This window comes from Corylus avellana, chromosome 2 (genome assembly GCF_965113065.1).
Source record: "Corylus avellana chromosome 2, dhCorAvel1.hap1.2, whole genome shotgun sequence".
In the NCBI taxonomy this organism is placed as follows: Eukaryota; Viridiplantae; Streptophyta; class Magnoliopsida; order Fagales; family Betulaceae; genus Corylus; species Corylus avellana.
Window position 1 is genome coordinate 38937519 of NC_142491.1, and position 58343 is coordinate 38995861.

Sequence of the window (58343 nt, forward strand, 5' to 3'; positions counted from 1 at the left end):
ATCATATGGTATAATTTAATGAGACTATATGATTATATAATATCAAATTAAGTAATTGACATTAGATTCAACAATGTGTCACTTATAATTACAATTGAAGTATTAATGTATTTTTTGAACATTTTTTAGAAAAAGAAATTTAACCATTTTTTTTAAAAAAAAAAAAAAATTAACCATTTTTTGAGCAATTTTGAATTTTTTGAACCATTAGTAACAATTTTTTTAAAATTGAATCATTGATAGTTAATAGTTTTATCCTTCAACCTTTTTTTTTAAAAAAAAAAAATTATATAGAAGGCAAAACTACATCGTTTTGCACCTGTATATATTCATCTCTTTCTTCCAACCCTAAATCTCACGAAATCTCAAAATCACTCAAAGTTGCTGAGCAGCCTCTCTTAAGTCTCAACTCTCTCAAACTCACCCGCTGCTCATGATCGGCTCAACGAAAATACTGGGTAGTTTTTTTCTCAAATTAGACAGCCAAGGTCAGTGATTTTGGGTTCATTTTCTTGGAGTTTTTCCCGAGCTACTTTGATTTTTGATTTCCTACTATTTTACAATTATTTCCAATGATTTTGGGTCATTTATTGTGTATTTGTTGATTATTGGGGTATGATCGGAATGGGTTTTGGATTATATTGGGCCCAATAAGATATTAAAAATACAAGAAAAAAAAAAAATGAGGGTAAAAAAAAGCTCAAAAAGCCCTAAAGAAAGCAAAAAAAAAAAAGCCCAATTTTAAAAAAGCGGTTAGCGGGCGGTTATCTATTTCGCTAACCGCTAACCGGCGGTTAACCGCTAACCGCTAACCGTTAGGCGGTTAGCGGTTGCGGTTAGTGAAATTTACTAACCGCTAGGGCGGTTACGGTTAGCGGTTATTGCCACTAACCGCTAACCGTAACCGCCTTTGCACCCCTAGCAAATTCTGATCAATTAAATCACAGACTTTAGCTTCAGAATCCAACCTATGAACTGGAGTTTGAATAGCATATGTCGTCCTAGATGACAACCACTTATCACCCCAGATTTTTATATTCCTCCCACTCCCCACTCCCCACCCTCCACACCAACCCTTCGCTAAGCAACAATTTCGCATTCCAAATACTCCGCCACACATAAGAGGGTCTTTTGCTTAACGGAGAGTCTAGGAACGTACCATTGGGATGGTATTTCTCTTTTAGGATTTTTGCCACAAGTGAATCTGGATTTTGAATTAGTCGCCACCCTTGTTTTGCAAGCAAAGCAGTATTGAAGCATTCTAAGTCCCGAAAATCCATTCCTCCTACCTCCTTAGCTTTCCCTATATTCCCCCAGCTCATCCAAGCCACTTTTTTGTCATTCTTCTTATGCCCCCACCAAAACTTGGCCATCATAAAATTAATCTCATTGCATAGCGTTTTTGGTAGCTAGAAAACACTTATAGTGTACATAGGTATGGCTTGCACAACTGCCTTCAACAAAATCTCTTTCCTTGCATGTGATCCTTTTATTATTCATCACATTCAATGCACATACTACTGTTATACTAAAAGAGATTTTTGTTTTTTTTTTTAAAAAAAATCAAATCAAATAGTCTCTCATTGTAAGTAGAGAAATTTCAAATATTAATTATTTATTGAAAAGTCACTCAATTTGTGTGTTAAAGGTACTTGAACATACATGCTTTTAGATTTTTTTTTTTTTTTTTTTTTTTTTGGTTTAAAAAAGTGGTTTTGATGCACGAACCCATATTTGAAAAATGTTTTATGTTTTAAATTGTTTGTTAAAATATATAAAGAAGGAGCCTATATGTAGAAGTCAGTAAACCTAACCGTACATACAATAAACCAATGTGAATTCGTAATACATTTACTTAAAAAAAAATACAATTACCACAATACAATGTGGGACATATAATTAACCTAACAATAAGTACGAAAATTCTAGCTCTAATGTGAAAGTTCTATAATACGAATTGTAAACTTTCTTTGTTAATTCCTCTTTTTAAGTCTCCATCAATGGGAGGTGTTCTAAATTATTCTTTAGATTTTACATGAATAAATATTATTTTTTGTTGTTTGGTGCCTTGAATATCTCAAGTCAAGTTGTGGGCCCCACAATTTTATTTTTTAATTTATTTTTTATTTTTCAATAAATTGACCCTAAACGAATGAAACAAAAAAAAAAAAGAAAAAAAAAATTCCCTTGATCGATGACTTAATTTTCTGATGTCGTTCTTCTCCCACGTCAGAAAATTTTCTGACGTGGTACTTTTCCCACGTCAAAAACGTTTATGACGTGGTAAAAATTTCTAACGAGGTAAACATTACCACGCCAGAAAATTTTTTGACGTGGGAAAAGAACCACGTCAGAAAATTTTCTGACATGGCAAACAGTAACACGTTAGTAACTTTTGACGTGCTAAGCAGTAACATGTCAGTAAAAAAAATTTATTGACTCCTACGTTTCTAACCTTCAACACACGTCAGAAAGGCCACGTCAGAAAAGTTTTCTGATGTGTCAGACATCATGACATGTCAGAAAACGGTAGTCAAGAAAAAATAGTTATTTTGTAGTGTTCATTTGGAGGAGTGAATAAACTTTCATGAATCCACCTGTTCCTGTGAAACCAAATTTTTCTTGTTGTTTCCACAAAAATAATACACTCTTCTCCTTCCCTTTTCTGATATAATTTCTCCGCCAATAGCAGAAAATCAGGAGCTTGTGGGATGAATTTCTGGAAAATCTGTAAACCTCCACTCCGTACGTCCATCGAGGATGGACAAGCCCATAGTACGTTTATGGAAAGTAGTTTCGGCTTCTAACCCACATATCAGACACATGAGATCAATAGCAATTTTCTTCTGAACTAGATTGTCCCATGTCGGTAATAGATCGTGACACGCACTCCACATGAAGTTTTTACTCGCATTTACCATTTTTAACTCCCATATACCTTGCCAGATTGGACTGTATCTATTCCGGCTCGAAGACTCAGCCTTGGACCCTAAACCCAACCTAGCCTGACAGGCTAACATACCAACCAAAAGCTTTTAAAAATATATTACTTATAAATAACTGAAACTAATAAATATTGACTTTTGATTGGTTTAAGTTGATAATATACGTGATTATTTGATTATATTTAATCCATGTATTTAACTAATATCTGTCGCCTTCTACTTTCTTCACGATGTACTCTTCTAGACTTCTAGTCATGAAATTGTTTTTTTATATGTATTTCTATTTCATATACTAATCTTAATTTTATATCTTTTTACACCCTAATATATTTTTTAGAATTGTAGTTTTAAAAGCATTATAAAATTAGAAGTTGAAGAGATTGAGATTGGGATTGAGATTGTTAGAATATTTTATATTATTCTAGTTTATTATGTTGCCATATGTTTTAGAGTTTCTTACCTACTACTTCTTCTCTCTCTCTCTCTCTCTCTCTCTATAGAGACTATAGAGTTATGTAAGCATATCATATAATATATATCAATTAAACTCAATACAATGTAGTTCATTATTTCCTTCCGCTCTCTCTTTTCTCTCTCTCCTTCTTCCGCTTCCAATATATTCAATAATATATTTAACAGAGATAACTAATTAAGAATCTTAAAGCCAGATCCCTCCATCTTTATCTTAGTAGCCATACTAAACTATATCATTTAATCTTTTCAATAACACATAAACAATCAAACAAACATGGAATCAAACACATAAGAAGAGGAAACTATCCACAACAAATTTTAGTTTTGGTTCTCGAGGAAAATAAGTCAACCACGGATTCATATTAAAGAAAGTGAAAATTGGCAGGAATAAGGCACCCAATCTCACCCATTTTAGCTCTTAACAGACGTGCAAGTAAAGATATCTTAAGAATTTATAGGAGATCCATATTTTATGTTAAAATTGAAAGGGAGACCCATACAGAAGACTCACATGCATGGCAAGTTGGTAGATTGGATGATGAGCCTACTTATAATTACCACCCACAAGGAAGTGCATTTGTCCTTTGGAACAAGTTGCAATGGAGGAAAATCAAACTGGTTGACTTGGGTGGTTTTTACAGGTAGGAATAGGGATATTCCCTTTTGCATGGTATCTGACATGCTTCGACAATATATAGCGAGCCCTTCCTTAGATGAATTTTCAAAGATAATATTGCTAACGTTGAAATTTTGAACGGTGGCTAGCTTCAGCTCCAGGCCGCCTAGCCTGAAATTTCTGCGCGCGAGAGCGACTCAATGTTGGCGGGATGCAAGACTTCCTAAGCACTGATGTTGACTTGCACATTCCCAATTATATTTGCACCATTAATAGATTTTTTAAATAAATGTTAATCTTTAGAGATAAATATGGAAAATAAATTCATCAATAAATGTACAAGGCAGTAGGAGCCTCAGTATACTCGTCTTCCAAAAGAGGCATGGCTTCAACTTTCAAACCAATTCTCTTCCTACTCTTATCCATCTACACCTTCTCACCAGTCTCAAGCCATCAGCACCACCCCCTAGACCCTCTAACCCCATCTGAGTTCAACCTGGTCCGAACCATAGTCGAGAAATCATTCCCCAACCCAAACCCGTACAACCTAACCTTCCAGTACATAGGTTTGGACGAGCCAGACAAACCCACCGTTCTCTCATGGCTATCAAACCCAGCCTCCAAACCCCCACCTCGCCGGGCCTTCGTCATCACACGTATGGAGAGACAATCCCACGAGATTATGGTGGACTTATCCGCTCGTTCGATAGTCTCCGACAAGGTTTACAATGGACACGGCTACCCTTTGCTCACCTCTAACGAACAAGTCGTTGCTGCAACCAAATTGCCACAAAAGTACAAGCCATTTATTGAATCCATTAAGAAGAGGAGGCTGAACTTTTCAGATGTGGTTTGCTCCACTTATTCAATCGGGTGGTTCGGGGAGGTGAAGAGTAAGAGGGTGTTGAAGCTACTTTGCTTCTATAAAGAGGGGACGGTTAATTTGTATCTGAGACCATTGGAGGGAATAACGTTGGTGGTTGATCTGGATGAGATGAAGATTGTTGAATACTTCGATAGGTTCATTGTTCCGGTACCAAAAGCTGAGGGAACAGAGTACCAGGCATCCAAGCAGAAGCCACCGTTTGGCCCCCGTTTAAATGGTGCAGCCTTCGTACAACCCAATGGATCGGGATTTAAGATTGACGGGCACACTGTCAGGTTAGTCAACTTTTTTTTGGGTCTAGAAAAATGTTTCTAATTGTGAAGGACTAATGAGGAGCTCATAATTATGCCTTATGCCTCTGGCAAGGGGAGGGGGAGGACCCAGGTGATCGTGGGACACCATAAACTAAATCACCGAACCGTCTAGGACAAGTTGCAAGCAGGCCGGGTTTTTAGGGCTCAGACAACAAGTTTAATGAGGCTCTTATTTTTTTAAGGAAAAAATATAAAGAAGCTCCCTAAATTACCAGTCGTTTTCGATTTAACTCCTTAATATTTTAAAAGTGATAAAGTAGTCCCCGAACTACCAAACTATTGCATTTTGGCTACTCCGTTAGTCAAAACCGTCAGTTTGGACGAAAACTGCAAAACGACGTCGTTTTGTCATGAGTAAGTTACTATAATGCCCTTTTATATATATATATATATATATATATATATATATATATATATATAAAAGCCCTTCAAACTATCGGCCGTTTTCATTTTAACCCCCTAATATATTATAGAAACTTATTATCAAAGGAACTATTTCAACTTCATATATAGGATTATCTAATTATACTCTTAATCTGCACAGCGACAGACAAATTTCCATAATAACTAATCAGTTATCACTCATCATATTGCAAGTGCTGACCGTAATTGAGTTTTTGGTAATTATGGAGTATTGAATAGCTTTTTTAAAATTTTAAAATTTTAAATTTTTTATTTTTAAATACTTATAAGATATTAAGGACCTGGATTGTGAATTGTTGGAAAACCATAATAATAACTATGGATGTTGAAGAATTCATGGATATTAGGCTTTTCATATAAATGTGACTAATGGGACTTTCTATTAATAATTATTATTATTTTTAGATATATGGATCGGATAAAAGAGAATCATATTCTTTATGTATGTATATATAAAACTTTATTGGGCTTTCCTATCACATGCTCTTATCCCAATTAGAGTTATATATAGGTTACATGCATGCGACTGAGCCAGTAAGTTTTGTGGCCGGGAAGGGGTTAGAGAAAAACTTTTTCTTATTTGTTTTGTTTTTGTCGATCTCTTCTGCAAATTTGTTTCTTATAAATTTAGTTTGTCTTCTACAATTAGGACAAATCTTTTACGTTGAAAGGGTACGGGTAGGGGCCAACCGGCTTAAAGCAATGTTATACCTCCAAAAAAAAAAAAAAATTCTAACAAATTGGGGAGCCTTGGCTTATACCAGCCACTCCAACTTCGTCTCTGGTTACATACATCTCACAACATCGAATACTCATCCTATCAAGGAAATTGCACAAAACTTAATAACTAATTAGTGATCACTCAATAATATTGAACTTATATAATATTATTATAAGTTATATATCCAACCTTATGAATTTCCGCAACAGCTCTTCCCAAGATGAATTTCTAATTTTCTAGCTAGTGATATATTGCTGACCTTGATCAATGGCGGCTTGAGCTGCATCTCGCCTGTAGCTTCTGTGAAAGAGACTCAAGGTTGACAGCAACACCTCCTAAACCCTAGCCCTGTTGACTTGCATGCCCACATGCAATGCCATTAGATATTATTTTCTTTAATTAAAGATAATTATGGCACCCGTTGCATATATGGCACACGATCTATGGACAAATTTATTTCGTTATCTTTCTTTGTCTTTTCTACTGTTTGATGCAAGCATGCCTTTGCTTAATTCCTACATAAATAACATTTTGGCCCTTTGTTTTTTTGTTGCGTATCACCTATTGCTAGCTGTAATATTACTAAGATAAATATTGCCAATTAAGTCTGGTTTCTTGGATCAATTAGTTTGTTAGGATAGCGACAGTAAAAAATATAGAAAAGTATATGACGTTGACCCCTTACATAATCTAAGAGGTAAATTATATTTCCTGGCCCCTCAAAAGAAAAAAGACTACCACCCATTTGCATACCTCTAAACTTTGATTCATCGCGCACAATTCATTCCTACAAACTACCATTTTGTTCTAAATTGCACCATACGTTAGATTGGATTGTTAAATGTGGATAGAAATTAAAACACATCTCATGCATGCAAATAAGGTGATAGTTTTTTTTTTTTTCTTTTCTTTTGGGGAGGGGGGGAACCTATAATATATGTATTGCGTATATATGATTTTGCATCAAGTACAACTCACATGTGTGGTAGAGTGTCAATTTTAACGGCCTAATTTCACTCTAGATGCAACTCACTACAAAATGGCAGTTTTCAAGGATGAGTTGCAATGAGTCAAAGTTGAAAAGTATGAGCAATAGTTTGGGGGTAAAGTATAACTTACACTCTACCTTATTATGAAAGATAAAAAGGGTCAACTTTTTCAAGTCGTTTTTGGGCTTTAATTTAAGAAGTATACTCTTATTTTATTTATTTATTTTTTTGCCATCTTCTCATGATTAGCTTTGGATCACGGATCGAAGACTTAATTAAGTTTTATATATGTTAGAGTACTGCTAATTTATGATCAATGCACTGACATAAGATCGAGACCTTAACAAATAATGTTAAAAAAATTCCTACCTAATTAATCTTTCATTTACTTAAATTGTTAAAGGAGATAAAATATATATGACCGTTGAAAGGTCCAAGTCTAACCATGAATAGATCAGGCCAAAATGCTTTATTTAAAGGGAAAATAAGCTTAGCTTTCCACAAAGAGCCATGGCTTCAACGTTTAAACCAATGTTGCTCTTCATACTCTTCTCAATCAACACCTTCTCGCCGGTCTCAAGCCATCAGCAGCACCCCCTAGACCCTCTAACCCCATCTGAATTCACCCTGGTCCGAACCATAGTCAAGAAATCATACCCCGGCCCAAACACCTACAACCTAACCTTCCAGTACATAGGTTTGGACGAGCCAGACAAACCCACCGTCCTCTCATGGCTATCAAACCCGGCCTCCAAACCCCTACCTCGTCGAGCCTTCATCATCACACGTGTGGAGAAACAATCCCACGAGATCGTGGTGGACTTATCCACCCGTTCGATAGTCTCCGATAAAGTGCACAATGGACACGGCTACCCTTTGTTTACCTTCGCCGAACAAGTTTCTGCAACCGAATTGGCACAAACATACGAGCCATTTCTTGAGTCCATTAAGAAGAGGAAGCTGAATTTATCTGATGTGACTTGCTCCACTTTTTCAATTGGATGGTTCGGGGAGGCGAAGAGTAAGAGGGTGTTGAAGCTACTTTGCTTCTATATAGAGGGGACAGTTAATTTGTACGTGAGACCCTTGGAGGGAATAACGTTGGTGGTTGATCTGGATGAGATGAAGATCGTTAAATACTTCGATAGGTTCATTGTTCCGGTGCCAAAAGCTGAGGGAACAGAGTACCGGGCATCCAAGCAGAAGCCTCCGTTCGGCCCCCGTTTAAATGGTGCAGCCTTCGTGCAACCCAATGGACCAGGGTTTAAAATTGACGGGCACACTGTCAGGTTAGTGACTCAACCTATTTTATGTTTCTTTAGAGCAAATTAATTAAACAACTTCATCCGATGCCAACGACGTTTGACGCTGCTCTTATTGGTTTAATTAAGCGCGTCTCTTTCTCTCTCGTTTTCATAAATCTCCTCTGCCGAACGGGTCACTGTGTCAACAAATCCAAGGATTCATTTGTGGATGGAAATATACGAGTGACGTTTTAAGATTGATTTCTCCAGCCTACGTTCTGCACGCTACGTGGAAAATGTACCACCGACTAGAATGAATTTTTCTGATCCATCCACCAATTCTGGACCAAAAATGTAGCAGCCATATGACATTTAGTACTGGGGTGGCCCACACTCTTGTTTTTTCTATTCTTTTGTTTGACATATGATGTTAGATTCCAGCACATGTTCTATTTGTCCATAAGAATCTTGTCATTTTTTTTAATCCTTCACCTACCTTTTTTTTTTTTTTTTTTTTAAACATGTCATACTCATTCATTGATAAAAGTTGCGAGCCTTAAACTCTTACAAACAGAGCAAAAAGCTCTGAAGTAAATTATAGCCGAAGCTAAAGATACAATCATCAACAACAGACCAAATCAACCAAAACTCAGCATCCGCTAACCTATGACTAAATATCAAGTTGAAAACTCAAATCTGCATCAAACAGACACCATCTAATCCTTCACCTACTTTAACTCTAAAAGTATATAGGAAAAAAAACAAAAAACAAAAAACAATATTTGGGTCCACAAGGACCACAACATCACCTACCTAGGTGAAGTAGATTTGGTCAGTTTTGGGCTTAGAATGGATGGTTTAAAGCCCACTCTAGCTCGGGACTAACAAAGCTTTAAATCTCTTTGTGATCAGTTGGGCCAACTGGGTGTTCCACCTAGGATTCGACGTTCGAGCTGGCCCAATAATTTCTCTAGCGTCAATACTAGACCTTGAGCAGCAGGCGTATCGGCAGGTGCTATACAGAGGATTTATATCTGAGCTGTTTGTGCCTTACATGGACCCATCCGAGGATTGGTACTACAAAACCTTCTTCGATTCCGGCGAATTTGGTTTCGGTCAATCTGCGGTGTCGCTCAAGCCCTTCGCCGATTGCCCTTCCAATGCAGTATTTTTGGACGCATATTATGCTGCATCAGATGGCACACCTGTGAAAACACCAAACACCTTTTGTATATTCGAACGTTATGCGGGAGACATCATGTGGCGTCACACAGAATTGGGGATTCCAAATGAAATTGTAAGTGATATTACTTTCACTAGTGTTATTTTTATTTTATGGGCATGTGATAATAATATTTAATATGACAATTATCATATGAAATTGCAGATAACGGAGGTTAGGCCAGAGGTGAGCCTAGTTGTGAGGATGGTCGCAACAGTCGGCAACTATGACTACGTTCTTGATTGGGAGTTCAAGCCAAGCGGCTCCATTAAATTTGGGGTATGATATTTTCTTCGAATTTAAAGAGTCATGTTGTTTAATAGACCGTCAATATGATAGTTACCGTTACTCTTATTTGAATAGGTTGGGCTAACGGGAGTGCTAGAAGTAAAGGGTGCAACATACACTCACACAGATCAGGTAAAGGAGGATATTCACGGCACCTTGTTATCGGAAAACACTATCGGCGTCTACCACGACCACTTTCTGACGTACCATCTCGACCTCGACGTCGATGGCAAAGACAACTCCTTCGTTAAGAACAATTTGGAGACAATCCGGGTGACAGACGGTAGCTCACCAAGGAAAAGTTATTGGACGGTTGTGAGTGAAACGGCTAAAACCGAATCCGATGCTCGAATTAATCTGGTGTCGAAGCCGTCGGAGCTAGTAGTGGTGAATCCCAACAAGAAAACCAAGATCGGAAACAACGTCGGTTATCGTTTGATTCCAGGGCCAGTGACACACGCTCTCCTGTCGTACGATGATTATCCACAAATCCGGGGAGCCTTCACTAATAATGATGTGTGGGTCACACCTTATAACAAGTCAGAGAAATGGGCCGGGGGACTGTTTACTGACCGGAGCCGAGGAGATGATACCTTAGCAGTTTGGAGCCTCCGGTACCGTACCACATAATCTTGATTTTATTTTATTTTTTTAATGCATATTATTGATTTAGGTTTTTTATTTTGTTTGAATTGAATGCGCAGGAATAGGAAGATTGAAAACGAGGATATAGTGATGTGGTACACCATTGGATTTCATCATGTCCCTTCCCAGGAAGATTTTCCAGTGATGCCGACATTGAGTGGTGGGTTTGAGCTCCGGCCGACCAATTTCTTTGAGCGCAATGCAGTCCTTAAAACAAGGGCTATTAGCCGTGTACACTTGCCTAACTGCACCACCCGACCGTAGGATTCTATTCTATGTTGCCGTGTTGTAATTGAAGATTATCTTCACCACTTTCAATCTGTAGCTGATAATAACATGGAGATTTCATCAACTATCCATCAACGTTATCTTTATCGTTTTTGTCCTTTTATCTTTTCCTTATAATCCTTACAAATGTAATATCATTACAAAAGAAATAAAATGGCAATATATAGTTCTTCAATTATCTCAAAATTTCGTTGAAAATTTCATTTCAAATTAATATTGAAATTCTGTTGGTACAAAATTAAAAGTAATATATATCTCAATGTTGTTATTATGAATATAAATTGATGTTTTAGCCTTTTTTTTTTTAAATAATAATAATAATAATAAAAAATTCAATACTGTTGAAATTAAGTTCAACATATATAGCTTAATATTAATAATTATGCCATCTGATTTTTATTAGTGTACTATGGTCGTACTCTTTTCATTTAATTATGATTTTAATTAAGAATCAGAGTTTTAAAGTAATCAATGCTATGTAAGAAATTCTATTTAAGTATGTCCCTTATGTCACATATATTATTGTAATTATAAAATTACGGTGTTCAATATTCTATTCCAATTTGAAGCTTATTATGTAAATCAAATATTATAAATTAAATGACTGATTTAATTCTTGTGGAACAAGTATTTGATTTCAATCAAATATTCTGAATTAAATCACTGATTTAATTCTTGTGGAACAAGTATTTGATTTAATTAATGATTTAATGTTTGTGGAATCAATTAGTTGTATTGATTGATTTTTTATTCCTTGATGGGAGGAATAATTAAGGTAACAGCTCTAATTGAGGGTACCCCTAACTTACCTATAAATAAGGCCTGTAAATTCCATCAATTGGCACTCACTGGTAGGCATAGGTCAGAAGAACCTCTCAATAAAATTGTTTAGTTTTAGTTTGATTGCTGTGGAGTCGTTCTTCAAGCTGCTTGAGCAAAGCAATGGCTGGAGGTACATATACATATATATATTAAATTTCCACTGCTAATTATATTGTTAATTAGCATTTATATATATTCAATATCTTACATGTGGTATCAGAGCTTCCTCTAATCCATATTTGCTCAGTTTAATTTTGAGATATGCCTGCTATAAAATTTTAATTTTGTTTCAACAATATTTTATTTTGTGTATTGATTATTGAAACAAAATACATGGTGAGGAGCATAAAGTATATCGAAATTGAATGAAAGCCACGACCACTCACTGGTCTGTTTACTTTTATTTTTGACCATATTGCCATGCTCCCTGTACGAAACCCATTTTTTTTCCCCTTTTGTGTTTGGAAAATCATCAGGATCAAAAACCCACGCCACGCCCATGGGTAACCCAGTCCGTGACCCACTGCCCTGGCCTCCACAAGCGGCGTTTCGCCGCATAAAGGAAGGAGACCACTTGCAGCACCGTTTTTTCCCACCTGCAGTGTCGATCTTTCTCCATTTGCAGCACCGGAATCCCCCTCCCACAGCAGCGGCGTTGGCCGCATAAGGTGTGCTGTTGACGGAGGAAGCCCCATAAGGGGCCGCCTGTGATGGACAGAACCGGTGCCTACACGAGCTACGATTTCTGGCCGGAACGGTGGCCATTTCACCGGTCTAAAAAAAAAAAAAACGGCCGGCAGCCCCACACGGGGTGCCTACCGTTTTGGCCGGAAGCCCCACACGGGGTGCCTGCTGTTTTGGCCGGCGCATTAAGGAACCGGTGCCGGTGACCGGAGAATGGGGAAGGGGAAGAGGCAGCGGCGCAAGGGGCTAGCTTTCCGGGTTTGGGTGTTAAGTTTTTCGGGTTCGGGTATTATCATTCGGGTAGGGTTTCAACCCGTTTTGGTATGATTTAAAAATAAAAAAAAATAAAAAAAATGAATTTGGGCTGATCCGATCCAGTAACCCAATTCTGGGCCCGTATCCGGAGTAAAGAAGCAGCCCAACCTGGTTTAAAAAAAAAAAAAAAAAGGGGGGGGGGGGGCTCAGGTAGGTTTCGAACTTGGGCTCTTAAGGAATAAAGGCCTAAGGTCACTTTAAGACCATTAGGCTATTCAATTTATTGTGCTTTAATATTGCATTTATATTTATCTTATCTTTTAAATTGTTCAGTATTAAATTATTATTTCTTTAATGCATGAACTTAAGGATACATTTATTAATTGTTTAAATATAAATTGTTTGATGCCTGGACCTGAGAATAATTAACTAAATTTCATGTATTGGTGAATGTTTATGGTACTATCCAAAATTGCAATCGGAAAGCTCTAGCAAGGCAAGTCATGGGACTTAAGTGTGCCGTTGTGCGCCCCCCCGCTTACCTGAGACACTATCCGGTTGTATTTTGGAAAAATACTGTTTACCCACTAACATGATGGTTTTGTCTTTTATTCTTGGGAATTTTATTGTTTGGCATCTATATAGTTAATGATGTTAATGAAGTCGTGATTATCATAATAATTTTTTGGAGAGCCACAGCATCCCGATTTTTATGATGATAATTGCATCAAGATCATATATGTGAACTTCATACGGAAAATTAACATCATGTTGTAATTAATTCATAAATTTAATTTGCCAATCCCCACAGGGACGTTTTTATTTTTTATGAATTAATTAGAATAAGATAGTAAATTTAACATTAAAAATAAAATTTCTCTTAGGCCCATAGGTACGGAAAATTTTATTTATTAATGCTAAATTTATTAGTCTTATTAATAAAGAGTAAATTTCATGCATAATGCAACCTTTGCCCACAGGTAGGTTGAAATTTACTATTAAGTTAACATTGGTTAATTTAAATAAAGTTATTTCATAGCATTAAAATTTTTTCCTTGGTTATTGCAGCTATTCCTACTGCTTTAATGGATGGAACTTTTCATGTTCCAATGCTTAATGGTAACAATTTTTCTGACTGGAAAGAAAATTTATTTTTCACATTGGGGTGTTTGGAGCTTGACTTGGCGCTTCGTGTGGACGAACCACCCGCCCTCACGGAGGAAAGTACGCTACAAGAGATTACTAAACATGAACGGTGGGAGCGATCAAATCGCTTAAGTCTAATGTTCATGAAATCTCATGTCTCTAAGGGCATCAGGGGTTCCATCCCTGAATGCACTAAGGCTAAGGCATTCATTAAGGCAGTTGAGGAACAATTTGTGAGTTCTGACAAGGCCTTAGCCAGCACCCTAATGAAGAAACTATCAAGCAAGTCCTTTGATAATTCCAGAAGTGTGCGTGAGCACATTATGGAAATGAGGGACATGGCAGCTCTACTCAAGTCCCTAGAGATTGACATATCTGAGTCATTCTTGGTGCATTTCATTTAGAACTCTCTTCCCTCTGAGTATGTTCCTTTTAAAATATCATACAACACACATAAAGACAAATGGTCAGTAAATGAACTTCTGACCATGTGTGTTCAAGAGGAAGAGAGGTTAAAACATGAGAAGCCAGAAGGTGTTCACATGGCTATTCATGCTAAGGGAAAGACCAAGATAGGCAAGCATGCCCAAAACTTCAAAAGGGAGAACAAGTTGCCAATCAAGAAAATTGGCAAGAAGGATACTTGTTACTTTTGCAAGAAAGAAGGGCATATGAAGAAAGATTGCCAAAAATATATAAAGTGGCTCGAAAGAAAAGGTAATCTTATATCTCTAGTGTGTCATGAATCTTTTTTTGTTGAGGCTCCTAATAATACATGGTGGATTGATTCGGGTTCTACAATCCATATTGTCAACTCAATGCAGGGTTTTCTCACAACAAGGAAGCTAGCAAGCAATGAACAACGTGTTTATTCAGGAAACAAACTATTTTCACAAGTAGAAGCTGTTGGGACCTTTAGAATAATTTTGAAATCTGGATATGTTTTAGACCTTGAAAATGTATTTTTTATTCCAGAATTTTCTAGAAATTTAATTTAAGTTTCCAAATTGGATGCTGTGGGTTTTGGATTTTGGTTTATCAATTCAACTTTTAGTATTTTTAAAGGTGAACAATTGATTGGTGGTGGAATAAAAATTGATGGTTTATTCAAAATTGATCTAGATCCCAATTTTGAAAACAATTATTTATCGTTGCATACTGATGTTGGCATAAAGAGGAGTCTAATGGATCAAAACTCCGCTTTGTTATGGCACAAGAGATTAGGACATATCTCCATAGAGAGAATCAAAAGGTTAGTGAATGATGAAGTTTTAAAAACTCTTGATTTTACAAACCTTGGTACTTGTGTGGATTGCATAAAGGGAAAGCAAACCACCAAGACCACTAAAGGTGCCAAAAGGAGTTCTGAGATTCTTGAGATCATACACACTGATATCTGTGGACCTTTTCCTACTCCCTGCCTAAATGGTCAAAGATATTTCATATCTTTTATTGATGACCATACAAGGTTTATGTATCTCTATCTTCTAAATGATAAGGCTGAAGCATTAAATGCTTTCCAGACCTATAAGGTAGAAGTAGAAAAACAAAAGGAAAAGAAAATCAAGATCGTAAGATCTGATAGAGGCGGAGAGTACTATGGTAGGTACACAGAAAAGGGACAAATGATAGGTCCATTTGCAAAATTCCTTGAAGAGGAAGGTATTGTGGCTCAATACACAATGTCTGGCACACCACAACAAAATGGTGTAGCAGAAAGAAGGAATCGTACACTTGTGGACATGGTTAGGAGCATGCTGAGTAATTCCCATCTCCCTTTATTTTTATGGAGTGAAGCCTTAAAAACTGCTGTGTATGTTTTAAACAGGATTCCATCCAAGGCTGTCCCCAAGACACCTTTTGAATTATGGAATGGGTGGAAACCAAGTTTAAATCATTTACACATATGGGGTTGTCTTGCTGAAGTAAGGATTTACAATCCAAGTTTAAAGAAATTAGACCCAAGGACAACCAGCGGATTTTTTATGGGCTATGCAGTTAACTCCAAGGGATTTAGGTTTTACTGTCCTTCGCATAGTCCTAGAATTGTTGAGTCTATAAATGCAAAATTTATAGAGGATACTGAACCTTGTGGGAGTGCTCATCGTCAAATGGTTGAATTAGAGGAAGCACGAGAGTTGACTGAAACTCCTTCACATGAAGGACGTTTGATTGTGCTTAGGGAAAATCAAAATGATTTCCTTGAACCACAATCAATTTCAGAACAGCCAACTCCTGAGGAACAGGTTCTAAATGAGCCTACTCAACCTCCTCCAAATGGGGAGGAAGTAGGATTAAGAAGATCCTCTAGAATATGTAGACCAACAATCCCTAGTGATTATGTTGTATACCTCCAAGAGTCTGATTTTGACATTGGGCCTAAAGATGATCCAAAAACATTTTCACAAGCCATGAGTGGAGATAACTCCACATTTTGGTTCAATGCCATGAAGGAAGAGATGGAATCCATGGCTAAAAATCAAGTTTGGGATCTCGTTGACTTACCAGAGGGAGCTGTAGCCGTAGGCTGCAAATGGGTTTACAAAACCAAAACAGATGCTTCTGGTAAAGTTGAACGGTATAAAGCTAGACTTGTGGCCAAGGGATTTACTCAGAAGGAAGGCATTGATTATCATGAAACCTTCTCTCCAGTATCAAAGAAGGATTCATTTAGAATAATCATGGCATTAGTAGCTCACTTTGATCTAGAGCTACATCAAATGGATGTGAAAACAACATTTTAAAATGGGGATCTTGAAGAAGAGGTATACATGAAACAACCTGCAAGATTTGATGATAACAGTCAGAAGGCTTGCAAATTAAAGAAATCTATTTATGGGCTAAAACAAGCTTCCCGCCAATGGTATATTAAATTTCACAAAGTTATTACCTCATATGGTTTTGTTGAGAACTTTGTTGATCAGTGCATATACCTTAAGGTCAGTGGGAGCAAAGTTATTTTCTTAGTCCTATATGTAGATGATATTTTGCTTGCAACTAATGATTTAGGTTTGCTACAAGAAAGCAAACAGTTCCTCTCTCAAAACTTTGAAATGAAAGATTTGGGTGAAGCCTCATATGTCATTGACATAGAGATTCACAGAGACAGAAATCAAAGAATATTGAGATTGTCTCAGAAGGCTTACATTGAAAAGGTTTTAGAGAGATTCAGAATGAAGAACTGTTCAACTTCTATAGCACCTATCATTAAAGGGGATAAATTCAGTAATAATCAGTGTCCCCAGAATGCATTGGAACAAGAACAGATGAAAAGTATCCCATATGCATCTGCAGTTGGCAGCCTATTATATGCACAGGTCTGTACTAGACCTGACATTGCAATGGCAGTTGGAATGCTGGGTCGATATCAAAGCAACCCAGGATTGGAACATTGGAAAGCTGCAAAGAAAGTGATGCGGTATTTGCAAGGAACCAAGGACTACAGTCTGACATACAGACACACTGACCATTTGGAGGTGGTTGGATATTCAGATTCAAATTTTGCTGGATGTGTGGATAGCAGGAAGTCTACTTCAGGATATATCTTTCTTCTTGCTGGAGGAGCTATATCTTGGAGAAGCAGCAAGCAGACTATAATTGCTACATCTACAATGGAAGCTGAATTTATTGCATGCTATGAAGCCACTACACAGGCATTATGGTTAAGAAATTTTGTTAGTGGTCTCAAGGTTGTCGATTCTATAGCGAGACCAATCAAGATCTTCTGCGATAATCGTGCTGCCATTTTCTTTTCTAAGAATAATAAAAGTGGAAGCAGAAGTAAGCATATCGACATCAAGTACCTTCGTGTGAGAGAGAACATTAAAAGGAATGAAGTATTCATTGAGCATATTAGTATTGAACTGATGATTGCGGATCCCATGACTAAAGGTTTACCGGTAAAGCAGTTTAAAAGTCATGTGGAGCATATGAGGCTCATTGATTCATTTTGTACTTAGTTCTTTCTATTCAGTCTATAGACATCATGTTATTTTAATAAAGTTTTGTGCACATTTATTATCTTATCCATGAGGATAAAATTAAGTTTGGACCCGAATGACTTATAGGAAGTTCATTCATTAAGTACATTATCCATAAAGTACTCATTTAGGGAGGTATTAGACATCGTGATACATGGAAGGGACGGCTTATTACATAAAAGCTTTACCGCCATGATTCGTGTGTAGTATTCCTTGAATGAGTGGGAGGATTCCATGAATGGTTGGAATAGATAAAGTATTGGCCAAATCATAGAACTGAACACCATAAGGAATTTATGTGTCATAAGGGCCAAGTGGGAGAATGTAAGAAATTCCATTTAAGTATGTCTCTTATGTCACATATATTATTGTAATTATAAAATTACGGTGTTCAATATTCTATTCCAATTTGAAGCTTATTATGTAAATCAAATATTATGAATTAAATGACTGATTTAATTCTTGTGGAACAAGTATTTGATTTCAATCAAATATTCTGAATTAAATCACTGATTTAATTCTTGTGGAACAAGTATTTGATTTAATTAATGATTTAATGTTTGTGGAATCAATTAGTTGTATTGATTGATTTTTTATTCCTTGATGGGAGGAATAATTAAGGTAACAGCTCTAATTGAGAGTCCCCTGACCTACCTATAAATAAGGCCTGTGTATTCCATCAATTGGCACTCACTAGTAAGCATAGGTCAGAAGAACCTCTCAATAAAATTGTTTAGTTTTAGTTTGATTGCTGTGGAGTCGTTCTTCAAGCTGCTTGAGCAAAGCAATGGATGGAGGTATATATATATATATATATATATATATATATATATATTAAATTTCCGCTGCTAATTATATTGTTAATTAGCATTTATATATATTCAATATCTTACATGCTAACCATACATACATATGAAAACCTTTTACACAAATCAATCATTATACGTACGTTAACGCGCACTGGTTTGAAGAAGAGACAGATCGATCGAAATAAACCAAACATAATGAATTGATATTACAAAAATGAAGGGGGCAAGGGCAACTAGTCAATAATGCTTGAGGCCAGTAACAGGTCCATCAAATCAGGACCATGACCAGGACCTGGACCATCTCCTGATTAGTCTCCACTCTCCAGGTCCACTAATCAGGACCATGATCGCCATCATGACATGAAGACAATTGGTCGCTGCATGCATGCCCTACACTAGTTGTCAGGCGACCTAACGACAAAAATGTGAGGCAAATTAAAAACTGACTGTTGTGTATTTATATAGTTTGGATTTGGGTCCAAACTCAGTTTCTTTATATCAACCGATGATTCATTTTTGTCTGCATTTATTTTATATAAATGCCTGCATCCGTACACGTAAAAGTAAAAGGATATATACATTTATGTCCTGAACACAAGGCAGGGGACCACCCATGCACTATATATATATATATATATATATATATATATATATAATGTTATTAGTATATATATATATGTTATTAGTATTTTTAGAGTTTTTTTAGAGTCCTTTAAAATGTAACGCGACTTTTAAAATTATCAATAAATCAAAAGTTAATAAATCACATCTCAAATTTAACGATAATTTTAAAGATCACATCACATTTTGAATACCTTTAAAAAAACTTTAAAAAAACTTATAGCATTACTATATATATATATATATATATATATATATATATAGTTTGAATTTGGGTCCAAACTCAATTTCTTTATATCAATTGATGATTCATTTTTGTTTGCATTTATTTTATATAAATGCCTGCATCCGTACACATGAAAGTAAAAGGATGTATACATTTATGTCCGGAACACATGGCATGGGACCACCCATGCACTAGTGGGGCTTGTCAAGTCTCCAACTGTGGGCTCACAAGTCACAAGGAAAAGAAAGATGGGCTTCCTACCACTAAGCCACTTCCACGGGGGTGTATATATTATTATCTAGTATACACTATACTAGATAGTATAACATACGCTATGATATTTAGTATACATGCTGTTATTTTAATAATAATATATTTATTTAATATATACTATACTAGATATTATAGTATACACTATAATATCTAATATACATGCTGCTATTTTAATAACAACATATATATATATATATATATATATATAGGGGAGTATATATTATTATCTAGTATACACTATACTAGATATTATAGCATACACTATAATATTTAGTATACATGCTGTTATTTTAATAATAATATGTTTATTTAGTATATACTATACTAGATATTATAGTATATATACTGCTATTTTAATAACAGAATATCTATATATATATATATATATATCATTTTTTTCCACACGTTTTTCTCTCCTCCATCATTTGATTACCCCAAGTCTAGTCATTACTTCGTCATCATTTGCATTCAGTTTTTACCCCTCTCCTGGCAGCTAACAAGCACCTAGACCAACACCATTTCGAAAGCCTCTTTTCTTCTGTTCCATTTTCAAACACCTCGGATCTTCTCATCTAAAATCTCAGCCATTCAAGTTAACCCAAAATTTTCAACCCCTCAGGAACTACTCCCCTCTCTTCCTTCCTTCTCGCAACACCCTTACCTCTCTGAAAGCCCTATAGTCTCTCCCCCAAATCTTGCTTCATGTCCACCCCCTTGTATAGAAAACCCTATTTTTATAGGCACAGTAAAAAATCATGGGCTTGTCATGGACCCCCAAGAGACCACGTAGCTCGCCCCCTACATCAATGTAAACCACGTGGACCTATTATTTTTTATTTTAAGGTAAGTAGAACTGTAAGTTTATGAAAGGCTGGGGACAATTGAAAAGTCTATTTAAGGGCAAAGAGGGCTGAATTTTTCAGCACAGAGCCATGGCTTCGATGTTGACACTAATGGTCTTCTTACTCTTATCACTCTACACCTTCTCACTGGTCTCAAGCCATCAGCACCACCCCCTAGACCCTCTAACCCCATCCGAGTTCACCCTGGTTCGAGCCATAGTCAATAAATCATACCCCAGCCCAAACCACAACCTAACCTTCCAGTACATAGGTTTGGACGAGCCAGACAAACCCACCATCCTCTTATGGCTATCAAACCCGGCCTCCAAACCCCTACCTCGCCGGGCCGCCGTCATCATACGTGTCGAGAAACAATCCCACGAGATCACAGTGGACTTATCCACCCGTTCGATAGTCTCCGACAATGTTTACCATGGACATGGCTACCCTCTGCTTACCCTTGACGAACCGACTGCTGCAACGAAATTGCCAGAAACATATGAGCCATTCATCAAGTCAATTGAGAAGAGGGGGCTGAAGTTATCACAAGTGGTTTGCTCCACGTATACAACCGGGTGGTACGGAGAGGTGAAAAGTAAGAGGGTGTTGAAGCTACAATGTTACTACAAGGAAGGAACAGTTAATTTCTACTTGAGACCAGTGGAAGGAATACTGTTGGTAGTTGATTTGGATGAGATGAAGATTGCTGAATACTACGATAGGTCTATTGCTCCGGTCCCAAAAGCTCAGGGAACAGATTACCGGGCATCAACGCAGAAGCCACCCTTCGGTCCGCATCCAAATGGTGCAACCTTCATCCAACCAGACGGACCTGGATTTAAGATAGACGGGCACATTATCAGGTCAAGACTGTTTTTTATTTTATTTAAAAAAAATTCAATTCATTAATTCATTTCTTAAAAATTATGTAACATTTAATGGTGGCGGACTGATTATTGAAGGGCCAGCTGACTCTATGCCCATGCTTAAACTTCACGAGCATCTTTAGCATATGTAGGCAAAATATTTACCCAAAAAAAATAAGAAAAAAATTTACTTTAACTATTCATTTTTTTTTATATATACTTTAACAGATTTTTTATTCAACTATCTGTTTTCTTTAAATATTATTTTGTGTGAGAAAGAGTGTGAAAGAAAGAGGAGGAGAAAGAGAAAAAGGAAGAAAGAGAGTTAAAAATAATAATGAACAAAATTTATAATGTGAATAGTAAATATGTTAATTTACTTATTTATTATTCATACTAAAAGAAAAACTGCAAAATACTTATTCTGCTAAAAAAAAAAAAAAAAAAAAGGTTAATAATAATCAAATCTGATTATTATGTAAGATTTACCTATTTTCTTAAAGATGCTTTAAAAGATCTATCTTCAATCGACTGGCTGTTATTAGCCCAGTTAGCCCTCGGGCCAAGCCCACTTGGAGGGAGAGTCCCACAACAATTAGCGAACCCTTCTTATATTTGAGTATGGCCAAATTATTTGCAAGTTCTATCTCGACCAAATTATTGGTGTGTGGTCAATTATCAACAAATGGGATAATTATTACGTAATCGTGTTGCCACGTTACAACACCATACAAGCATCATGTGTTGAAAAGATTAATTTTTATTATATTTAAATTTTAAAAGAAAAAACTAAATATATATTAAGACAAAAATTAAAATATTGACAAAACATCAAATTTGTTTGTGTTTAGTTGGGCAAACTGGATTTTCCACCTAGGATTCGATGTTCGAGTTGGTCCGATAATTTCTGTAGCATCAATTTATGACGTTGAGAAGCAAACATATCGGCGGGTGCTATACAGAGGATTTATATCCGAGTTATTTGTGCCTTACATGGACCCAACTGAGGATTGGTACTACAAAACTTTCTTCGATTGTGGTGAATTTGGTTTCGGTCAATCTGCAGTATCACTCCAGCCCTTCGCCGATTGCCCGTCCAATGCAGTATTTAGGGACGCATATTATGCCGGTCAAGATGGCGTGCTTGTGAAAATATCAAATGCGCTTTGTATTTTCGAACGCTATGCGGGAAATATAATGTGGCGTCACACTGAGACAGGGATTCTAGATGAAGTTGTAAGTGACATTTTTATTATTATTATTATTTGGACTTAATTGATAGTTTTATATGACAATTATATGGTATTGCAGATAAGGGAGGTTAGGCCAGAAGTGAGCCTAGTGGTGAGGATGGTCGCCGTGGTGGGCAACTATGACTATATTATTGACTGGGAATTCAAGCCAAGTGGCACCATTAAATTGGGGGTATGATTATCAGCTTGCGATTATCATTTTTTTTATTTTATTTTTTCAACTTTAAAAATGAAATCATCTAGAAACTTGTACCGAATTTGCGACTAAGGATGTCAAACTTGATAATATAAACTCAACACAGGTGAAAATTTCCTAATCGGTTACGGTTCTTATTCATCTAATTAATTAAAGGGGTCAAATACTTCAATGTTAACCTACTAATTTTTAGGGGTGAAAAGACGGTTACGGTTAGCGGTTTTAGCCAATAACCACTAAGCGTAACCACATTCACCCCTAAAAATTAGTGGGTTAGAGCATTCCTAATAGATGAGCCAAATTTTTATGCAAAATAGCTTCTAATGAATTTAAAGGTCTCCTAAGGCACTTTATCTAGTTTAACTAATGAATTTTTAAAGGTCTCCTACATCCTATTAGCTATATTTTTATCTATATCATATAAATATTATTAAAAGTGAGAAAAGTTTTGGAAAAAATAGAACATGTGAGAGAAAAAATATGAAAAGTTTTGGAAAAAAGAGAACATGTGAGAGAGAAAATATGAAAAGTTTTTGAAAAAAGAGAACATGTGAGAAAAAGTAGGAAAAGATTTGAAAAAAAAAAGAAGAGAAAACAGGTGAGAAACAATAAAAAATAAATGGCTCCCTTGAAATGGGCTGCTACATTTAGCTTTTTTTTTTTTTTTTTTTTTTGGCTCTTCCAATCAAATATCTATTTTACATTTTTTTTTTACTAAGAGGGGGTTTTTTAAACATTTGAAGAGTCATTTTAAATAAAAGTAACATTTGGCTCTTCCATTGAGAATGCTCTTAGGGTTGAAGTATTTGACCACTTTAATTAAATGAATAAGGTTATGGTTGACCTATATAGTACTCTTATATCCATGTTTCAACATGACTCGAGCCCGACACTTGACATATATAAATGTTTATAATTTTTTATAAGACTTACAAATTCGACACGAAATTAGGGTAGATGGCTTTAACTCATTTAATTAAATTAGTCATATTAGGGTTGACCTATATAATCTTATTCTTATTTCTCGACATGTCTCAAATTCAACACACGAACACGAATTGTCATCCTTATTTGGGATGCACACTGCAAACAAAGTGTTAGTATCTATAGCATTATTCTATGAATTTTTTTATATCATGTATGCATGTTCACTCAATATTGATTAACATAGAAATGTCAAAATCAAAATTGGTGATTACTTCCTCTAATCCTAATAGGTTGGGCTAACTGGCGTGCTAGAAGTGAAGGGTGTGACATATACCCACACAGATGAGATAAGAGAGGATGTCCATGGGACTTTGTTAGCAAATAACACTATAGGTATCTACCACGATCACTTCTTGACGTACTATCTTGACCTCGACGTGGATGGTGAAGCCAACTCCTTTGTCAAGAACAATTTGGAGACGATCCGAACAACAAACCAAAGCTCACCAAGGAAAAGTTATTGGACAGTTGTGAGTGAGACAGCTAAAACTGAAGGAGAAGCTCGAATTCAGCTAGGCTTGAATCAACCTGAGCTAATAGTTGTGAATCCCAATAAGAAAACTAAAGTTGGGAATAATGTCGGATATCGTCTGATTCCAGGGTCAGTGGCACATCCCCTTCTGTCGTACGATGATTTTCCACAGATCCGAGGAGCCTTCACAAATAAAAATGTCTGGGTCACACCTTATAACAAATCAGAGAAATGGGCAGGAGGAGCATTCGTAGATCAAAGCCGAGGAGAGGATACCTTAGCAGTTTGGAGTCTCAGGTACCACATATATAGAACATAAACATAATTGATCACTGCATTCGATAATTGTGACTAAATTCTATATATATATATATATATATTGTATTGAATTGGATGGATGGGTGTGCAGGAATAGGGAGATTGAAAACAAGGACATAGTATTGTGGTACACAATTGGATTTCATCATGTCCCTTCCCAGGATGAGTTTCCGGTGATGCCAACGTTAAGTGGTGGGTTTGAGCTACGGCCTAACAATTTCTTTGAGAGCAATCCAGTACTTAAAACAAGAGCTCCCAATGTTGTACCAGGGCCTAACTGCACCACCCAAGGCTAGGATTTTATGTTATCATAATGCGAACCATAAATAAATTAAGAAGGGTTTAATAGTTGGAGAATAAAATAATTCCTCAGCTCATTCAATAATGACAATATCGTTTGCTATAATTTTCCATCAATTCTTCCTTTCTTTTGTAGTTGTTGATCTGTCCGTGATTCAGGGATCGAGTACTTGATTTACGCAAGATTGAACAACTATTGTGGTCGGTATATATATATATATACACCGAAGAAATGTTTTTACAAAAGTGAAAATGAATTTCACATTTTTAATAGATAGTATTTTTCAAGCAGTTCGATACCTAAAAAGGCCTAAATTACATAATTTGATGACATACAATTTTAAAGAAATTGTAGGAAATCTTAATCCTAATATTTTATGTCAAGATATTACAATGCCATTAATTCAGTATTTGACAACTCAACTATTGATTCAATCTATTTTCCTACATTAATTTAGGAGTTTCCATGCCTAAATATTCCTTCCAAGGCATGAATGAAAATTTTAAGTGAGAACTTTTAGGCTTGTAGGTTGTAGTTCTCAGGTATTGATTCCACTTACGTAATGAATTTGTAACTTAGATGATGCATTAAATGTTGTACTAAAAAGAAAGGGCAGAGAAGATTGAAAGCAGCTAGCCATCTTTTTGGAACAACCTATTGAGGTTAATTTGGGAGTTTTCGTGACCTTGTGTTCCTTCCAAGGCAATACCGCGATTTTTAAGTGAAAAGCTTTAGGCTTGGAAATATATAGGATCATCTTTATTTCAAATGAATTAATGGAGATGAGCCATTTAGATAAAATGGTAGGATTAAATTGTCCAACCTTTTAAAGATGAGGACAATTTTGTTCTAATTTTATCACTCTTTTATCTAAATGAATACTCTCTATTTCAAATAAAATATAAAGAATCATTTCTACATACTTGTAGGTTACAGCTATTGTGTATCAATTCCATTCATATAATTTTGGAGTTTCCATGCCCTAATATTCCTTCCAAGGCATGAACAAAAAATTTAAGTGAAAAGTTCTAGGCTTGTAGGTTGTAGTTTTCATGTAGATGGCTGCTATACATGCATCCTAACACTTTTTCTCAAAGTTCCTTTCTCAAATAATCTAAACCCCACATTCATTTAAAATATATATATATATATATATATATATAAATCTATTTATTTATTGAATAAACCAAATCATTTAAAAAAAAGAATTTTAAAAAAAGTATTGGAATGTTAGGATTATTCTTTCTTGAAATGAATTTGTAGCTTAGAGAATGCATTAAATGTTGTACTTATGTCAACTACTTTTGAGTGGACAAATGCTAGTTACGTACGTAGACAACCAAAATGAAAGGACTAGGAAGATTGAAAGCAACCGTCTTTTTAAAACAAGCATGACCACAAATTTAAAGTGAAAAAGTAGCATTAGGCTCGTAGGTTGTAGCTATTACGTACTCATTACATTTTTGTCATTAAGGCTGTGTTTGGCAAAGGAGCTGGCCGAACCGGATCAAAAAATTTAAAAAATTTCTCTCAAAATCAATTATAACATTTTTATTTTTACATTACATCAATTATTTTTTATTACTATTCAAATAAAAAAAATTACTATAAAACAAATTTTTTCACTTTTTTTTATATAAAACATTCTTATTTTTTTTTCTCACATCAATCAAATCTGTTATAGCCCACTTCTTTTTTCAAACCTTTTGCCAAACACACCCAGATTTGTGCCTTGTGGCTTACGAGAAAAATGAAACCTACAATGAAGTTGTTAATTTGGGAGTTTCCATGCCCTAATATTCCTTCCAAGGCCTGAATGGAAAGGGGCGGGAAGCTTGAAAGCAGCCATCTAATTATAGAAAGAACTTATTGAATTGTTAATTTTGGATTTTTCTTGACCTAATATTCATTCCAAGGCATGACTGCAAATTTTAAATGAAAAGCTTTAGGCTTTCATTATATAATAGGGAAAAATATATTTTACCACACTAAAGTATCCACAGATTTGTAATTTTAATCCTAATGTTTAAAAAATGACATAAGACCTCTCATAAAGTATCTAACATTGACATTTGACCCCATAAAATACACTTTATCCCCCAAAACTTAGTTACTTCGGGTGGGTAAAATGTAAACATAAAATAGTTTGGAGGGGTAAAGTATACTTTATGAGGCTAAGTGTCAATGTCAAATTCTTTAAGAAGGTAAAATGTCACTTTTTAAACATTATGGTTAAAATTGCAAATTCATTGATACTTTATGGGGGTAAAAGATATTTTTCCTTATATATTAACTGTTGTACTTATTACATTAGATTTTTGTTTACCATCTGCATTTCGTAGCTAGGCAAGTGCTAGGCACATACAACTACCAAAGGGAATGGACCACTATCAAGTTGTTAACTTGGGAGTTTTCATGCCATAATATTTCTTCCAGGGCATGAACAAAAATTTTAAGTTAAAAAGTTTTAGGCTTATAGGCTGTAGTTAGGGTTGTACAAGTGGTGGCTATCAAACCCCGCAAAAGTCAAGATTCATATTAACTATTTAAGAAATATACCCTTGTGTCTATTACCCCATCTCCTAATTAGCTTATCTTGACTTGCGCGCCTTACATTGTTGAAACTGATAAATTATGACACTTGAAAGGTCTATTTAAGGGCAAATTAAGAGTCCTTAATTTTTCAGCACAGAGCCATGGCATCAATGTTGACACTACTAATGGTCTTCTTACTCTTATCTCTCTACACCTTCTCACTGGTCTCAAGCCATCAGCACCACCCCCTAGACCCTCTAACCCCATCCGAGTTCACCCTGGTCCAAACCATAGTCAAGAAGTCATACCCCACCCCAAACCACAACCTAACCTTCCAGTACATAGGTTTGGACGAGCCAGACAAACCCACTATCCTCTCATGGCTATCAAACCCCGACTCCACATCCCCACCTCGCCGTGCCTTGGTCACCATACGTCTCAAAAAAGAATCCCACGACTTAATAGTGGACTTGACGACCAGTTCATTAGTCTCCGACAATGTTTACCTTGGACATGGTTATCCTCTGCTTACCTTTGATGAACAAGATGCTGCATCCGCATTGCCAGAAACATATGAGCCATTCATCAAATCGATTGAGAAGAGGCGGCTGAACTTATCAGATGTCCTTTGCACCACGTATACAGCCGGATGGTACGGAGAGGTGGAGAGTAAGAGGGTGTTGAATCTACAATGCTACTACAAGGAAGGAACAATTAATTTCTACTTGAGACCGGTGGAAGGAATATTGTTGGTGGTTGATTTGGATGAGATGAAGATTGTTGAATACTACGATAGGTCTATTGCTCCAGTCCCAAAAGCTCAGGGAACAGACTATCGGGCATCGATGCAGAAGCCACCGTTTGGTCCTCATCCAAATGGTGCAACCTTCGGGCAACCGGACGGACCAGGATTTAAGATAGATGGGCACAATATCAGGTCAGCGTACAGAAGTTAAGCTTTTTTTATTCTTTTGTGCAAACAGATTCATCCAATTCCATGTGATTTCGTTTTTTTATATTTTTCGATTCATTCATTTAGTTGAAAACTCATTACATAACACCAATTACCAAAAGAATTAGGATCATCTTCGGTTCATCCAGTTAGTTATATTATTGAGGGATATTTTTGTTCCAAAAAAAATAAAAAGACAAAAATACTCTTTAAATATAATTAACTGCCCACATTCAGACTTGGAGATGATCTAGTTCCTTAACAAAGGGCCCACATTCAAACTTTCCGAAGGTCTATAGTTGGTTAACATGTTGCATGCCGCTGGTCCAGTAAGCCCTCAGGCAAAGCCCATTTGGTGCTCTTGATTTTGAGGTAGATCGATTGACCACTCCTGGTGAAAAGACGGTTAGTAAAATTCACTAACTATCTAGACAGTTAGTGGTTAATAACTCTAATAACCGCTAACCGATTTTTAAAAGAAAAAAAAAAAAACAATGTCGTTTTTATGGTAATATGATAATATCATACTACATACGACATAATTTATAAATGTTTATACAATTTTATATATATTTAAAATTTTAAACACAAAAACGACACCATTTCATGGGTGTGTATATATGTATATATGCGATTAGTGGTTTTGAAAAAACCTAAAACTGCTAACCATAACCGCCAAGGAGGTTAGTGGTTTTTTTTAACCGCTTTTAAAAGTGGTTAACGGTTAGTGCGGTTAGCTGCCCGCTTCTTCACCCCTACTTCTTTGGCGGTAGCTCAATTACCTAGCTCGTCTCTCCCAATGTTTTTTAGTTTTTTCTTAAACTTTTTTGTATATATATTTGAAGGACAAATACGGTATTCTAATTCCTAAATTCAGGATATTAAAAACTTTGCACCTATGGTCAAGTACAAGTTACAACATTTTTTCCAGATAAAGTTTATATATATCTTAAGAGCAAATTAATTTGTTTGTGATTAGTTGGGCAAACTGGATATTCCACCTAGGATTTGATCAACGAGTTGGTCCAATAATTTCTCTAGCATCAGTTTATGACATTGAGAAGCAGACAAATCGACGGGTGTTATACAGAGGATTTATATCCGAGTTATTTGTGCCTTACATGGACCCAACTGAGGATTGGTACTACAAAACTTTCTTCGATTGTGGCGAATTTGGTTTCGGTCAATCTGCAGTATCACTCCAGCCCTTCGCCGATTGCCCAGCCAATGCAGTATTTAGGGACGCATATTACGCCGGTCAAGATGGTGTGCCTGTCAAAATATCCAATGCGCTTTGTATTTTCGAACGCTATGCGGGAAATATAATGTGGCGTCACACTGAGTCGGAGATTTCTGATGAAGTTGTAAGTGACATTTTTATTATTATTATTTTTTGGACTTAATTGATAGTTTTATATAATGATTATATGGAATTGCAGATAAGGGAGGTTAGGGCAGAAGTGAGCCTGGTGGTGAGGATGGTCGCTGTAGTGGGCAACTATGACTATATTATTGATTGGGAATTCAAGCCAGATGGCACCATTAAATTGGGGGTATAATTATTAGCTTGGAATTTTATTTTTTTTTATTTTTTTTTTCAACTTTAAAATGAAATAAGAGTTGCATCATCAAGAAACATGTACCACTACATTAATTTGGGATTAATTCAGGTTGGCAATTTTTACACGATCTATTAACTCGATATGAAATTAGCATATTAGAGTTAAGGAGTCTGACCAATTTAATTAAATAGTTCAAGTTAGGGTTGACCTATATAATCTTATTTACATACATTCCACACTTAACATAAAAGCTTGTAATTTTTGACATAATCCATAAACCCAGCATGCACGAACCCAACATGAAATTATGGTTGAGAGGTTTGATCTATTTAATTAAATGGATGAGGTCAGGATTGACCTATATAGTCTTATATACATGCATCATTATGACCCGAACCCGGCCCAACACCTAACATAAGGGCTATTAATTTTTGACACGAGCACAACATGAAATTAAGGTCGAGGAGTCTGATCTATTTAATTTAATGAATTAAGTTAGGACTGACCTATATAATCTTATACTTATTCCTCGACACGACCTAAACCTAACACACTAATACGAATTGTCACATCTATCTGGGATGCGCACAAAGTGTTAGTATGTGTAGCAATATTATTCTATGAGTTTTTTTATATCATGCATGTATGCATGTACACTCAATATTGATTAACATAGAAATGTCAAAATTGGTGATTACTTCCTCTAATCCTAATAGGTTGGGCTAACTGGCGTGCTAGAAGTGAAGGGTGTGACATACACCCACACAGATGAGATAACAGAGGATGTCCATGGGACTTTGTTAGCAAATAACACTATAGGTATCTACCATGATCACTTCTTGACGTACTACCTTGACCTCGACGTGGATGGTGAAGCCAACTCCTTTGTCAAGAACAATTTGGAGACAATCCGAACAACAAACCAAAGCTCACCAAGGAAAAGTTATTGGACGGTTGTGAGTGAAACGGCTAAAACTGAAGAAGAAGCTCGAATTCAGTTAGGCTTGAATCAACTTGAGCTAATAGTTGTGAATCCCAATAAGAAAACCAAACTTGGGAATAATGTCGGATACCGTCTGATTCCAGGGTCAGTGGCACATCCCCTCCTGTCGAACGATGATTATCCACAGATCCGGGGAGCCTTCACAAATAATAATGTGTGGGTTACACCCTATAACAAGTCAGAGAAATGGGCAGGAGGAGCATTCGTTGATCAAAGCCGAGGAGAGGATACCTTAGCAGTTTGGAGTCTCAGGTACCACATAGATCAATATAAACATAATTGACTGCATTCGATAATTGTGACTAAATTCATATATGTTTTGTTTTGAAATTGGATGGATGCGCAGGAATAGGGAGATTGAAAACAAGGACATAGTATTGTGGTACACAATTGGATTCCATCATGTCCCTTCCCAAGATGAGTTTCCGGTGATGCCAACGTTAAGTGGTGGGTTTGAGCTACGGCCTAACAATTTCTTTGACAGCAATCCAGTACTTAAAACAAGAGCTCCCAGTGTTGTACCAGGGCCTAACTGCACCACCCAAGGCTAGGATTTTATGTAATTATCATAATGCGAACCATAAATAAATTAAGAAGGGTTTAACAGTTGAAGAATAAAATAATTTCTCAGCTCATTCAATAATGACATCATTTGCTATAATTTTCCAACGGACAAGATTACAAGTATCTCAATTGCATTTGGGTTACATCAAGGAGATCTTTGTAGCGTAAACCACCCGTCAAGATTGCAAGCATCCCAAAATAAAATAAAAACAGAATAGCACATTGTAAGTAAGGGAGGGCTTGAGAAGTCCGATTATGCATGCGGTCCAGCTTCTCTTGGGCCTTCTTTTGGACCCTTGGGTTCTTTAATAACTTGGCCATGGCCCATTCGGCCATGATGGCAATAGCTACTTTGGGATGAACATTTCTGAGAAATTTTTTTTTTTTTTTTGTCTTTCGAGTATTAATTAATTGAATGATTATGGAGTTTCTTGTATAATGGAAAATCTCACATTAATGAAGATGAAGCAGTGCACCGATCGTGTGAATTTTTTTTTTTGGGGGGGGGGGGAAACTGGAGAAGAGTTTGGGTATGGGTTTGAGTAAAAAACCATGCAGCCACTGGAATAGCACAGACCACATGGCACAACCAAAACGTAAGGACAGGGAAGATTGAAGGCAACCATCTTTTTAAAACTTAATGGTGTTGTTAATTTGTGAGTTTTGTAAACCTAATATTTATTCTAGGCATGACCACAAAATTTTTAAGTGAAAAGCTAGCTTTAAGGCTTTGTAGGTTGTAGCTATTACGTACTCATTCCATTTATGTGATAGGTTTGTGGCTTTCAAGTTACTATCACTACTTTGTGTATGCAAGTGCGCGCTAGGTACGTACATACGTCTACCAAAGGGAAGGGACCGAGATAAATGAAACCTACTTTGAAGTTGTTAAGTTGGGAGCTAGTTTCCATGAACAAAAATTTGAGGTAAAAAAACGTTTTAGGCTTATAGGATGTAGTTAGGGTTGTACAAGTAGTTGGCTATCAAACCCCACAAAAGTTAGCTCCCAAGTTAGCTTCTTCTTCTCTTTTTTTTTTTTGGCATGTCCACACAAGAAGAGAAGGATGACGTACTTAAGCCTGGTGCGAACCATAATGAAGAAGTTCCACCAGCGAGCAGCACCCACTAGACCCTTTAATGCAAGATTGAACAACTATGGTGGTCTGGTCGCTATAATATCTTCTATATACCGAAATGATTGACAACTTTCTTCAAAACCAAAATGCATGTTATTTGGAACGCTGTTTGAAAATGTTTGAGGCTTACTACTGGCGCCAACAAGGAAGATTAGGAGAATAAACAAATTTGACTCAACAAGAAACAAATCTATTACTATTAGGCTTGGATTACTACTCCTTATGAAATTATAGTTGGAAAGATTACATCACCATATATATTATATAGACTTAAGTATAAAGGTGGCTCATATATAGTAAGCTTGAGCTAGGATACATGATGAAATTAACCAAGTACAGACCATCAACAAACTAATAACTCAGATAGTTTGCGGTTGGATCATAAACCAGCGGTGGGATCCCAACCTCCACTTTTCCTTCAAGCATTTGTGTCACTTTCCTCATAGAGGGTCTGAGAATGGAATCCGGATGAATGCACCATAATCCCACCAAGGCCATTCGCTCAAACCTCTTGAAATCGCTCAATACATCTGGGTCATGCCCCACCACCATCTCTAGCTTCCCAGATTTCACGCAACTTATAACCCAATCTGAAAGAATCAGATCGTCCTTTCCACTCTCTTCCTCCACCCGGCTCAATTCCACTTGCCTTCTTCCACAAATTGTCTCAATTAACATCACACCAAAACTGTAAACATCCACTTTGCTGGTTATAGGTCCACTCCTCAGCCATTCCGGTGCAATATACCCCATTGTTCCTCTAATGTTTGTGTCAGTTCTTGTTTGATCTCTGTTCAAAAGCTTGGATAACCCAAAATCTGATATCTTCGCAGTATAATTGACATCAAGTAGCACATTCTGGGGCTTGATGTCACAGTGTATGATCTGAGTCTCACATTCTTCATGCAAGTACCGCAAGCCTCTTGCTATTCCCAGCGCTATTTCAGCCCTCTGATTCCAATTGGGTCGCTCTCCCTCCTTGAACAGAAAATGAGACAATGCTCCATTTGGCACTAACTCTAAAACCATAAATCGGTGATCCTTCTCAATGCAAAAACCCAATAGTCTTACCAAATTCTTGTGATGGGTACGACCAATTATCTTGAGCTCTGTTGCAAATTCCTTCTCTGTTTTCTCAATGCCTTTCGTCAGCTCCTTCACAGCGATGTCAATCTCAGCATCTTTCAGAGTTAGAGTGCCACCGTAAACTCTTCCAGAAGAACCTCGGCCTAGAATCTTACTAAACCCATTTGTTGCTACACGCAGCTCCTCGAATGTGAACTCCCGGAAGTTAATCCCAATGGCGTTAGAGTTTGATAACCGCTTTTTCTTCATCATCAGATTTCGAGCTGCAGGATGATAGTATACGGCAACGGCTCCAAACAAGAAAGCAAGTGAAGCACTAATTATAAGGCCAATCTCCAAAAGAACCCGCACCCGAAATTTCTTGTTTTCTGTACCTTTTGGAAGATCCGGCTCACGCACCCTCAACGGCACCTTGATAAGTCCCGTTTTACCTTTGCTGGAAGCACTCTTTCTGGCATTCAGCAAAGGCATCCGCTTCTTGTTACAAGTAGAATCCACCCAGGAAGCAGCCGAGGTATAACAATCATCCATAATAGCCTTCTTGCATCCCTCCACAGAGACGTTTTTCACTTGAGCCATTTCAAACCCATCAGATTCGAATTCAGCATCATCAATTACCTCCAGCTTGAAGTTGCTCATGGAAGGGCCTTGGCAATAATTCAGCACGTTTTCTGGGTGGCATCCTTTGGATACATTACTTGGATCCAACCTGATATAGCCTGGTATGCAACTACAGGCCATCGTTTTATTATCCAATGAAGCTCTGCACATGCCATTGAGGCCACATACAGTAGTCACGCGGCAAGGGTCATCAACAAATCTCCACACGCTCGTCCATCCACTGCGATTTCTTTTATGGTAAACATATTGTTGGAAATTACCATGATCATCAACCGTGGCTCGGTGGTAGTAGTCTTCAATTGGGGTTGGAACCTTCTCAGTTAAAGAGTAAATACTATGGTCAATAGTACTGCTATTGGCAAGGTACATGAAAGCACTAGCACCATTAAACACCAGTATAACATTTTCGGTTGAGATTTCTATGATCCGATAAGCAGGATGAGAGAAGCGGTGTGCAGAGAGCACCAACTTTGAATCCCACTGCAATTCCAGCTTGAAATTCCCAGTTGAGTAATCTGAAGATCCATTTGCATTGGAAAACAGCTTTCCGGTTTTAGCTAGAGTCTGTCCTCGTAAGAGTGTGTCCGTTGGAAAATCAAAGCTCTGCCAAATGGTTTTATTACTGCTATCTTTCAAGACAAAGTTACCATTATCTTGCATGATGCCTGAACTTGCAGCAGCTTCACTGGCACTATATAGTGTTTGATTACTACCATTAACGAGCACAAGCTTTCCGGCATCATTCAGTTGAATCGATGAATTAGGTTCTGCCGGCCAGTCACGGTTGGCTGACCAGACTAGAGTTTTCTCTGGAATTTTGTCAAACCAGATCCCAGCAAGGTAGTGACCGTTGGGGAGAGGGTAGAATCCGAATGCAAAATCCCCAGAGAGGGACCGCCAAGAAATATTCGATCCAGCAGTGATGTTGGAACCTAAGCTTATGTTGGGAGGAATCTGAGCGTGTAAGCTGCAGAAATTCGAAAATAGCAGGAGAAAAAAGGAAGTAGTTATCATTACATTCATTGTTAAGTGCTGTGGGAACCCAGAAAAGGAGAACAGCCTTTATGTATATTCCTATACACAAATATATCTCTATGAAAATTTTTATGAAAGATTTCCACAAGACAGACAAAAAAAAGAAAAAGAAAAAAAAGTCAAATATGTCGGCTAGAAACTACTAATCAGCGTCTAAAGGGGGGTCATTTTCTCTCCAAATTCCAAATATGTTTGTCCAGAGTGCAACTGGTTGAGTCATGGACCTATGGGACATATTTTGAACTCTTTTTGGATTTGTTATACATGTCATTTCCAGTTGGAAACCCGTGGTCAATGGATGATTCCACCACCATAATTTCAGCAGAATATGCCGCTTCCACTGCTCTATAGTTCTGGACCTGTGAACTTTGAATTTTCCTTGAGTTGTTGGTAGCTTGGTCTCTGGACTTCCATTTGTGTAGTTAGAAATTCATAGCCAGCCAGTGATACTCTTTTATCTTCATGAACAAGTCTTTTATTATTATCAACCTGTAAAAACTACTGGGTTTTAGAAAAACAGATGGATCAGTGAAAAAACATTAACTTGTTCATTGTGCAATGTTAATTTGTTCAGAAAGTTTGCAGCTTCTAACTTTTTTAGTTTTTCTCTCTTTTATATGTACATATATAATCCCAATTTTCAACAATGTCTTAATTTTTGTAATGTATCCTATCAATTTGCAATGTCTCATTTCTGTTGGGATTTTTTATTAAATCCTAATGGAGTACCTTGCCTGAGAAGTAAGAACCTCTCCCACGACTAGTCATGGGTTACCTCCCACTGAGGGTGTAGTTATATTTTATTGAGGGTACATTGCAAATTGGGTAGAAGGTTGAGAAGTAATGTTAAATGTGATTTTCAAGCTCCTTTTGTGTATTGTGTCTCTCCAATACTGATATGGCTTTAAAAAATTTATAATAGATCACACTATTGGATTTTGAAGTTCTTTTATTCATGATGCAAATTGAAGAAACTTACAAATAAAAACTGAAAACATATACAGGGGAAGATATAATATAATTTTATCTTAAAACATTTGTGCATCAATCAGAGGTGGAACACCAACTTCAACATTTCCTTCTAACATCTCCACAACCTTTTCCATCGATGGTCGAAGAGTTGGATTAGAAGATACGCACCATAATCCTACCATTGCCATCCTCTCAAACCTCTTGTAATTGCTCAAAACTTCAGAATCATAACTCACAGTGGCTTCTAAATTACCAGCTCTCATGCAGTATATAACCCAATCGGTCAGAATCACATACTCGCCCTCTCTGTCTTCATCAGTTGAACGCATTTCTATCTGCCTTCTGCAGAAGATAATCTCAAGTAAAAGAACCCCAAAGCTGTAAACATCCACCTTGGTCGTCACAGGTGCATTCTTGAGCCATTCTGGTGCCATATATCCCATCGTTCCTCTTACATTGGTGCTTGTTCGAGATCGGTCATTCATTAGTAGCTTTGCCAGGCCAAAATCTGATATCTTAGCAGTGTAATTGTTGTCGAGAAGAACATTCTGCGGCTTTATGTCGCAGTGGATGATCTGGGTATCGCACTCTTCATGCAAATACAACAACCCTCTTGCGATTCCGAGAACTATTTCAGCTCTGCGTTCCCAGTGTTAAGGAACCAATAGAGTCTGTTTTATAGTTGTTCTTATCTTTTAGTATTATCCTTATAGTTGTTCTTATCTCTTCTCTTTAGTGTTCTAGTTGTATTTGTTTTACATATTTGTATTGAATTAGGTCTCCTAGTTTGTATTAAGTTTGGGTTTGTCAAACTTGATTACAATTGTAACTCTTTGCCTATATATACAATGAGAACGAAGCTGAGACTTCATTCCGCCAAAAGCAATTTTCTTTGCTTTCTTTCATGGTATCAGAGCCTTACGGTTCATACCCCTCTCAATAAGATCCTTGACCCTCTCAAATTTTTGGGCCTTCTTCAACGGAATCAGCTTCTTCTCCAGGCAAATTCGCAGCTCTTCTTGCTGCCCTCAGATCACCTTTTCTCTTGCCGCACCTGCTGTACTGCACCAACATTGCCGCACTGCACCAGATTGCCGCACCTACTTTCTTTCTTCTTGCTGCACCAAATTACAGCCTCATTGCTGTTCTTCTCCTTGCCGCACCAGACCATAGCCGCATCTCCTTGCCGTGTCCTTGATACTGCACTCATGACGCAATCCAGCGACGCTGCTCTATCCTTCACAATGCCAAACATTGCGCATCTCTGTCAATCCAAGCTCGATGACAGCAACTATCTCGGATGGGTATTTCAATTTAAGCCCATCCTCAAAACTAACGGCTTGATGGGCATTGTTGATGGCTCTGAGCCATGCCCACCAAAGCTTATTCCATCTTCTCCGGACAAAACTACTCCTGATGTCCCAAATCCAGAATATATTCTCTGGGAAAAGAAAGACCAATGTATTCTCAGTTGGTTCATTGCAACCTTAACTGCTCCACTTGTGCCTACTATTTATGGGTGTAAAACCTCCAATCAAGTATGGAAAACCCTTGCCACTCGTTATGCTTCTCCATCAAGGTCTCACGTCACTCAATTGAGACGCCAACTTCAGACTCTCAGACAAGGTAATAATCCATGTGTTACCTTTATTCGAAGTGCAAAATCCTTGGCTGACCAGCTAGCTATCGCCGGCAGCCCCATCACCGATGATGACCTTGTATCTTACATCATTGGTGGATTAAGCTCCACCTACAATTCTTTTGTCATGACCTACTCCATGATAACAAAGAATACCACTATGTCTCTTGAAGAATTTCAGTCTGAATTACTTGGACACGAGCAACTCATTGAACATCAGGCTGCCATTGATGAACCACAATCCTTTGCCATGACTGCTCAGAAGCCAGGTTACAAACAGAGATTCAACAACCAAAGGAAACATTTCTCCAATTACAGAAATTCCTATCCCTCAAAGAAGACTTTCAACGGATCTCCTGGTATACTCCCAACCCCTGCTTTCTCCCAAGGACAAACTATTACTGGAAGCACTAGCAACTACACTCCAAGAAGCAATTCTCCCAACAACTACACTCCAAGGAGAAATAACTACACTACAAGGAGAAATTCTCAACCTGGCATCCTCTCATCCAACAAACCTCTTTGTCAGATATGTGGCCGCTCCAATCATCAAGCATTGGACTGCTTTCATCGCATGGATTATTCATTCCAAGGACGACATCCACCATCTGAACTTGCTACAATGGTTTCCCAATCCAACGATCTACAAGATGAAGATGAATGGCTTGCTGACAGTGGAGCCAATACTCACATCACTAATGACTTGGAAAATCTAACTCTGCAGCAACCATATCAGGGTAATGAGACAGTAGCAGTAGGTAATGGTAATGGACTTGGTATCTCCCACACTGGCTCTTCCTCTTTTCTTCGCTCAAATCAACTCCTACATCTTAAAAATATCTTACATTGTCCTGATGCTACAACAAATTTACTTTCAATAAATAAATTTTGTCGTGACAATAATTGCCATTTTAAACTAACTGATACCTATTTCTTGATTAAGGACAACCTCACAGGGAAGATCCTCCTACAAGGGGCAAGTGAAGATGGTCTCTACCCATTAAGGCTACAACACTTCACCAAAAATAAAGTCAGAGCATTTACTGCGCAAATTGGGATCAGGGTGTCTTCTTCAGTTTGGCACAACCGCTTAGGGCATCCAAGTCATCAAATCTTGCAGCATCTGCTTCACAACTACTACCTTCCTGTGTCTTCAGTTAAGTCGAGTCAATCTATTTGTGTTTCATGTCAATTAGGAAAGAGCAAAAAATTACCCTTTATTGAGTCAAGTCGTATTACCACTGCTCCATTGGAGCTTATTCATAGTGATGTATGGATTTCTCCTTTATCTTCAATCAATGGAAGCAAATGTTATGTTATCTTTATTGATGATTTCTCTAGATACACCTGGCTATTTCCTCTAAAACTCAAATCAGATGTTTTTGAAACCTTTGTTAAATTCAAGTGCTTGATAGAAAATTTATTTTCCCTTAAAATTAAACAACTTCAAACAGATGGGGGTGGTGAATACACCTCTCATAACTTTACTAAATTTCTGTCAACACATGGTGTTCTTCATCGAGTCACATGTCCACATACATCTCAACAAAATGGAGTTTCAGAAAGAAAACATAGGCATATCATTGAATCTGGTCTTAGTCTCCTAGCTCAATCCCACCTTTCTTCTAAATACTGGGTTGAAGCTGTCAGTACTGCCGTGTATCTCATCAATAGATTGCCTACCCCTACTCTCCAAAATTCAAGTCCTTTCACCAAACTCTACAATAAGGAGCCAGACTACACATTTTTAAAAACTTTTGGTTGTGCTTGTTATCCTCTCTTAAGACCCTATGCCAAACACAAATTGGAATTCAGAAGCAAACAATGCATCTTCCTTGGATATTGTACCCACCAAAAGGGTTACAAGTGCCTTGATCCCATCTCCAATCGTGTATATGTCTCTAGACATGTTATTTTTGATGAATTGGTGTTCCCTGCACAGAATAGAGCAGCATCTTCATCCCCTAACGGATCAGATCCTTCCCCTACAGGTATTGTTCTTGATCATTCTCATTTTTACTCTATGAATAATTCTGACTCTAATACTGTTCAGACCTCACCCCCAATCACCTTGCCTTCCCCAGCACAAGTACCTATTCTAAACACTCCCCTGACTACCCCTACTGCCGAATTACTACCACCTACCCCTGATCCTATCCCCCACCTAGATCAATCCTTACTTCAGCTTTTGCCTGCACCTACTGAACCAGCCTCTCCTCATATTGTCACAAGATCTATGACTGGAAACTCCAAACCTAAGTCTTTTCCCAACTATCAGCTATTCCTATCCTTAAAATCAACCAAGCATCCACTAAAATCCTTTCATGCTACACCCTTGCCTTCTATCCCTACCACATTTGCTCAGGCTGTTTCTAACCCTAAATGGTTTGCTGCAATGGAAAGTGAACTTCAAGCTTTAGTTGACAATGGTACTTGGTCTCTCTGCCCTAGACCTTCACATCGAAACATCATCAAGAATAAGTGGGTTTTTCGGCTAAAGGAAAAATCAGATGGCACTATTGAAAGATACAAGGCAAGACTAGTGGCTAAGGGTTTCCAACAAAGAGATGGTATTGACTACACTGAAACCTTCAGTCCAGTTATAAAACCAGCCACTATACGGATCCTACTATCCTTAGCAATCCACTACAATTGGCCCCTCAAGCAATTGGATGTCTCTAATGCCTTCCTTCATGGTTACTTGAATGAAGAAGTCCTCATGGAGCAGCCTACTGGTTTTGTTGATGCAGCTTTTCCAGATCATGTTTGTAAGCTCAAAAAGGCCCTCTATGGTCTAAAGCAAGCCCCACGAGCTTGGTTTCATAGATTGTCACAAGCTCTTCTCCATCTTGGTTTTGTTGGATCCTTAGTAGATACCTCTCTTTTTATGCTTCATCAAGGCTCTGTTCATATTTACATACTGATATATGTTGATGATATCATAGTAACAGGTACAGATTCATCTATCATGGAGACTCTCATCCACGGCCTTCAAATGGAATTTAAGTTGAAAGATCTTGGTTGCCTTTCATACTTCCTAGGCATCCATGTCCTTCGTGACAAAACTGGCTTGCATCTAAATCAAGGTAAATACATTATTGATTTACTTGATCGTGTGCAAATGCTTGGAGCAAAGCCCTATGCCGCACCCTGCACTTCAGGCAAGAAGCTCACCAAGCTTGATGGTGATACTCTACCAGATCCCACAACCTATCGTCATATCATTGGAGCTCTACAATACTGCACACTCACAAGACCTGACATAGCCTACACTGTCAATCAATTGTGTCAATTTCTCCATTGTCCAACTACAGAACATATGAAGGCTGCTAAAAGAGTTCTAAGGTATCTCAAAGGCACACCAGATCATGGCCTTCACTTCACTTCAGGTCCTCTTCAACTTCAGGCATACTGTGACTCTGACTGGGCAGGGGATCCACTTGATCGCAGATCCACTACAGGGTATTGTGTTTTCTTCGGCTCCAACTTAGTATCTTGGCATGCCAAGAAGCAGCCTGTTGTCTCGAGATCTAGCACCGAGGCTGAATATCGTGCAATGGCCATTACAGCTGCTGAACTCTCATGGCTTCGAATGCTACTCAAAGAATTGCAAGTTTCTCTCCATGATCCTCCTGTACTCTGGTGTGATAACATAGGAGCTATTGCTTTAGCTTCTAATCCCATCTACCATGCTCGTACCAAGCATATAGAAGTTGACTACCACTTCATCCGTGAGAAAATTCTTCACAAAGATCTTTGTGCTAGCTACATCCCAACTCAAGATCAATGTGCTGATATCTTTACAAAGGGCCTTACCTCCTCTCGATTTCTTTTCCTCAGAGACAAACTCATGGTTACTCCCCCTCCCATTCGTTTGAGGGGGGCTGTTAAGGAACCAATAGAGTCTGTTTTATAGTTGTTCTTATCTTTTAGTATTATCCTTATAGTTGTTCTTATCTCTTCTCTTTAGTGTTCTAGTTGTATTTGTTTTACATATTTGTATTGAATTAGGTCTCCTAGTTTGTATTAAGTTTGGGTTTGTCAAACTTGATTACAATTGTAACTCTTTGCCTATATATACAATGAGAACGAAGCTGAGACTTCATTCCGCCAAAAGCAATTTTCTTTGCTTTCTTTCACCCAGCTGGGTCGAATTTCCCCGAACAGGAAACTCGATAAACTCCCATTCTTCATTAGCTCATAAACCAGAAGGCGGTGATTATCCTCGTTACAAAAACCCAACAACCGCACAAGATTCTTGTGATGAGTTAAACCAATTACTTGGACTTCTGTAATGAATTCCTTCTCACCTTGTTCAATCATCTTCTCCAACTGTTTAACAGCTACCTCAACAACCTCTTCATCTTCCATGGTTAGGAATCCGCTGTAGACAGCACCAAATGCTCCTTCGCCTAGTTTATTCTTGAATCCATTCGTCGCTTCTCGCAACTCTTGGAATGAAAATGCCTTCAGGTTTATCTCCACTGCCTTGGGTTTTGGAGGCGGCTGGACATGCATGTAACGTTGAAACAGAGGATGATGATAAATGGCAATGGCTGCAAAGAGTAGAGCGAGTATCAAGCACAATAAAAGGCTTGCCAGTAGAACAACAGAGGATGGAGAATCCTTTCTCTTCTTAGGAGGAACTTGTGTACTGTTATTCACCACAGGGACTTTCAAAAATGCGATAAAATTTTTAGTGGCAGGGTTGCTTTTTCTACCATTCAACAAAGGCATCCTCTTCTTGAGACAAAAATTTTGGTCAGAGCCAGAGCCAGAGGGATTAAAAACACCAGCCATGCAGAAACAGTCATCCATCACAGCCTTCTTGCACCCATCCTCGTCTGTGTTTATTCTCGCCAAATCTGCATACATGTCGTTTGTGAGATCTGTATCCTCCATTGTTTTGATTGTGAAATCTGAAGTCGAAGAATTTGCCGCACAAAAATCAATCACTACTTCTGGATAGCACCCTTTGGAGGGAACGTATGGATCCCACGGTGAATAACCAGGCAAGCAATTGCAGGTGATTGTTACATTATCAAGCACCTGGCAATAGCCATACACCCCACAAATAGTATTCACAGTGCAAGGCTCCGTAATGGCCTGCCACACAACTTGCCATTGGTTGTTATTTCCTTTAAGCCAAGCCAACTGTTGGAAATTTCCATGGTCATTGATAGTTGCTCGGTGGTAGTAATTTTCAATAGGTGTGCGCACTGAAGTACTTTTCGTCATATTGTATGAGATTGAAGCGTTATTCTCAACAATAAGATACATGAAAGCAGTGCTCTGGTTGAAAACTAGGCTTATGTTGACATTAGTTGCACCAGTGTACCAATAACCCGGATCAGCAAACCGAAAGGCGGATAGCACAAGATTGCCGTCCATCTGCTGAAGCTCCAACATGTATTGGCCAATCGAGTAGTCAACTGAGCCGTTGGCATTGGAGTAGAGCTTCTGGCCCATAGTCAAACGTTGACCTAATAAAATAGTGTCTGTAGGGGAATCAAAACTCTGCCAGAGGATTCCACTGGAACGGTTTAGCAAGACGAAATTCCCATCATCTTGCATTGAAGCCGAATTGACGGACGTGCCACTGTGTACGAAAAAATGAGTCCCATTTGAGTGTGTAAGTTCAAGTTGGCCGGTGAGCGATAATTTGATGGCGGATCCTTTATGGGCTGGATCCTCGCGATTTGCTGACCAAACCAAAGTTTTCTCCGGGATCTTATCAAACCAAATGCCAACAAGGTACAAGCCTGTGACAAGAGGGTAGAATCCAAAAGCAAAATCACCTGAGGGTGATTGCCATGAAGAACTGGCTCCTGCAGTGATGCTGGAACCCAAATCAATTTTACTGCCACTCATCTGAGCGCAAGAGCAAAGTAAGGAGAGAAAGAATGGAAAAGACCAAAGAAAAATTCTAGCACCACCCATTGTTGCTACAAGAGGGAAAGAACCAAGTGGAGAGTAAAGATGTCTGAAGTGAAAAATGGCAGATAATGCAAAATTCTGCACTTCAATTAGATTGGACTGGTTGTCAACTAAAATATTTTTTCTTTCATTTTTTTTTATTTCGACTCGTCAAATCAAACTTGGGGAAGTTCGGTTTGTTTGTTTGTTTCTTCTTTTTTTACCAATTAGGCCAACAGCCAAAATCAAACTTGGAATTTTGATTTTGATTTTGATTTTGATTGGAGTCTTTTGGTACGGTCCGTGCGGATAAGTGAAAGTTGTCTTATTAGTGCCTTTCTTTTCCACATATACCACATATATTGAGTGATTGATCTTGTTTTCTTTTGCTTATATTACTGCTATATGCGGTTCTATTCAAAAGACCGAGACACTTATTTGTTTAATTTTTTATTGTTTATAACTTTACCCTATTGTTTTTGTATTGGGTTTATTGTTGCAGAGTCCATTCATTTTTTAGTTTTTTTGTTGTTTTTCTTTAGGACCTTTTACTCTCTTTTCCTTGTAGATCAAGAGCGGTAAATATCTTTCATTGTAGCCCCTTTTAGAATTTAATTAAAAAAATAAATAAATATGCTAGATTTATTAAATTATTGTACTTGAAGAATAAATGCAGTTGAATATAAAAGAAAAAGGAAAAAAAATTAAAAAAAAAAAAAAGAAGAAAGAAATGCAGTTTTCTTATTTACGTTAGATTTATTAATTTGTTGTACATGAAGACCACTCTTTTCCGCTTTGGTATTTCAAGTCTAACACGTGTCACTTGCAATTTTTAAAATTTCTAACATGAAGCTTCTGGCTAAGAGGAATCTTTGATTCTGGCTAACAACCAAGGGAGTTGGCTTGACAGAAACATCTAGCGCCATTAGATGTCGTGGGCAGAGAACTGGAAAATCCGCAATAAATCCCCCTAATTAAGACAATTGGGAGTGCCGTGAATTCCCTGCTAAAACTTGTGAAGAATGGTCATTGATCATGAATTGTGCAACTCTCAAACAACAAATTTGAAGAGCTGGACTTCGACGTTTTGACACCGATCAATCCTACTTGTTCCTTGGCCATTTGCAGAAAAGTAGAAGGAACATAATAAAAGAAAACCACTCTTAAAAGTGTTTTTCATTGATAACTGGTCAAAATAACATAATAAATTAAGGCTATAGATAGCCATTACATATATTTATACTACCTAGACTCCTGAACCTAAGAAAACGCTCAAATAAAAGTTTGTTTACAAAAATTTATTGGAGCTTGTCTGAACGTATAAGAGGCTCTTTTGAACTTAACTATGGTTTCCTCGTATTCTTACATGAATTCTCAATTCACACAGCAGCTCGTTCTAACCCAACTTTAAACGAGTGCATCTATGAATAACTCATTCGAACCCAACTTCATATGAGTTATTGAACGAGCTATTTTGTCAACTCGTTTTAAAGCTTGTTCAAACATAAACAACAGACGAGCAATTTTGTACGGCTTTTCAATTTTCTTTTTACGGTCTATTTTAACTTAGTAAACATTTGAATTAGAAAAACTTAATGAAATATGACTTTGTAACCCTCTAAATGAGCTTTCCAACGCCATTAATTATGTCCCCATATGATGTCAGAATCGCTATATATGTCCCTTTTGTTAAAGCAAATATGATTGAAAATTGTCCTCTATCAACAACCTTCATTATTCGACCTATGGCCGACGAAGGAATGTGGGTCAAACACGGTAGAGGATTTTCTCCCGTCTATTTTGGATTGGAGAATATCCAATTAATAATTAGGATCTCTCTAGAGAGATCCTAAGGCCATAAATGAAACATATGTCCCATTGATAGAAATAATAATAAAATATTCTATATATTTTAAATTTAATTAAAAATAATAATAATAAGAAGTTTAAAAAATAATAAAATATTAAGGGGTGGTCGGACCACCCCAGTTGGGCTTGGGGTGGCCCAGCCACCACCTGGGGTGTTTCGGCTACCCTAAATTTATTATTATTTTTTTTCAATCTTTATTTATAATTTTTATTAATTGGGATGAAAATTTTTGAGTTAAGTTGAAATTTTTTGAGTTGAGTTGAATTAAGTTTAAAAAATTGCCAAACATGAATTTAGAAAAAATTTCAGTTTGAGTTGGAAAATCTTGCTTCCCAAACAAGGCCTTATAATTTTCTAAATTTCTAACGAGAAGCTTCTGGCTGGCAGGAACCTTAGATTCTGGCTAACAGCCAAGGGAGTTGGCTTGACAAAAACATCTAGAGCCATTAGATGCCGTGGGTAGAGAGCTGAAAAATCCGCAATAAATCCCCCTGATTAAGACAATTAGGAGTGTCGTGAATTGCCTGCTAAAACTTGTGAAGTAATGGTCATTGATCATGAATTGTGCAACTCTCAAACAACAAATTTGGAGAGCTAGACTTCAACGTTTTGACACCGATATCCTACTTGTTCCTTGGCCATTTGCAGAAAAGAAGGAGTATAATTTGTATCAAAGTATATTTTTGTAAGAATGTCTATTTAAGTAAAGGGTTGCTTTCAAAATAATTTGGTGGCCGGAGCTTGAATTCGTCATTAAGTGTTGGTCTCGATCTCATATTAAGAATAAGAAGATGAGTAATCCAAGAATAAGTGGTTTGCAAAGATATTAATTTAGCGACTTAATATTTAAGCCAAGCTTAACCGAGTGGTTGCTGTCTAATGATCAGTGACGGATTTACATAGGGGGGACCTGGGGGCAGGCGCCCCTGGTAAATTTTTTTTTAAAAAAAATTATTAAGTATTTTCAATTAGAATTTTATGGGTGCCCCTGGTAAAAAAAAAATACCAGGGGCACCCTTGGCCTTCATTTGGTTGTTCAAATGGCCATTATGTAAAGAAATAAGGCTATTTTTTATTAAAGAGAGAGAATAAAGTTATATTTTATTAGTGGAGAGAGAGTAGATAATAGTTTATTATTAAAAAAAGATAGTGGGTGAATTTTTTAGTGTTTCTAGTCATAGTTTATAGATAAATGTGATTTTTTGTTGTTGCTAAATTTAGACTCTACTCTCTTTAATGTAGGCTTAAACTCTAATATAATTTATGCTTTGAGATTTGAGGCTTTTCTAAAAGAAATAGCCGTATGTTAATAGCCCACTAAAAGTACTCATTTTTCTTAAACACTAATAGTCATTTAATTGTGCTTAGTTTATTTCGTAAATAGTTTAAATTATTATGTGTTTGTGATGTCATTAGATGAAGATTTTTAATAGTTACGTTGATTTTTTTTTTTTTGGGAAACTTCACTAAGGCCCCCTGAACTTCCGGCCGATTTTGCAGACCCCCCTGAACTTCAAAAACTCTCATTTTGGACCCTTAAACTTCCATTTTCTCTCACTTTAGACCAATCTGTTAGTTTTTAATGTTAAATGCCCATTATACCCCTACCCAACCCACTTGAAATTCCGAAAATGCCCAAAACTACAACATCCACTCTAGCCCAAAACGACACCGTTTTGGGCATTATTATTATTATTATTATTATTATTATTATTATTATTATTTATTTATTTATTTATTTTAAAAAAAAAAGGTGGAGAAGGATCGGGCTTGGCCAAAATGGGGTGGCCGGACCACCCCCTTGGCAAAAAAAAAAAAAAAGGGGGGGGGGATCGGTGCATTTGGGGTTGCCGGACCACCCCCATGCCCCCCCCCCCCCCTTTTTTTTTTTTTTTTTTTTTTTTTTGCCAAGGGGGTGGCCGGACCACCCCCTTGGCCATGGGGGTGGTCGAACCACCCCCAGATCGGCCAGGGGGTGGCTCCAGCCACCCCCTTGGCCAAAAATGGGGTGGTCCGGCCACCCCATTTTGGCCAAGGGGTGGCTGGAGCCACCCCGATATTACTCCTTTCTTTTTTTTTTTCTTTTTTTTCTTTTTTTTTTTTTTAATTTTTTGCTTTCTTTTTTTTTAAAAAAAAAAAAACAAAAAAGTTAATGCCCAAAACGACGTCGTTTTGGGCTGGGTGAGTTGTAATTTTTAGAGATCCAAAACGGTGTAGTTTTAACGAAGGGTATAATGGGTATAAAAAAGTCAAACCATTAAATCTAACGTTAAAAACTGACGGAGGGGTCCAAAGTGAGAGAAAATTGAAGTTTAAGGGTCCAAAATGAGAGTTTTTGAAGTTCATGGGGTCTGCAAAATCGGCCGGAAGTTCAGGGGGCCTTAGTGAAGTTTCCCCTTTTTTTTTTTTGTTGGGTAATTTGATGTGTTTGATTTGATTTGTGATACATATATTATGGTATAATTTATTTTTTGATTGTATTTACCGTATTATAAAAAATATATATAATACATAAAGAGAAAAAAAAAATAAAAATTTACGTATGGTAACTCCTATTCCTAGATCCACCACTGCTAATGATGTTGCTCTCTGTTTTTGGCTCAGTCCGCGTAAAGGCCAAATAAGAGTGTCGTTTATAGAAGTTAGAAGTCAGCTAAAAACAAAGGAGTTCAAGTGGGTTGAGAGAAAGAATGTAAGAAATCTATGCCGCTAATGCAATTCCAAAACTAATGGGAAACGTCAAACACTTGACACTTCAAATAGACGGTTGGGGTTTTGTCTCCCTGGGTCGTTGTTGGTTAGTATTTTCTGTTGGTCTTTGCTGTTTTTTTTTTTTTTTGTGGGTTACAATTTTTTTTTGTACAGAAGTGGGTTTGATCTGGTGGGAGAGATTTTTGATGCTTGTGGATATCCTTAAACGGATTTTATTTGGTTTTCTGCAGTACCTGCTTTGCAACAACCATTTAACAGTGGTTGATGCCTTTACCGCAACGGACTCTTCACGAAGTTCTTTTGTAATTTATCACCGTCTTGTGCGGCTCTAGAAAAGGCCCGGCTTGTTATGGTTCTTTTGGGACCATCGGCAAAACTATTGCCTACTATTGGGTCCTTTTGAACCTAATCCAAAATTTGTTCATGTATTTGTACTGCATTTATCTTTTGAGCTTTGTTGTCGGAGTGCCCACTCATTTTGTGGTCTTTGAATCGTATAACCCGCTTTCCCTTGTTTGATTTTTTTTTAAAAAAAATGGACAGATCCAAAGACTCCAAACTCTAATGCCGTGGCCCGTGAGTAGAGGACTAGAAAAAAATCATGTCAGAGGGAAAAACATGGAATCAAAGAAAAGCACAAAGTACACTAATATACATATTAGGATTATGGCCAGCTCGATAAATTTTGGGGCCTAAGACAATAAGTTTAAGTGGAGCATTTTTCTTATATTTAAATATTAATTATTTTATATTTATTTTAACATTTATATTACATATTTTTATTTAAAAGTCATTTTGCTTACTTTTTATGATGCATAATTACTAATTAAGTTTTTATAATCAAAGTTTCCAACATCTCATTTTCAATTGGTAATATGGATATTCCATTTAATTTTTCTCGTGACATTGTCGATCTTAGGTAGGATTTTATCAAATTTAGTTTTGAAAAAAAATTATTTCTTTATAAGCAACCGTAACATGTATTGTCAATCAAATTTTATAAGCGATACATTTAAAAAAAAATCAAATATTTTTATATAATTTAATATGTCAATCAAAACACTTTCTTTTATTTTTAAAATTTCGTTTAAAACTTTTTTATTATTATTACTTATTAGATATAGAATGACCTATCACTTGATTCAAGAACATGAAATAATAAGACTTAAAAGAAAAAAATAAATAAATAAAGTGTTGAGAAAAATGGAAAGCTATAAAGTGTAGTTTATAGTGAAATACGATGTGAAAAAAAAAAAAAAAAAAAAAAAAAAAGTTGAAAAGTTATTGACACTGTAATATTATCTGTTATGCACAATACAAATAATTGGAGTTTGATGCACTATGAAAACTTTTTACTTTCTAAAAATTTATGGATGTTGAGACTTTTCATGAATATGAAATGAATTTCTTAATAAAGAACACAAATCTCACAAGTATATGCACAACAATCTATATATACAAATAAATGGCCCTATTAAGACACATGGGAGTGCCTCGTTTGAACGTTTCTCCAACAAATTTTTCCTTTTCAACGTCAATAAATTTTGCCAGTAATTCTCAAATTAAAACTTGTATAAAGTACACTTCTGCAAGAATGTGTGGCTACTAACAAGGAATATAATTCTACTGACATGGTTATATTCACATGTTTTAGATCAATTCTGTTCAAGCAAAGGGTTTATTTCCTCGAATCCGCCATGAAGTGTCGGCATCACTAGGAAATCTTCTTGGTATGGTGCGGATAAGTGAAAAGTTTTCTTATTAGTGCCTTTCTTTTCCACAGGGACCACATATATTGATTTGGATTCTAACTTTGGTCTTATCGCTTCAGCCTCTTTTCGGTGGTTATTGTTTTCAAGTGGAGGTTCAAATAGGTTGACTTTAATCTGTTTTTCTTTTGCTTATGTTACCGCTATATGCAGCCCTACTGAAAAGACCGAGATACTTGTTTGTCTAATTTTTTATTGTTTATAACTTCACATTGTTGTTTTTGTATTGGGTTTATTTAAGGGTGGCAAAATGGGTAGCTAACACGACTCGCGGATACCTATTACACGATTAGCCTATACACAGACACGACCCGTTTAGCTAAACGGGTAATCGGGTCTGACACGATTATGATACGAAAATAGTCGGGTAACCCGACACGACCCGTTTTACCCGTTTAAAATAACCGAGTAGAATCGGGTAGAGACGACTCGACACGACCCGTTAAAACCCTAAACTATAAGATTAAAAAAAAAAAAAAAAAAAAAATTCAAAATTGTAATAATAATACATCAATACACTGTCAATACAAAAAATTGAGTTCCAAGATATTAAAAACTTTAATAAAGGATAAGAAAAACAAATAAAATGGAAAGTGACTGTAATTGTGCTCCAAAAGAAATTACTAAACTCATGATTTCTCACCTAAACTTAAAATAAGCAAGCATATTGATTAAGTTCATTTATTAAAATAATTTTTAGTATAAAAAAATTTAATTTTGCTCAAATTACATTCCACTAAAAAAGAATTATGTATATTTCAACACAAAATATGATATCTGTAATCTGTTGAAATTAAATGTCTAATAACAAAGATGAATTTTGCAAATCATTTGAAATTAATGTTGGCAACTCTGTGTGCATTGAGGGTCTAGTTTTCTGTCCATAAAATGAGCTAAAAATATTTTCTAGTCAAACTAGGTTTAATGAATTTTTTTTCAATGTGTTTATTTGTTTATTAGCATGTGAAATATATATATATATATATATATATATATATATACTTATGCTCCTAATTAACATACTAAAAACATATGACAATTTTAAAGAATGTGATAAAAGATCGGATGAAAACGCCACTCACTTTATAAATATAAAATTGAAATATATTATGTTATTTAATGACGATTTCAACGGTCCTCTGCCGATCAACAACTATTTGGATGAATTACCTTTGTAGGTCTCGCTTATGGCTTATTATTTCTTATTAAACTCTATAAAAATGATATGTATCTCTTGAGCATGTAAGATGCATATATTTTTTTTAATAACAGAGACAAAATTAAAATAAATTTTATTAAAAATTTATATGCATCTTATATATTATTAAGAAAGAAACACATATTTATAGACTATATTAAAGAAAATTTCTAAACTTTGTCGTTTCTATCTATCTATCTACCTATCTATCGCATAGAGTAGTAAGTGTCATGTGGCATGTAAATTGTTAAGGGACAATCTCTATTTCATGGCTGACATAGTAATTACCAAGTAAAGTCCCACTCCAATTTACAAGGAATTGGTAATTAATAAAAATTTGTAATTATCGTAGCAACAAAAATAAGTGTTAAAAGGGAGGGAGGGAACATTTTAAGCATAGTGCTGCTGCCCTCTTCTTAGCCTCACTCTATAAAGGAATCTGACCGTACTATCACCATGTCCAACCGTAGATCTCCGATTGTCCCATTGCTCTCTTCTCTACAAAGCTCCCCCATCTCCCACCTTCGCTCTCGGCTTCAAAAAAAGAAAAAAAAAAAAAAAAAATCATCGGCAAAGAGCAAAATCTGCAACTCGAGAGTCGAGAGGGAGACGGAGGGAGACTGAGGGACCGAGACTTGAGAGAGAGAGCAAGCAAAGAGTGAGAGAGGTAATAGGGTAAAGGCACGGTTTAGGACCTTTCAAAGTGCCTTTACCTTGGCCCTTATCAGCTTTTCCTTTAGAAGAAAAAAATAAATAAATAAAAAATCGGGTTTAGCGGGTTGACCCGCCAGACCCGTACAGTAACCGTGTTTGGCGGACCCGCAGGGTCTACTCGCCAGACACGAAATTACCGGGTCTTAATCATGTAGACCCGATTACGACCCAAACCCGATAAGCCCAAACCCAATACCTGTTTTTACATGTTGGGTTCGCGAGTCATGTCAAAATTGCCGGCCCTAGGTTTATTGTTGCGAAATCCACCAATTTTTCAGTTTTTTGTTGTTTTTCTTTAGGATCTTCTACTATCTTTTCCTTCTGGGTCAAGAGTGGTAAATATTCTTAATTGTAGCCCTTTCCAGAATTTAATTAAATAAATAAATAAATATGCTAGATTTATTAAATTATTGTACTTGAAGAATAAATGCAGTTGAATATAAAAGAAAAAGGAAAAAAAAAATATCAAGAAATGCAGTTTTCTTATTTACGTTAGATTTATTAAGTACTTGAAGACCTTTCTTTTCCGCTTTGGTATTTCAAGTCTAACACGTGTCACTTGTAATTTTTTAAATTTCTAACGGGAAGCTTCTGGCTAACAACCAAGGGAGTTGGCTTGACAGAAACATCTAGCGCCATTAGATATCGTGGGCAGAGAACTGAAAAATCCGCAATAAATCCCCCTGATTAAGACAATTGGGAGTGCCGTGAATTCCTTGCTAAAACTTGTGAAGAATGGTCATTGATCATGAATTGTGCAACTCTCAAACAACAAATTTGGAGAGCTGGACTTCGACGTTTTGACACCGATCAATCCTACTTGTTCCTTGGCCATTTGCAGAAAAGTAGAAGGAACATAATTTGTATCAAAGTATATTTTTGTAAGAATGCCTATTTAAGTAAAGGGTTGCTTTCAAAATAATTTGGTGGCCGGAGCTTGAATTCGTCATTAAGTGTTGGTCTCGATCTCATATTAAGAATAAGAAGATGAGTAATCCAAGAATAAGTGGTTTACAAATATATTAATTTAGCGACTTAATATTTAAGCCAAGCTTAACAGAGTGGATGCTTTCTAATGATGTTGCTCTCTGTTTTTGGCTTTAGTCCACATAAAGGCCAAATAAGAGTGTCGTTTATAGAAGTTAAAAGTCAGCTAAAAACAAAGGAGTTCAGGTGGGTTGGGAGAAAGAATGTAATAAATCTATGCCGCTAATGCAATTCCAAAACTAATGGGAAACATCCAAGACAGTTGGGCCAAGTGACTTGATGTATTTCAAGTCCACACGTCACACACTTGACACTTCAAATAGACGGTTGGGATTTTGTATCCCTGGGTCGTTGTTGGTTTGTATTTTCTGTTAATCTTTGCTGTTTTTTTTTTTTGTCTTTTGTGGGTTACAAATTTTTTTTTTTTTGTACAGAAGTGGTTTGATCTGGTGGGAGAGATTTTTGATGCTTTTGGATGTCCTTCAATGGATTCTATTTGGTTTTCTGCAGTGTCTGCTCTGCAATAATCACTTAACAGTGGTTGTTATCTTTACCGTAACAGACTCTTATGGAGTTCTTTTGCAATTTGTCACCGCCTTGTGCGACCCTAGAAAAGGCTTGACTTGTTTATGGTTCTTCTGGAAGCATCGGCAAAACTATTACCTTCTGTTGGGTCCTTTTGGACCTGATCCAAAATTTGTTCATATATTTATTCTGCATTTACTTTTTGGGCTTTATTGTCGGGGTGCTCACTCCTTTTGTGGTCTTTTAATCGTATAACCTGCTTTCCCTTATTTGATTAAAAAAAAAAAAAAAAGTCATTGGACAAGTCCAGAGACTCCAAACTCTAATGCCGTGGCCCCGTGAGCAAAGGACTTGAAAAAATCATGTCAGAGGGAAAAACATGGAATCAAAGAAAAGTACACTAATATACATATTAGGATTATGGCCGGCTCGATAAATTTTGGGGTCTAAGACAATAAGTTTAAGTGGGGCATTTTTCTTATATTTAAATATTAATTATTTTATATTTATTTTAGCATTTATATTATATATTTTTATTTAAAAGTCATTATTCTTACTTTTTATGATGCATAATTACTAATTAAGTTTTTATAATCAAAGTTTCCAACATCTCATTTTCAATTGGTAATATGGATATTCCATTTAATTTTTCTAGTGACATTGTCGATCTTAGATAGGATTTTATCAAATTTAATTTTGAAAAAAAATTATTTCTTCATAAGCAACCATAACATGTATTGTCAATCAAATTTTATAAGTGATACATTTAAAAAAGAATCAAATATTTTTATATAATTTAATATGTCAATCAAAGCACTTTCTTTTATTTTTAAATTTTCGTTTAAAACTTTTTTTTTATTACTTATTAGATATAGAATGACTTATCACTTGATTCAAGAATATGAAATAATAAGACTTAAAAGAAAAAATAAAAAATAAAAAAATTGTTGAGAAAAATGGAAAGCTATAAAGTGTAGTTTATAGTGGAATACGATGTGAAAAAAAATAAATAAATAATAATAATAATAATAATAATAAGTTATTGACATTGTAATATTATCTGTTATTGACAATACAAATAATTGGAGTTTGATGCACTATGAAAACTTTTTACTTTCTAAAAATTTATAGATGTTGAGATTTTTCATGAATATGAATAATGAATTTCTCAATAAAGAACACAAATCTCACAAGTATATGCACAAATCTCACAATCTATATATACAATTGGGAGTGCCTAGTTTGAACGCTTCTCCAACAAATTTTTCCTTTTCAACGTCAATAAATTTTGCCAGTAATTCTCAAATTAAAACTTGTATAAAGTACACTTCTGCAAGAATGTGTGGCTACTAACAAGGAATGTAATTCTACTGACATGGTTATATTCACATGTTTTAGATCAATTCTGTTCAAGCAAAGGGTTGCTTTCAAAATAATTTGCCGGCCGGAGCTCGAATCCGCCATGAAGTGTCAGCGTCATTGGGAAATCTTCTTGGTATTGTGCGCATAAGTGAAAAGTTGTCTTATTAGTACCTTTCTTTTCCGCATGGACCACATATGTTGATTCGGATTCTAACTTGGTTTTATCGCTTCAGCCTCTTTTCGGTGGTTATTGTTTTTAAGTGGAGGTTCAAATAGGTTGACTTTAATCTGTTTTTCTTTTGCTTATGTTACCGCTATATGTGGCCCTACTGAAAGACCGAGATACTTGTTTGTCTAATTTCTTATTGTTTATAACTTCACACTGTTTGTTTTTGTATTGGGTTAAGGGATGGCAAAATGGGTACCCATTACACGATTAGCCTATGTACAGACAAGGCCCGTTTAACTAAACGGGTAATCGGGTCTGACATGATTATGACATGAAAATAGTTGGGTAACCCGACACGACCCGTTTTACCCGTTTAAAATAACCGGGTCTAATCGGGTAGACACGACCCGACAAGACCCATTAAAACCCTAAACTATAAAATTAAAAAAAAAAATCAAAATTGTAATAATAATACATCAATACACTGTCAATGCAAAAAATTGAGTTCCAAAATATTGAAGGCTTTAATATAGGATAAAAAATAAAAAATAAAAAATAAAAAAATAAAAAAGAAAAAAAGAAAAGGAAAGTGACCGTAATTGTACTCCAAAAGAAATTACTAAACTCATGATTTCTCACCTAAACTTAAAACAAGCAAGCATATTGACTAAGTTCATTTATTAAAATAATTTTTAGTATAAAGAAATTTAATTTTGCTCAAATTACATTCCACTAAAAAAGAATTATGTATATTTCAACACAAAATATAATATCTATAATCTGTTGAAATTAAATGTCTCATAACAGAGATGAATTTTGCAAATCATTTGAAATTAATGTTGGCAACTCTGTGTGCGTTGAGGGTCTAGTTTTCTGTCCATAAAATAAGCTAAAAATATTTTCTAGTCAAACTAGGTTTTATGAATTTTTTTTCAATGTGTTTATTTGTTTATTAGCATTTGAAATATATATATATATATATATATATATATATATATCATTTCATTCAAATCTATTAGTGCTATTTAAAAAAACTTATGCTCCTAATTAACATACTAAAAACATATGACAATTTTAAAGAATGTGATAGAAGATCGGATGAAAACGCCAATCACTTTATAAATATAAAATTGAACTATATTATGTTATTTAATGACGATTCAACGGTCCTCTTCCGGTCAACAACAATTTGGATGAATTACCTTTGTAGGTCTTGCTTATGGCTTATTATTTCTTATTAAGTTCTATAAAAATGACATGTGTCTCTTGAACATGTAAAATGCACATGTTTTTTTAATAATAATGACAAAATTAAAATAAGTTTTATTAAAAACTTATATGTATCTTACATATTCTTAAGAAAGAAACACATATTTATAGACTATATTAAAGAAAATTTCTAAACTTTGTCATTTCTATCTACCTATCTATCTATCTATCGCATAGAGTAGTAAGTGTCATGTGGCATGTAAATTGTTTAGGGACAATCTCTATTTCATGGCTGACATAATAATTACCAAGTAAAGTCCCACTCCAATTTACAAGGAATTGGTAATTAATAAAAATTTGTAATTATCGTAGCAACAAAAATAAGTGTTAAAAGGGAGGGAGGGAACATTTTAAGCATAGTGCTGCTGCCCTCTTCTTAGCCTCACTCTATAAAGGAATCTGACCGTACTATCACCATGTCCAACCGTAGATCTCCGATTGTCCCATTGCTCTCTTCTCTACAAAGCTCCCCCATCTCCCACCTTGTCTTTCTATCACTCTCTCTGGGCTTCAAAAAAAGGAAAAAAAAAACATCATCGGCAAAAAGCAAAATCTGTAACTTGAGAGTCGAGAGGGAGACGGAGAGAGAGTGAGAGACTGAGACTTGAGAGAGAGAGCAAGCAAAGAGTGAGAGAGGCAGTAGGGCAAAGGCACGGTTTAGGACCTTTTAGAGTGCCTCTGCCTTGGCCCTTATCGGCTTATCCGTTAGAAGAAAAAGAAAAAAAAAAAACCGAGTCTAGCGGGTCAACCCGTCAGACCTGCACAGTAACTGTGTCTAGCAGACCTGCCGGGTCAACTTGCCAGACACGAAATTATTAGGTCTTAATTGAATAGACCCGATTACGACCCAAACCCGATTACGACCCAAACCCGATAAGCCCAAACTCAATACCTGTCTTTTCGTGTCGAGTTCACGAGTCGTATCAAAATTGTCTGCCCTAGGTTTATTGTTGCGGACTCCACCCATTTTTCAATTTTTTATTGTTTTTCTTTACGATCTCCTACTTTCTCTTCCTTTTCCTTTTGGATCCATAGTAGCAAATATTCTTCATTATAGTCCTTTTGGAATTTAATTAAAAAAATAAATAAATATGCTAGATTTATTAAATTATTGTACCTGAAGAATAAATGCAGTTGAATATAAAAGAAAAAGAAAAAGAAAAAGAAAATAGCAAGAAATGCAGTTTTCTTATTGACGTTAGATTTATTAATTTCTTTTCCGCTTTGGAATTTAGAAGTTGTTGACAATGTGTTTATGGAGTTTTTATAGGGGCGGTTTGCGTTGGCTTGAAAAAAAATAAAAAATAAAAAATAAAAAAATGATGGTACGAAACTATAACAAGATTTGATCGACGTGAAAAAAATAATAATAATGTTTTGTATAAAAAAAATGAAAAAAAAAATTTATTTTTTAGTAATTTTTTTTATTTAAATAGTAATAAAAAGTTATTGATATGTTGTTAAAACTAAAAATGTTGATAGTTGATTTCGAGAGAAATAGTATAAGCTTTTTTTTTTCTTTTTTTTTTGGGGCAAAAAGCAAACAGCCTCATAGATATTGTCCCAAAGGGCGAGGAGGATCCCAACTTGAGCCTAGAAACTATCTTTGAGGTATGTAGGAGACCTTAATTTTCAAGGTGA

General features: G+C 36.3%; 5 protein-coding genes and 1 pseudogene across 9 annotated transcripts; 4 read left to right on the plus strand and 2 right to left on the minus strand.

Moving 5' to 3' along the window:
- The first annotated feature begins 4394 nt into the window (after window positions 1-4394).
- LOC132189263 (amine oxidase [copper-containing] alpha 3, peroxisomal) lies at window positions 4395-11209 on the plus strand. Of its 3 annotated transcripts, XM_088513265.1 has the most exons (7): window positions 4395-4801; window position 7371; window positions 8267-8657; window positions 9525-9909; window positions 10000-10113; window positions 10198-10736; window positions 10827-11209. In XM_088513265.1, the coding sequence occupies exons 1-7, from the start codon at window positions 4418-4420 to the stop codon at window positions 11029-11031; spliced, it is 2019 nt and encodes a 672-aa protein (XP_088369391.1). In that variant the 5' UTR covers window positions 4395-4417; the 3' UTR covers window positions 11032-11209. The 3 variants fall into 3 exon arrangements, with proteins under 3 accessions (XP_088369391.1, XP_059459912.2, XP_059459904.2); XM_059603929.2 differs by lacking the exons at window position 7371; window positions 8267-8657 and having other exon boundaries at window positions 4395-5196; XM_059603921.2 differs by lacking the exons at window positions 4395-4801; window position 7371 and having other exon boundaries at window positions 7833-8657.
- Window positions 11210-13925: 2716 nt separating this feature from the next.
- LOC148587733 (uncharacterized) lies at window positions 13926-14821 on the plus strand (annotated as a pseudogene).
- Window positions 14822-20803: 5982 nt separating this feature from the next.
- Window positions 20804-25187, plus strand: LOC132187221 (amine oxidase [copper-containing] alpha 3, peroxisomal). Its single transcript, XM_059601462.2, has 5 exons — window positions 20804-21576; window positions 22431-22815; window positions 22891-23004; window positions 24246-24784; window positions 24897-25187. The coding sequence occupies exons 1-5, from the start codon at window positions 20804-20806 to the stop codon at window positions 25099-25101; spliced, it is 2016 nt and encodes a 671-aa protein (XP_059457445.2). The 3' UTR covers window positions 25102-25187.
- Window positions 25188-27802: 2615 nt separating this feature from the next.
- LOC132187212 (amine oxidase [copper-containing] alpha 3, peroxisomal-like) lies at window positions 27803-31741 on the plus strand. The gene is made up of 5 exons (XM_059601450.2): window positions 27803-28578; window positions 29573-29957; window positions 30033-30146; window positions 30872-31410; window positions 31505-31741. The coding sequence occupies exons 1-5, from the start codon at window positions 27803-27805 to the stop codon at window positions 31707-31709; spliced, it is 2019 nt and encodes a 672-aa protein (XP_059457433.2). The 3' UTR covers window positions 31710-31741.
- A 1468-nt stretch (window positions 31742-33209) lies between these two features.
- On the minus strand, window positions 33210-35588 carry LOC132178059 (G-type lectin S-receptor-like serine/threonine-protein kinase LECRK4). Its single transcript, XM_088512788.1, has one exon. The coding sequence runs from the start codon at window positions 35586-35588 to the stop codon at window positions 33210-33212; it is 2379 nt and encodes a 792-aa protein (XP_088368914.1).
- A 1040-nt stretch (window positions 35589-36628) lies between these two features.
- LOC132177992 (G-type lectin S-receptor-like serine/threonine-protein kinase LECRK4) lies at window positions 36629-44151 on the minus strand. 3 transcript variants are annotated; one of them, XM_088513686.1, is made up of 3 exons: window positions 42352-44151; window positions 38323-38330; window positions 36629-37211 (listed from the first exon to the last, which is right to left on the minus strand). In XM_088513686.1, the coding sequence occupies exons 1-3, from the start codon at window positions 44149-44151 to the stop codon at window positions 36629-36631; spliced, it is 2391 nt and encodes a 796-aa protein (XP_088369812.1). The 3 variants fall into 3 exon arrangements, with proteins under 3 accessions (XP_088369812.1, XP_088369811.1, XP_088369809.1); XM_088513685.1 differs by lacking the exon at window positions 38323-38330 and having other exon boundaries at window positions 36629-37224; window positions 42357-44151; XM_088513683.1 differs by lacking the exon at window positions 38323-38330 and having other exon boundaries at window positions 36629-37209; window positions 42342-44151.
- Between the last annotated feature and the right edge of the window lie 14192 nt (window positions 44152-58343).

Excerpts from the sequence above, each read along its gene's own strand:
- LOC132187221 (XM_059601462.2), top strand. The coding sequence starts at position 20,804 with ATGGCTTCGATGTTGACACTAATGGTCTTCTTACTCTTATCACTCTAC. Across the intron at positions 21,577-22,430 it reads ATAGACGGGCACATTATCAG|TTGGGCAAACTGGATTTTCC; the intron begins GTCAAGACTGTT and ends GTTTGTGTTTAG. Across the intron at positions 22,816-22,890 it reads CAGGGATTCTAGATGAAGTT|ATAAGGGAGGTTAGGCCAGA; the intron begins GTAAGTGACATT and ends ATGGTATTGCAG.
- LOC132178059 (XM_088512788.1), bottom strand. The coding sequence starts at position 35,588 with ATGAATGTAATGATAACTACTTCCTTTTTTCTCCTGCTATTTTCGAAT.
- LOC132189263 (XM_059603929.2), top strand. The coding sequence starts at position 4,418 with ATGGCTTCAACTTTCAAACCAATTCTCTTCCTACTCTTATCCATCTAC. Across the intron at positions 9,910-9,999 it reads TGGGGATTCCAAATGAAATT|ATAACGGAGGTTAGGCCAGA; the intron begins GTAAGTGATATT and ends ATGAAATTGCAG. Across the intron at positions 10,114-10,197 it reads GCGGCTCCATTAAATTTGGG|GTTGGGCTAACGGGAGTGCT; the intron begins GTATGATATTTT and ends TTATTTGAATAG.
- LOC132177992 (XM_088513685.1), bottom strand. The coding sequence starts at position 44,151 with ATGGGTGGTGCTAGAATTTTTCTTTGGTCTTTTCCATTCTTTCTCTCC. Across the intron at positions 37,225-42,356 it reads GTTCGGGGAAATTCGACCCA|ACTGGGAACGCAGAGCTGAA; the intron begins GCTGGGTGAAAG and ends TGGTTCCTTAAC.
- LOC132187212 (XM_059601450.2), top strand. The coding sequence starts at position 27,803 with ATGGCATCAATGTTGACACTACTAATGGTCTTCTTACTCTTATCTCTC. Across the intron at positions 29,958-30,032 it reads CGGAGATTTCTGATGAAGTT|ATAAGGGAGGTTAGGGCAGA; the intron begins GTAAGTGACATT and ends ATGGAATTGCAG. Across the intron at positions 30,147-30,871 it reads ATGGCACCATTAAATTGGGG|GTTGGGCTAACTGGCGTGCT; the intron begins GTATAATTATTA and ends TAATCCTAATAG.